A 72,089-nucleotide genomic window follows, 5' to 3' on the forward strand; every position below is an offset into this window, starting at 1 on the left:
GGTTCAGAGGCTATTCATCCGGAAAACCAGAATAAAAATCCTTAGGTCAACATTCATGTAATTTCTTTAAAAAGTAAAATACCTCCATAATATTTTAAAGAGATCCTTTGCCTCCTGTGCACAAAGCAGCAGTCCATTTGGAGCAAAATATATTGGTTAAGCTGCTTAGAACTCAAGTCTTCCTATTTTGTGTATGCATTTTTATTTATCTGTTCCCCACTTTTTATGGGTCTGATCTATGCTTGTTACAGAGTTTAAAAACCGTTCTGAAACCTAATTGAGTTGGTTTATTTTATTTTCTTTATACAATTTTTTTTATCTGTTTTTTCCCATAATGATACTTTCACTGTACACTAATGCTTAGATGTCCTAAAAAAAAGTGTTATTTGCTTTTGGTTTAGAAACTAAATTAGAGTAGCAAAAATACCTATAGTATCTGCCTCTTTTATTTTAAATGTGCTGGCTCTTTTATGTGACACAGATTCCAGAGGAAGTGTAGCGGTAGACAACAATTATTAATTTTTATTCCCCCTTCCGGCTCAGAAGGTAGTTACCTAAATGCTACTAAGTTTGGAGAAAAGAATATTACCTCTGTGATCCATATTCTTCCCCTAAACTACTGAACTAGCTTTATTGCCCAATGAGCTAATGAAGAGGAAAGCAGCCACGGAGCATACACAGTGAAAAACTGAAAAGAAGGGTGAAAACTGGAGTCATCCAGCTCTTCTCCACTGCACCAAGTAGGGAGGGAGGGAAAAAGCTCTCCTCCTCAGACCCACCAGAAAAACAGGGCAATCTATCCCTTGGGAAATTCCTTTGGCCCCACTCATGTTCACGTTGATAGTGAGCATACACTCGTGAAGGCATGTAAGACAGCCCTTCATGCTTTTATCTCCCTGATTTAGCCAACCATCTTTTAATGGCCTCTTGCAATTCTCTGTTAGGACTCTTACTGTGAGGAGGCTATCTCTCTGTCCATTGTTGGCCATTATGGGTTATAAAATGCGTTCCCTGGTCTGCAGAAATGATGGTCTGCCGTCCAAATTGGTGCAATATCTCCTGTTCTGGTTCTTTCATAATACTCAGCGTTTGCATCTACCCTGAGTAGGTGTAGCCCAATGCACAGTCAGTGTCTATTCCTATCAGGACCCATCTGTAGCTCACAGTGCTACCAGCATCAGTCTCACTTGCCAGCTATGATCAAGGCCTTTTTCCACCAGGGGATCTACCACATAGCCATCTGCAGTCTCTGCCTCTCTTGGCAGATAGGACAGTTTTTATTAATTTTTTTGTCTCAGAGGGTGCAGAAGGGCTATGTTTAGACTCAACCCATCTCTGCGTTGCCGCCCTACCCTCAGGTTCACTCATTTCATGGATCCAGGTGGCCACATTAAGTGAGCACATGGGGATATCTGCTTGTTAATTCCAATCACCTTCTGAATCGGAAAGAAGATTCTTCTGAGGGCATCACCATGTCCTACTTTAATGCCAAATGTCAAATTCCCAGTGATTTTCATAGGACTGTGTATGCCCCATTCCATTGCCCTCCTGCCTAACCATATGACTAGGTCATTGAGCACTGCCTGGGAGTCAGTAAAAAGCCATACCTAGGAGATTTTACAACTGTTCAATTCTTCCATCACTGCTAGGAGAGCAGCATGCAATTCAGCCCACCAAGCTGATTTGTTTTTACCTTCTTCCCTCAGAGTGGTAGCCCTCCATATAGGATGTTGGAACTGCCACTTTGTCAGTCAGCTGAGAGTTGTTTATAGGGCACTGTCTATGTTAATAGAATCCAACAGCGTCTCATGCACTTCCAGAGTCAGTCTTAAAGAGGAAAAGAGGGTCCCTGCTTGTAAGTGTCTCTTCCTTGAATTGCCTAGTCAGCATGATCCTGTACAAACCATTTAAATTTTGTGGAATTTTTAGGGCACTGACAACCCCCTTAAAGCATTTCTCTAGGACATCATCATAGACATTATAGCTACTTCGGATTTTAAGATCACTTTATGTCGGCTTCATGGAAGTAGCTTCAGTTAACAATGTCCAATAACAAGGTAGTAAATGCCCCTCAAATGGAAATTCTTCTACTCTAAAACCCCAGTAGTGTTGTTGGGAGATGTTCATAAGCCCCAATCTATGCTCCACTTAGGGCTACCACACAGGGTTTCCCTACCAGCACTCCAGCTTGTCTTTCACACTGTGTGGGCTCAGGCAGTCTTACTGGTTCCCATTTAATATGTCCAATTAACGTTGCCTGAAGGGCAGATTTACATGCTTTCGATTTTACAGTACTAGGTAGGGAGAGCATTCCCCAGTGAGATACAATGCCTATTTCTACAATAGATCAGGTAAAAGAGACTTCACATAAAACCCTTTCACATAAAACCTGTTCAAACATACCAATTCTCTTACACATTTTTCCCTTAATTCCATCAACTCTTACTCTTACATCTTCTGTTTCCTAACTGTAGCCTCTATTAAGACTTCATCCACGGGTGCCTGGGTGGCTCAGTTGGTTAAATGACTGCCTTCGGCTCAGGTCATGATCCTGGAGTCCCGGGATCAAGTCTCGCATCAGGTTCCCTGCTCAGCAGGGAGTCTGCTTCTCCCTCTGCCCCATCCCCCTCTCATGCCCTCCCTCTCTCACTCTCTCTCTCAAATAAATAAATAAAAAATCTTAAAAAAATAAAAAAAGACTTCATCCATAGGTTTGTGCTTTACAATACTAGAGAGGGGAAGTATTCCCCAGCCAGACATATTATTCATTCTCAAAAAAAAAAAAAAAAAAAAAAAAAAAAATTAGGTAAAAAAGACACAACTTGTTTATATAAAACTTGTTTAAACATTCCAACTTCCATAATCCTGTCAACTATTACATTTTTATATTCTCTCAATCCACCTGTAGCCCAAATCAGGGCTTTGCCAATGGGTTTGGTACCACAGTTCATGGAACAACACCTGTATTAAGGAATCCTGGTAACATCTCTTCTCTAGCCTGACCTACCCCTGTGCAATAGGCTTTGGGTGCCCAGCAAAGAGTAAAGCAGAGAGACCCTGGTTCTTTTGTCAATTTTTTATCTTTATTAACCTAATCACTGTCCTAAGTGATTTCTGGTCAAGTTTTTCATAGTAATCTCTACCTTATGACTTTTTAAATTTCGCCAAATTGGAGAAAAGAGAATAGACATGTTTGGGGCTGTTTAATGTTAGGGGAGCAACAGGGGATCCTTTTGGTACCCCAAAGCTTTGACAGTGCTATATTATAACCTTTATTTTAATCCATCAATGTCCATTTTATTCATCCCATTTCTTAATAGCCATCTACAGATTTCCACCCTGCTTGGATGAGTTCTATAACTCCTCCCCTCCTGTTTCCTCTTTGTTTCACTCCTGCTAACATTTGCTTTACCCACCTTATTTCTTAAAATAACCTTTTACAGATTTCTACCTAATTGGGAAGAGCCCCTTGACTCTTACCTAGGCCTCTTCCCATTCTCTTGTTAATTGACCTTATTTATTTATTTGTACCTGTAAGACCCAGTAGGGAAGCTGAGACAGTAAATTCTTTCTGTCCCTTGGTTATAATGGGGTGCCCACATGAAAAAGGCCCCTTTAGCCACAGCATTTACTATGACTAGGTAACTGGCATATTCATGGGTAAATATCCTTGTTGTCATAAAGCCAGTCCCATGTGGCTTGCATATGAAGCATATCAACTGCTACATCTGAGGAATTCCACATGGCATTTATAGGGGGAGATGGACAGCCTCCCTTCTCAAGGTAAACAGACCATACAGTGGCTCTTATCCAGTTCGCTAGGCTGACATATAACCATCTGTGATTGTTCTATAGTGAGCTGTGGGTCCTGTGTCAACCCAAACAAGCTCTTTCATTCTGCAGCATTCAAAACCAAAGATACAGCTCCTAAATTATACTCAAACCTGTTTCAGTAAAAGTTCCTTAAGAACTTGATGATATCAATCCACAAAATGAAACAGTCCTTGTATACTGCCCTCCTTGGTTTCCTGGTTTGCCCTTTCCCCATGTTGCCTACCTTATTGGTGACTAGTTAATTATAAAAGGATATAATTCAGGGCGAGCCAGATGGAAGAGATGCATAGGGCAAGGTATGGGGAAAGGGTGTGAAGCTTCCATGCCATCTTGGATTATACCACTCTCCCCAAATATCCACCTGCTCATCAACCAGGAGGTTTTCCAAATCGCACCATTTTGGGTTTTTATGGAAGTTCCATTACCATGGATGAAATCTTTGGCCATTGGCGGTTGAACTCCATCTCCAGCCCCTCTTCCTTCCTCAGAGATCTGGAGGAAGCCTTAGCTCCACTAGAAACAGGGCCCCCATCCTTAAAGGCTTTCCAAAAGTCACCTCATTAACACAACAAAAGATGCCTTTATTGCTCTTTTGCTCTCATCACAGAAAATTTCAAGAGTTTTAGGATTTCTGTGCCAGATACCAAATATTTATTTCTTATTACACATCACAATATTATAGTACCTTTGAAACTTCATAGAAATCTACTTACTTGGAATATATGATGGGACTTAATTTCCAAAGACTTCCTTTTGAAGAAACAATAACCTGCACAAATGCTTCTCATCCTTTTTGACTATGAACCAGAACAATAAAAATGGAGTCACTTATGTCAGGGACAAAATGGAGTTGGCCAAAGCAGGCACATTAAAGAAAAACAAAACTTAACCTTACCTAAGCTGCAGGAATTTATAGCTCTCCTCAGAAATCAGCAGAGGATGTCAACCAGTCCCCAAATGCCAAGTTTGTTTACACCATCTTTGGGCTCCCTTGTTCCTCTGACTCAGCTACCCTGATCCAAATAAGAAAGAACACTACTAGGCAACCAATCAGCTGAAAAAGTCAAATAACTTCCACATTTACCACGTTAAAAAAAAAAAAAAGACTTTAGTCTGTGAGCAACTTAGAACTCTTTGCTCCATTAACCTTGAGTTTCCTGGCTTGCAGGTAGAAATTCTTGCAATGAACTCATCTTCCTGATATACAGTTTGATTTTTGACATGACAATGACATTTAAAAATTTCAAAAAAATAATGATTCCATAGGAGGAGATGGTCTCTGGAATTTACTATAATTTGATTGAAAAAATAAGTATTAAAAAGATAAAACCTTCTACCAATGTAGGACTTTTAGGAAGAAACTATTATTTTATGAATTTGTAAAATTAGTGGTTTTTTGAGAATTGGGTGCATTAGTTTATAGGATAACACTTCTCATTGGGTACATTAGCTTATAGGATAGCACTTCTCATTTAACTGAGAATTAAAGCAACTTTATTTTGACATTAAATTATCTGAAAAAAATATCATTTGTTTTTCCCTATAAAAAAAGCTTATTTTGAATTAGTTTGAAATAAAACTACTTTGAAGTAAGAATTTTTAGAAATTTACAGAATTCTTTTAAGTAAATCTTTCCATATATGTTTTTATAGCAGTTAAAAGTCTGTTATTCCTATTTACACAGTTTTACTGATTTCTCTTTGCCTTTCAAAATTCTTCCTTCATGCTCCTTACATTTTCTAAGAGGTGGGGAGAGGCAAAACTGTAATTTATATCAAAGTGAAATTCTCATAATATCTTTGAAGATTTTAGACTTTTAAAACATGGTTTATCTTTGAAAAATCAAGTATCACAGCTGTTACTAAGAAGCACGGACTGCCAGATTTAAACATGGTAAAAATGTTAAAAATCCATCTTTTTTATGAAGTACTTTATCTTGGTCTTCTAGTTCAGGACATTGAACTAGCTTCAGGCCAAAGCTACTCTAAGCAGTAAATACTGACATATCAACACCATACAGCTAATTAAGTTTTCTCTCATCTTCCAACATTTACATTATCCCCCTAACCACACCCTATTCAGGAAAATACTTCTATACTTACCTATCTCCTGTTATCACCTACAGTTGCTTTGTTGTTTTTACTTCATTACTACTTTTAATTCCTTCGTTCTGTTATTCAGCCTTAAGCCAGATGTTTCTTCCTTAAAAATAATAAAACAGAATATTTCCTAGAGGTCGTTCTGTTCTTATTGTGTTCAGTGCCCAGCTTCCCCCTTAATTTTCTACACTGGAGGTTTACCCTCAGTATCCATGCATACCCAGGGATGTTCCTTTTATTACTTATTTTACAGATAACAGTAGAAATGGACAAGCATCTGTTGCCTTCCCAGCATGTATCCACCCTGTGCACTGTGAGCAGCCATACAACTGAGAGGAGTTTGACTCTACTCCCAGCTTTCAAGTTTGCTCTATCATCTCAGCCCCCTTGCCTCAGGGATTGATTTAAACTATGCCTATCTCAATTAGAACAGAGCAAGGTTGGAGATCTGTGGTAGGCTGAATAATGGCCTCCCAAAGATGTCCATGGCCTAATCTTCCAAATCTGTGAATATTACCCTATATAGCAAAGGGATTTGGTATTTGTGATTAAATTAAGAATGTGAGGTATAGAGATGATCCTGAATTATTTCCTTGGGTCCTAAGTGTAATCACATGGGTTTTTATTGGAAGGACTCAGGAGGGGTCAGAAAGCAAGGAGAAGGTTATGTGATGATGGAAGCAGAGATTTGGAGTGGTTCATGTTGGAGACATAGAAAGGGACCACAAGTCATGGGATATAAACAACAAACACTGGAAGAAGCCACTAAACACTGAATAAGGCAAAGAAAAAGATTGTATCCTCAGAGCTTCCAGAAGGAACCAGTCTAGCAGACACCTTGCCGTTAGCCCCAAGAAACTGATTTCAGACTTCTGGAACTGTAAGAGACTAAATTTTTGTTATTTTAAGATGCTACATGTGTGGTATTTTGTTGCAGCAGCAATAGAAAACTAATATAGGATTAGGACCTAATCAATGGGCTTTTCTTGTGTAGTTGGTTACAAAACAAATTTCATTTTTTCTGTATGGTATATAGAACAGAGGTGAAGTATGGAACTACTAGCCATTAACCCATATGATTGAGGACAACTTGAATGTGAAACTGACAAATGCAGAAGAGTTTAAAAAAAAAAAAAAAAAAGAAAGAAAAGTACAGAAAAGCAGGAGCATAGCCCTGGTCAAAACATGCTTGAAACCTGCAATGATTCAGGACTGTTACAGTTACATAAGCTTATAAATTATTTTCATTATTGACAAGAGTTTTTCAATTACTTGCGACAGAAAGCAACTTCATTGACGTAACAGTTTTGCACAAAACCTAAAATTTTAAATACAGCAGCTAATACGCTTTCAAAGCTGGTTTGAACCGGTGTCACAGATTAGTAAGGACTCTGAAAGCAGGCTTGGTATTATGGTGCCTGAATTGTTCACCACCATATCCTCATTCTCTAGCACTGTTAATGAATGTAAATAGATGCTTAATAAATGTTTTTGAAATGAGTTGATGACTACAGGGCGCCTGGTTGGCTCAGTCAGTTAAGTGTTGGACTCTTGGTTTTGGCTTAGGTCATTATCTCAGGGTCCTGAGACTGAGCCCCGGACCAGGCTTCACTGAGCAGGGAGTTTACTTGAGATTCTGTCCCTCTCCTTCCCCCTCTGCCCCTCCTCCCATGCCATGCCTGTGCTTGCTCGCTCTCTCCCTCTCTCTCTCAAAAATAAATTCTTAAAAAATAAAGAAATATGTTCATGACTAAATATAAAAAGTACAAAGCGTGACTAGAATGCAATTATCAGCTAATCTTGCCTTAAAAATATAAGCTATACAAATGCACAAGGGCCAGGCAGTAAACGAAAATAGAATGCTAACCCACAACTTCTATAGTAACCAGTCAGGAAGGCAAACCACAACCTCTGCAAGCAATTGGCCCAAAACAGTCAGAACTTGGTGAGTGACTGCTTCCTATCTTTGCCCTATGATTCCAACTCAGGACCGATCAAAGAAAGCCAAATATGCTCCTCAAACCAATCATGTAAGATGCCTAACTTCTCATTAGCCTGCCTTTAGCTCTCCCTTGCCAACAACCTCCAGTAAGAACATACCTGATGTCATCTCTTTTTCTACTATAAAGCTTTTTCATTGCCAAGTGACAGTGGCTGAATCCTTTGCTATAGCAAACTCTGAAATAATAGCTTCTGTTTCTTCTCATTTGGATTGTCTTCATTTATTTCCACAGCTATACAAATGAAGCTGACAATAATTTTTCTTCAGGTTATTTCTTGTCTTAGTCATTTATGCATAAGACACGGTTTCTATGAAAAGCTACCTTTTCAATAAAATTTCACCAAATAAACAGGTCAAACATTTTTTCTTGAAATGCAAAGTAAATAGATGGGAATTAAGTATTTCTGTCCTAAAATAATCTCCCACTGATCTGGAATTTGCTTAAAGTTTGACCACTGGGGTTTTATTTAATTCACTTATTAATTTTTAAAAAATGTATGCAACAATTAAAACTCTTCATGAGGGGCGCCTGGGTGGCTCAGATGGTTAGGCGTCTGCCTTCAGCTCAGGTCATGATTCCAGGGTCCTGGGATCGAGCCCCCGCATCGGGCTTTCTGCTCAGCAGGGAGCCTGCTTCTCCCTCTCCTTCTGTCTCCCCCCTGCTCATGCTCTCTCTCTCTCCGTATCTCTGTGTCTCAAATGAATAAATAAAATCTTTAAAAAAAAAAAAAAAAACTCTTCATGACTGGCACTAAGTACAAGGGCATAGTGATAGAGAGATTCTGCTCCAGACCTCAGGGAGATTATATTCCAGAGGGATAGTGAAGATACTGCACATTTACATAATTATATTTTTAATTATAATCTTAGTAAGGGCCAAAGGTAGAAATTCAGGAACATAAAAGGATATGATACAAGGGTTCCAGGCTTGACTGGGTACTGAGAAGGGCTTTATAAAGTAGTGGTAGAGGATCAAATTGCCCCTCCCTCTAATTATCTTCTAAAACTTTAGAGATTAGTTATGATTCCAGGAAGGGTTTAAAAGGCAAATGACTGTAACTGAATTCCTGTCATTCTGGCAGAATGGGGCATAAAAATAAAAATCATTTTGGCTTATTGGAAAATAAAGTTATGTTTCTTTAACATACTAGAGATTTTGGACTCTGATTCATACCTACTGTACTTACATACCCTATACACCAAGGTGTTAAAAATGATTATGTCAGATTCATTTATTTTCCTTGTAGAAATATCTGTGCTTTTATAATAAACTAGTTATTTGAAAAAAAAAAAAAGTGAAGAAAGACTGCTTGAAAACCCTTTGGCTTTTGTTTCCTGGAAAAATATAGGGCAGACTCCTTATTAGAGTCCTTAGGAATACTCTTCATAATTTATCCCCAAACCTGTCTTCCTCTACTTTCCTAGGACTATCCATCACTCCTTTTGACACCTTTAGTATTTTCAACATACCAAGTTTCTTTTGCTTACACATCGAACCTGTTTTCATGGCTCCATTTTTCTATTCATGTGCTTTAGTCAACTTGAATTGCATTGTTTGCCTTCTCTCCCTTTTATGTTCATTACATATGCCCAGGCTAACTATGATCTCCTTTGTGAGGCTTTTCCAACCCAACCCACCTCAGATAAGCACTACTAATTTCCTACTTTACCCTTATAATGTAGTGCATTTTCTTATCACTAATTTTTGTGATTAGTATTAGGGCGAGTATCTGGAGATGAAACCCTACATTTCAGTTGTCTTCATCAACAGCATTCACTCTATCACTGTTCAAATTTCTATTTGACATTTTTTTTAACCTAAATCTAAATTTATTATGAAACTAATTTAACTTAAAACAATATAATACTTCATATAACCAAAATATGGTCTCAAAGATATAGATTATTTCATCTCTATTTACAATTTGGAAAACCATTTATTCAGAGAAGTTAATGGTGCAGTTATGAGCAGTAATTTATAGTGGTTAAGAGGCCAAGCTCCGAAGCTCTGAAACCCAGATTGCCCCAACTTGACTTTTGGATCTGCTACTTATTAGCTGTGTGACCATGAGCAAATGATTTCAACTTTTTGTGTTTCCAAGTCTCCATTTCCTGATAGGTCAAATGGGGACATTTATAGTACCTGGCATAGCATGTTGCAGTGAGGTATAAATGGATGAAAAGAGGTCAGAACAATGTCTGGCACTTAGTAACCTCTTGGCATATTTTACCTATTAATTCTATCAGCAGTCATGATTATAGTGGTAGGAAGAGGAGGCAAGGGATTAATTTTGGTGTTAGTAGGTGCCAGACAATATGCTAGTTTTTTCTTTCATCATGGAGTTATAGTCTACCAAGGGGGCAGAAATATAAGCAGATCAAGGCACACCACTGTCACAAGAGGTGAAGGCACATAGGAGATCAGGAACATTGTGGGAGAAGCATTAGAGAAGTAACATCGGGGCTGAGTTATGGAGTTCTAGTAGAAGTTAGCAACAAAGAAACAGAGAAGCAGAGTTCCAGGCACCTACAGGCATGCATGAATGCAGGGAGCCTGGGAGACCATGGTACCTAGAGCCCCTCCCTGAAGCATGGCAGTGGTAGTCAATACCATGGACAACAGAGAAAGATAGATTTTAGATTGGAAAAGAGTTTCTGTTTCATGTGGAGATGCTTGGGTTTTTCATAGAAGGAGTTAGTAAAAAAATTAGCATGGAAATTTTATTTTAGACTGATTAATTTAAACACATTACTTGCCATTAGTGTGGACAGTGTATTAGAAGACAATGAGTTGGGATCAGGTATGCCAGGTAGAAATTTACTGCACTAATTCAAAAATAACCACAAAGTCCTGGGTAGAAGTAGGAACAGTATACACAGTAGACAGACACTGTTTGAAAAATATCAAGAGGGCTCAGAGGAGTAGAAAGACTAGAGGTGGAAATGGGAGGTTATGAGGTTTGGGCATGTTTGCAAAAATATAACTATAGTTAAGAAGAAGTTTAAGTTGAGGAAAAATAAGAAGGGATATAAAACTGGCTACATGGCACTGAATGTTCAATATTTTCTGGCTTAAAGTTGTTTTTTGATTAATCAATTTATGTCCTGAACTTGGAGACCACACTCCATAAATAAAATAAGAGGTAAGTAAATATTTGTCACTAACATTATGAGAACACTGAGGATATAACTTATTATAAGCTATAATTTAAATAATTTATTTTGAGAAACAAACTGGAAGGCAAAAATTAGTAAATCATGTTACTTGTGTAATTTGTTAATTATGTAACTTATGTTACTTATATTATGTTCCTGGCATTGTGTTGATTGTTTAAAATATATGTTACAACACAAGAGCAATCTTATGAAATGGGTATCAATATCTCATTTTATATATGAGGAATGTGAAGCTAAAAGCATTTAAATAATTTGTTTAAGGTTAGATGAGAAGTGGCAGAGCCAGGATTAGAATCCTACTCAATCAAACTGCATATTTTATTCATCTACAACCATATTACACTCCTGACAAAGTAAAAAATAAAGCAAATAAAAAGACTAGATATACAGTAAATCCAGTTTTGGATAGGAAGGCCACATTTTTTCTGTATGAGAGGAAGAAAGCCTCCTCCAATATGAAAAAACATTAATTAATATTGTTTTTTTTTTTTTTAAAGATTTATTTATTTATTTGAGAGAGTGAGAATGAGAGAGAGCACGTGAGAGGAGGGAGGGTCAGAGGGAGAAGCAGACCCCCCGCCGAGCAGGGAGCCCAATGCGGGACTCGATGCGGGACTCGATCCCCGGACTCGATCCCGGGACTCCAGGATCATGACCTGAGCCGAAGGCAGTTGCTTAACCAACTGAGCCACCCAGGCGCCCACATTAATTAATATCGTAATTCTTACAATGTGCTGACATTGTGACAAGAGTTGGACTTCAATATAAGAAAAGTACTGTTTTTGCATGTAAGAAATGCAAGGCTCAGACTTCAAAGAAGATTTAGAGACTGCTACTGAAAGTATAAGAAGGTAGAAAAGTGGGGCTAAAATGGTGAAGCAATACTTAATCCAAAGGCACAATTTTGCATAGTCTGAATTTCCTCTCACTGTATAAGGATAAACAAATTATCTCAGATTTCAGCTTTAGGAGATTTAGATTATTACGAAGAATTCAGAGAGACCCTGATGGCCCTCCCACTCGATACTCTTTACAGAATAACGCTGTATTCCCCACCCCCGCGCCCCGCCCCGGAAATCTTTTTCCTTTTATTTCAGAGGGAAGGAAATAAAGTCAGACACTTACCCACTCCACCCCCTAAGCTCCTGCCTCACCCGGAACGTGGAGCGAAAGGAGGACGGGGCCCAGTCTCCCACAAAGCCCACCCTCTCTCCAACTCTTCCTTCCCACAAAGTGGCAAGATTAGAAACATTATATTCTTCTTCCTCTGGCGCTGCAGCCAAAAAGTGAGGGAGGCAGATGTGGAAGAGGGAATTTCCGCTTACTACACAGAAACCCCCTCCCAGGCGGAGAAGACGCCCCGGCTGCCTGCGGGGAGAGATGGAGGTAAGGTATGGGGCAAGAGAAGAGAAAGCCCCCAGACCTTTTTCTTTAATCTGACATATTTATATATTTACAGCTTTCGGGGAGGGGAAGAAGTTTGGAGTGACAGTAGTTCTACAAAGGCAGGGGATGAAAACCAAATAGCGGCTGTTTTGGCCATAGTTTCCTGCCTCCTTGCTCCTAAAATCTTGAGCGGGAAAGGGGGAAACAGGAAGTAGGAAGTGGAGGGAGGTAATGTTTGAGGGTCCTGAGCCCAGAGCTCACTGCAAAAGAAGGTGAGGCAGCAGAAGAGGGGCAGCCGGGTCCCACCAAGAAAAGGGTCCCCGGAGAGACATGTAAGAAGCGGCCACTCACGTCCTGCCTCCCCACCAGCTCCGCAAGTCTCCCGAGGCTGGGCCGGGGGCTACCCCAGACATCTCCTCCAGCAGGAGCGCTCCTCCTCCTCCTGCCGCGGGTCTGCCTGCGTCACAGCCTTCAGCACGTGCTTCTTGAAGCTGTCCTGGACATCACCCCCCGTCAAAACCTCGTACTAGAGGAAGCAGGCCTTCTCAAAGTTACAGAAGGCCGTGTCGCACACGCTGCGGAAGTGTTTGTCCAGGAGCTTCACAGGTCGGTGCATCGGCTCCAGCCTGACGAGCTCATTGGCCAGGCGCTCCATGGCGCCGCAGAAACAAGAGGCTGGCGTGTCTTTTATAGAGGACTTTGAGGTCCTCCTACTCCAGGAGGCTGCACATCATGGGCTTGCGAGCCAGAACGACTTGCATAAGCTCCCGGGCCGTCTTCTTTCGCAGCGTGTCTGCTGTGGCCAAGCACCATTTCTGCAGCCACAACTTCTCCGGCCCGCTGGTCGGCTGCCTGAAGCGCATCGTCTTGCAGCCGGCCGCTCTGCGTGTCCCTCGGCGGCCACCGTAGGCCCCAAGTCCTCTTTTAAGAGGTTTTCTTCCTCTCTCTTGAAGGCTCGCCTGCTCCAGCCGGCCTGGAAGCTTCTAAGACACCTGGCTCAAAGCAATGAAAGGTCAGAAGGGTATCTCCTAACTATGAGCACCTTAGGGGCGGCAAGTTTTGACCAGACTAACTGCTGCCCCGCTGCCTTTGTCTAGAGTGCGTAAGTCAGTCTTGCCTGGGGCTTTGACATTCAGGGATCGGTTTTTGCTGAGGACCGCTGACATTTCACGTTCTTCCATGTGCTGAACTTTGGTGAACTTGAGGCATAAGTTTTATTCTATAGTGAGGTTGTTTTATATATCTACACATATATGATTCAATTTATATATATATAATTCAAAGCAGAAACAATTTGTTATATATGTAGAATCTTATGAATAAGCAAATACATCTTTTATCCGGTTTTCCAAAACATTTTTAGATCTGACTTAAGATAATGGTAATTTAATTTGAATTGCTTCTGAATGCAATGTAAAGTCATTCTTTTCTCATGATTGCTTGATTCTAGATTTCAAATTTGTCTTTGTATGTAATTGTAATCTCTCGAGTTTTTTTTCACAAATGAAATATTAGGTGGATTCGTAAAGCCTGTATAAAATGTAATTAAACAATTTACATTATCAGGCATCTATCAAATATCAGTTAATCAGCGTTTTAAGTAGTGAACAAACAGTGACAAAACAAAATCATGTGTTGTCTCCAGAAGAATGGCAACTATGTATTAATATAAAGGTCAGCTAGTACGCCTGAGTTGAAATGCTAGCTCAGTGGCTCTAGTAGGTATGGGACTTTAGGAAAGCATTTCACTTGAGCATGCCTTGGTTTCTTCATCAATAAAAATGTACTTAGCGTTGTTGTAGGTATTAAATGATTTACAGAGATATTGCATCTGAAGCATTTAGCATGTTACTTGCCATATAGTTAGCATTAAGTAAGCATTGTTATTTATCTATTCCATACCCACAGACAGATTTGGGAAGGAGGGAGACTACATAGTGAATTGCCTAGCTTTATTTTTCCTGTTGGCCTAAGATAAACTGATAGGTCCAAAGGGGTACTGAAGTTAACTTCTATTGGGAGAACTGATTGTGAAATTTTCAGGAATTTTGGGAGTTGGTTGATGTTATGTTGGTAGCTTGAAATTGGCTATGATGGGATTATTTATACCAACTAGTGCCAGAGGGCAGTTGTTAAACATTTACCAGGATAATACTGAAGTTAGCTTTGTTATCCAAGTCAGTAGTTTTGCCTGCTCTGATCTACTGGTCACATGTAAAGGATCTCTAGATAGATTATAGAAAATATTACACCTGTTAAAAAAAAAAAAGGAATTGGAAATTTGGCGGTTTCTTATATTGGTAATGTTTACCCACAACATGACCCAGAAATTCTACTCCAAGGTATTCACCAAAGAGAAATGAAGGCATAGATCCACAAAAGAATTGTTCAAGAATTTCCTAGCAACATTACTCATAATGGGCAAAAACAGACTTCTCACAACAGTAGTATAAAAATAAATTTTATATTTGTACAAGTGAATACTACATAATAATAGGAAGAAGTTAATTATTGATGCATAGAGCCAAGTGAAAGAATCTCACAGATGTAGAGTTGACTGAAAGAAGCCAGACGGAAAAAGAGTGTGTAGCACATGACTTTATTTATATAAAGATTAAGACCACACAAAAGTGATCTATGGTAAGAGAAATTAGAACAGTTGTTGCCTTGGTGGGTTAGGAATGGTGGTGGTGGTGATGGTGGTGATTGACTAGAAAAGAGCATGAGAGAAATTTTGGGGGTGATGGAAATGTTCTATATTTTGAAGTGGAGGTTGGCTACATGGGTATACACATTTATCATACCTTACCAACTGTACACTAAAGATCTGTACATTTTACTTTACATAAATTATATATCAATAAAGAAAAATAAAGCAATATATTTTAATAGAAATGCTGCTTAAGAATAGATAAGGGTGATGACTAAATTTGATGATTAGAAAATAAAGTTTGGGGAATATGTATATTTATATGAAAAGAAGAAAAAGAGTAGCAGTTAGGTGTACAATCCATCTATTCCATCTTTCAGTCACTATAATTTTTTGAATTGTGTGACTTTAGATAACTAACTTGACCTTAAGAATATTCTGGTTTCTAATCTGCTAAAATGGGATTAAATATAATATTTACCTTAAAAGATAGCCGGATTAAATGAAATAATTCATCAAAGGAATTTAAGGTGCCTGGTGTTTAGTAAATACTTAATAAGTATAAATTCTTTTATAACTATTTTTATTATTATAGGATATATGCATAAAAGAAAAGATAAAACTCAAAGAGAATACTTACTGAATTTCCAGTTCCATCTCATGAAAATACCAGAAAGAATGGAGCAGGTACATAAAGACCTAATAGACTAAATTTCCCCTGAGCTGAGCACCTGGAATCTTCAGAATGAAGGAATCCAGGAAGTACAAAATAAATAAGAAGAAACAAACCTAATCACTTTTGCTGCAGTTTTAATATTCAGTTAAAAAGAGAAAGTATTCTCCCCAAAGAGGGAAAGTGATATGGTTACTTTCAATAGGCAAGGGACAAATTGTTATCATCCTTCTAACCAGCAATAATGTATATTCTAGAGAACAATGAATTTGTTCCTTCTAATGCACATGGAAAATAATTTTAAACCCAGACTTAAATGTAAGAATAGAAGAAAAAGTACTCAGAAATCCATGTGTGACATACTTTACTTTTCTAGGAAGAGTAAAATCTTTAGTATTTTATATTTAGCATCAGTAATAAATGATGAAGATAAGAATGGAATTAGGTTTGTGGGCACGAGAGAGGAGTTAATTTACTTCATTGTATACTTCTCTATACTTCTAAAAAATCTTTTTCACTGTGATTACTTATTACTTTTATGATAGCAAATAGAAAACTTAGGTAAGTTAAATGAAAACTTCATATATTATACGTATCATCTTTTTTTACGATTTATTTATTTTAGAGAGAGAGAACACACAACGGGGGGCGGACAGAAGGACAGGGAGAGAATCTTAGGCAGGCTTTGACTCCCGCTGAGCGTGGAGCCTGATATGGGGCTCAATTTCACCACCCTGAGATCATGACCTGAGCTGAAATCAAGAGTCTGACACTTAACCAACAGAGCCACCCAGGTGCCCCCTTAGGCTGATTTTTTTTTTAAAGATTTACCTATGTTTTGAGTACCAGTAGTTTATATTTTTTATAGCTGAGTAGTAGTGCATTGTTTGAATATACAAGTTGTTATCCATTTCTCTGTTAAGGAACGTTAAGGGTGTTCCAAGTTTTTGGCTATTATGAATTCGTGTGGTCTAAAAATCCTCATATGAATGATTTTGACAACTATATTTTCATTGCTCTTGGATAAATGGTCTAAGAGTGACTTTTCTGGCTCATATGATACACACACACACACACACACACACAGTGCCCACACCATATTTTTATGTAATAACAGTATTATTATTTTGTTATACTGTTAAGAAATGACAAATAATTTTCCAAAATATTTGGAGAATATTCTCACCAGCATTGTGTGAGAGTTCCAGTTGCTCCACAACTTTACCAACATTCTGGTAGACTTTGTAACTTTATGCATTCTAGCTCATTGTGATTTCAGTTTCCATTATTCTGATACTCAAAAATGTTGAGAGCTTTTTCATGTGTTTATTAGTCATTTGTATATCTTGTTTTGTGAAGTTTTAGTCCCAAGTTTTTGCCCATATTTATTGTATTTTTTGTTTCATTTTTATAGTTGATTTTTAAGAGTCTTTTATATGGGTGGATATATATTCAGAATGAGTCATTTTTCATACATATTTTATATATATATATATATATATATATATATATATATGGCAAATAGTTTTTTTTCCCCTTACTATGGCTTGTCTCTTCATTTTCTTTTTTTTCTTTTTTTTTAAGATTTATTTATTTATTAGAGAGAGAGAGTATGTGTGCACAAGTGAATGGGGAGGAGGAGCAGAGGAAGAGGGAGAGACAAAATCTCAAGCAGACTCCCTGCTGAACACAGAGCCAGACACAGAGCTTGATCTCATGACCCTGAGATCATGATCTGAGCTGAAACCAAGAGTTGGACACTCAACCTACTGAGCCACCCAGGCACCCCTGTCTCTTTGTTTTCTTAATGGTATTCTTTAATTAACTGAAAATTTTAATTTTGACAAAGTTCAATTTTTAATTTTTTTCTCTTGGTGCTTTTTTGTGACCTGTCTAATAAATCTTTGCCTACCCAGCAAAGATTTATTTCTTAAATCTCAGGTTTTGAGGTGGGAATATTCTACCACCCTAATTATTTTTCCCCTTCTTACAGATTATCCGTATTCACCTTTCTATTCAAAGAATGGAATGTGACAAATTAAAATGATCAATGAAATCACCTTCCTACTAGAGATTGCTAAGTAAGTCTGGTTGCTCCAAAAGATTATTAAAATCCCAAAGCAACTCCACAATGTTTTAGTAGATTATGTTTTTGTGGAGGACATTATATTTGAGCTTTTTCCCTCAGAAGGAGAGAAAAAAATCATATTTTTTTTTTTAAAGATTTTATTTATTTATTTGCGAGAGAGAACGAGAGACAGAGAGCACGAGAGGGAGGAAGGTCAGAGGGAGAAGCAGACTCCCTGCCGAGCAGGGAGCCAGATGCGGGACTCGATCCCGGGACTCCAGGATCATGACCTGAGCCGAAGGCAGTCGCTTAACCGACTGAGCCACCCAGGCGCCCGAAAAAAATCATATTTTAAGTCAAATTTTATACAAATCATGTGGCTATAAAACCCTAAATACACATCTGGTCTTCTGAGAAACTCTTTCAACTTCAGACTAATGTTATAAACAAAAGTTACAGAAATTTTAATCTATAAAGTGTTTTAAGGCAATGATTATTCAAGTACAAACTCATGTCTGTTTTGCAGAATACATACAGTTGCTGCAGATAGATCTAAATTTATACTAAAAATATAAAAACACAAACTTTCTTGGCAACGTTGTTTTTTTTCTAGTTATGTATAGACATAAGCATTTTTACAGGAAAATATCCTCCACTTTCAAAGTGGTACTTGATTTTGTAACACAAGTAAAACATTTGAATTTTTTTTTTAAGATTTTATTTATTTTAGAGAGAGAGAGGACAGCGTGCGCACACGAGAGAGAACACAAGCAGGGGGAGGAGCAGAGGGAGAGGGACCAGTAGACTCCACTCTGAGTATGGAACCCATATGGGGGCTTAATCCCATGACCCTGAGATCATGACCTTAGCCGAAACCAAGAGTCTGATGCTTAAACGACGGAAGCCACCCAAGAGCCCCAACATTTGAATTCTTAATAGAAAGTTGCATTGCTCTTTAGTATATCTTTATACTTTCAACTGATGGTCAGGAAATATAAAAAATAAGTTTTAAAAGCATAATCAGTGCTCTAAAACTTAAGAAAATCCTTGTCCAAATGTTTATCTTTCTTACAATTTAAAACTCTGGAAGTAAAATACCATTCTTCCACTCCTATGTCATATGTATTTTTAATATGTATAAACACACACACTGCACATTTGTTTTCTATACTTGAGTATATATGGATAGGGGCACCTGTTTGGCTTGCGTCAGTTAAGTGTCCAGCTCATGATTTCTGCTCAGGTCACGATCTCATGGGTCATGGGTTTGAGCCCCGTGTTGTCAGGCTCTGTGCTCAGTGGGGAATCTGCTTGAGAATCTCTCTCTCCCTCTCCTTCTGCCCCTCCCCTCACTCACTCACTCTCTCTCTAAAGTAAGTAAGTCTTTAAAAAATTAAGTAAAGTATATATGAATAAATGAAACACTGATGAACAGTCATGCTCTATTGTTCTGTCCCAGATTTCTGAAAAGCAACCAAGTAGCATGTCATCCCAAGGTCAAGATTGTTAAAATAATATTTTTTTTCCAAAATGAACTAGAAGCTGTATTTACGGATGTGCCTAAAGTTGCTTCCCTGGGATCCCAAGGAGAATGTATGCTGATTTCTGTTTTTATTTGATCCTAAAATCTAGGGTTTTAATATTTTTCTTCCCATTTTACTTGTAATAATTGCTTTTTACAGTTATTTAGTGAAAATTTCTATTCGCAACTTTGTGTTTAGAAATCTATACAGATTCAGGATCCTATGTATGTTCAGTAAAACATGTCAGGTTTTCCAAAGCTTGGATTATTATTACAGGTAGACGTTGTTAGGGAACCCTATATTAAATTAAGTCAAGCACTCCAAAAAGAATGTAGAAAATATAAGCAGTTGCTGAAACGACTCTTTTATTTGTGAGCTGGTTGAAATCATTAAACTCCTTAATTTCTTATATTGTAGGCCAGAAACGGCGTATGCCAAGATATGGCACAGAGATATCACAAAACCTGGTATAGTTTACCCTTAGCTCAGGGTATTTAGCTTTCAGATTTTTTTCCCTTTGAGCGTGAAATGCTCAGTTTTTAAAGGTATTTTCAGAAGCATAACATTTAACCAATTCTGCACACCACAAAGAAAAAAGGAATGGCAGCAATCACTTTAATTTTCAGGTCTATATACCATGTAATATAATATATAAATTACTTGGTTAGAATGTTGTCATAGTTATGCTAAAAAATAAGAATTTATGCTAGAAACATAGATCAAATATTAACTCCATTTATTAAATAATACTAGAGCAGGGATGATATGGCAAGATTTAGTTTTATTTGCCACGTTCAGAAAGTATATTCTATGTATCTTGCTTTTAGTTACTTATTTCATTACATCCATTCTTTTTCATCTCTTAGATAAAGGAGAAATAGCAAACACTATATAAATAAAACACACATGCGAGGAAGAAACAGAGAGTGCCTAGGGACATTAGGGAAGATTTCAGAGAGCCTTGAGTTATGACCAGAAGGATAGTAGACTTTTTCCAGATGGACAATGCAGTTCTAATTATTCTTTTTACGCTCCCCTCCAGCTGTTTTATTTGTGATTTTTGTTTAAAGTGTTGACTCTTGTATTTGTAATATTTTTTTCCTTTCCACATACTATGCATTTGGGAAAATAGTTACTGCAACAATTCTTCATTGGTTGGTCCAGATGCCCAAAGGGTGAAGAATTTATGGAGGCTTTTCTTTTAGCCACAACACAGGCAGATTTATTCCTATAAACTTTCTCAAACTCTATTTGGCAAAACACCTCTCTCACTCTTATTGCTATTAAATCTTCTGTGAGCATTTATTATACATGCAAGAGTATAAGGAAGTAAGCATCTTTTTATGTTTGGTCTAGTTAATCTTGTATCTAAGGAAAATACCTTCTTATATTCTTTCTACAACTCTAAGTACATAGAAAAAAATCATAATCATGAAATATCCATTTCATGAAATTTTCCTAAGGCAAAGTAGTAAGAGCTAAATCGCCACTCCTCCACTTACTTTTGTACACTTCCTTGGCCCCCAGTTTAATTTGACTTAATTCTTCCTTAGCCTTAATTGCCATCTCTTTTTTCAATGGTTAAGTTATATATTAAAATTTGTGCAATTTCTAATGAACTGTACATAAAAATAACATATATCGCATATTAAGACTGGAGAAAAAATATAACATTTTGTCCTCTCAACATGAAGAAAAAGTACATATTAAATACTTGTTAATATGTATTAAATATAACCTTCCTATAAGATGTGACTCCATTTCAGCAAATCCTGTTCATGGAAAAAGTAATATGAGATTCAAAAGATTAAATAGGACTATTAAATTGCAACTCACTTATGTGCTATAATTCATGTGCTTTTTGCTAAGTAGTTTTTTTTTTTTTAAGATTTTATTTATTTTTTTGACAGAGAGATAGAGAGAGAGAACAAATAGGCAGAGAGGCAGGCAGAGGGAGAGGGAGAAGCAGGCTCCCCGCCGAGCAGGGAGCCTGATGCGGGACTCGATCCCAGGACCCTGGGATCATGACCTGAGCCGAAGGCAGCCGCTTAACCAACTGAGCCACCCAGGCGCCCCTGCTAAGTAGTTTTAATCACAGAGCATATAAAATTATTTCTAACCAACTGACAAAGAATCTAAAATTTAAGTTAGAAGAAAGACTTTTTACTTTCTGCCTAACTGCCTGATTTACATGCTGATTTTGTGGACAAAATGCTTGTGTTTCTGTGTTTGCAAATTGTAGAAGAAAAAGTAAACTAAGAAAAGTTTTCCATTTTTAATCATGTGGTAAGTATTTAATAATAACTTGTGCATTAATTGCATGGAATTCAGTTTACCTTCTGAAATATATGACTTAGTTTAAGCATCTAATGAATAAGGGTTAAGAGCATAAATTAACTTATTTTTTTGTGTTAGTTGGATTTGTATTGGCCTAACTACCCCTGAGAATGTTGAATATTACCTGAGCCTTATGCTTCTGGAAAATAATAATTAAGAAACCCTTCCCCTGCTCCTCCCCACTTTGTGTTCTAGGAAATGCCCTACTGCAGATAACTATCCACATGTAACTTAGGTAAGATTCGTGGATAGCCTTCTTGTTTATATATTGACAAGGCTAGGCATAAATCCCCCAAACTCCTATTCTTTGGCTCATTAATGAGTAGCTAAACCGTTTGTGCTACTGAGCAATATGGACAAAATGCTTGGTAACCTGCCCTGATCCACATTTAGTAAGTTTTCATTTGGCCCCTGAACTTTGGTACCTTCTTTATGAGTCCCTCCTGAGAATCAGCTCACCTCACAGAAAAACATTCCTGATCAACTGTCAGAGCACACCACCTGCTCATCCCACCTCCGCACAACGGGTTCTTTCTAGCCTTGTTTACTCATTCCTATAAATAAAATTCATTTCTGCCTGACCTTTGAGAGGTTTATAGATGTTTTAAGTTCAGAGTATTTTCTCTACTGTCGTAGTCTGCCTCCCCTTTATTGCAATAGCCTTTTCTCCTTACCTGAGTCTGGATTTGGTTTTAATTGATAATCCCTTTTTGAATTATGATCAGTTTCTGACTTAAGTTAAGAAAAATTGTTACAGACAATAATTCATGCAAACCCATCTGCACAAATCAGAAATAGAATTAGGATCCCTCTCAAATTTGAGAGTTTAACTTACATATTTTTAGGAAGAAAGAGAATCAGAATAATTTAGTCTTCATTTTAATGCTGGCCTAGGTTTCAAAACACTCAATTATATCCACTTTACTATTACAACTATTTGGAAAAGCTAATCAAATATCATAAAATTGAAGTAGAAAATGAAGGAAGCGCAAGATTTTCACTTTGCATGTTAGGGTGAAATTCTGGTTTAGATATGTACCTTGGGAAAGCTAACATGCTTTACTTGTTGAAAGGAAAGTTTTAGGTATAATCAAATGCCCATCTGTATATAGGGTGTGGCAAGTCATGGAAGAAGACAGGAAGCCTTCAAGTATATCTGAACAATTTATTATATTATATCCCAAGTACCTAGCCCAAGATGTGGGGCATAGTGTATACTGACTTAGTATTTACAGAATAAATTTATAATATCCCTTTTTATAGTATCTCTTTTTGACATAGGCACATTTCATTTTTTATTTTAGTTCACTCAAAAACATGTCAAATCTTGGAATAAGATTGACAAAAAGGGAGACTGTATGTATTTATTCATTGAACAGAAGAAATGGGACGTTAGGAAACTGAGAAAGTGACGTGTACTTATATCACTCATTTTCAAGTTTAATAAGCAACTCTAAATGTTATGCTTAGTCATCTTGAGATGAAATTTTTCATGGCACTATGTATTTTCTGGTCATTTATTTTTTTTATTTTGAATTTGTAAACTGATGCTATTGTATAATTTCATGAAAGTATAAACTAATGGTGGTAGTATATTGTAAGTTAATAAATATAAGTTAGATTCCAAAAATCCAATTCAATATGAATAGCAATTTAAAAATCAGACTCAAAATCAATTTGTTGAGAACTACTATCGACCCTGAAAATTTTTCAAAAAATGTAGTATGATAAGGTCATTGCCAGCTGTAGTACTGGCCACTCTTGGTGTTCTCTCTGTCATTTACATTCCCAAATTTTAGGAAATAGGCACCTTTGATGATACTGTTTATGTAGTGACATTTATTCTGTTATGCACATACTTATGCTACAGTAGACCTCTCCCTCTAACCTATTTCTTACTCCCTCCCACACTAAACTGGGTTGATGGTGTTGCCTCATAATTCATGTCCATTAGGAACCTTGGAAAGTAGGCACCTGGGTGGCTCAGGCGGTTAAGCATCTGCCTTCAGCTCAGGTCATGATCTCCAGGTCCTGGGATCGAGCCCCGCATCAGGCTTCCAGCTCAGCAGGGAGTCTGCTTCTCCCTCTCCCTCTGCCTCCCCCCCTGCTTGTGCTCTCTCTGTCTCTGTCTCTCTTAAATGAATGAATAAAATCTTAAAAAAAAAAGGAACCTTAGAAAGTAACCTTCTTTGGAAATAGGGTCTTTGCAAATGTGATCAAGGTAGATGAGATAGTAATGAAATAGGGTGAGCCCTGAGTCCAATATGACTCTTGTCCTTATAAGAAAAGGAAATTTGGACATAGAATCACAGACATGCATCCAGAAAATCAAGGATTGCCAGCAGAAGCTAGAAGAGGCAAGGAAGGCTACTTCTCTTGAAATTTCAGGGGGAGCTGAGACTGTTATCTGGACCTCTAACCTCCAGACCTATGAGAGAATAAATGTCTGTTGTTTTAAGCTACCCAGTTTGTGGTAGTATTACAGTAGCCACAGGAAACTAATATATACCCCATACCCAAAAGAACCCTGTGTGGGTATTTAGGATAGGGGTTTTGTAAAGATGAATAAAAAGAGAGTGCTGTAGGAGCTCTCATTACTCACACAGTGCCATATGCTTCTAAGGGCTGCCAGTATTTTTTGTATCTAACAGGTGGCATCACTGATTCCTTCTCTTAAAGGGGAACAAGATTTCTTATTTTTTTAATAAGGTCTGACTTATGTAAGGTAACAATCTATGCTGGAAGATATCCAAAAATAATTAATGACTTAAAAATAATGAAACAACATGTCTCACTCATGTAACTGTCTAAAGCAGATGTTCCTGATTGGAAGCCTGTTCTCCTCCAAATGTAGATTGAGGGACCCAGGGCCCTTCCTGTTTTGCTCCAACATCAACACATGCCTTCAAACTCACCATGGAAGGGGAAGGAATGACAGTGTGGGAAGATTTTAGTACATCAGATTTGAAAGTGATACACATTTTTAGTAATTATATTTCATAGCCAAAATTCAGATTGCATTGTTACAAACAGGAGTCTGGTAAAAGAGCTGGAGAATTGTTATTCATATCTTATACCCAGCACATAGAGAAAGTAAGTTTGGTGAAGGTTTGGTAACAAGGTCAGTTCATTTCAATAAATAATTACTGAGTAATTATGGTGGGCTAGGAATATGTGCTGTCAGTCTGTAACTAATGAGTTATTAGGGGATAGTCTATAATTCAGAATTCATAATAATTTAAGCCAAGTTTAAATGGCTCTTAATATATTGAATATTAAACTTAAGGTTGATATTATATTTTCTATTTTTATAACTAGGTTTTACTTATTTTTTTTTTAAAGATTTTATTTATTTATTTGAGAGAGAGAAAGTGAGTGAGAGAACACGAGCGGGGGTGGGAGGCGGTGGGCAGAGGGAGAAGCAGACTTCCCGCTGAGCAGGGAGCCCAATGCAGGGCTTGATCCCAGGACCCTGGGATCATGACCTGAGCCAAGGCAGCCGCTTAACCAGCTAAGCCACCCAGGCACCCCATTATTTAGCTTTTAAATTTTTAAATTTTAATTTAGCTTCGCTGGTATAGTATTGATATTTAATGTCATTCTTTTATTAATTTGTAAACATTTTACAATTATCTCCATTATAAACTTTATAAAATAAAAATAACTTTGGTACAGACACGGGAGAGAGATTAAGCAGTATTTAAATATGTACTCACTTCAAACCCATAATCACACCAGTCATTTTAAACTGAGAGAAAAATTGGAAAAGCATGGTTAAAGGAAATGGGCAATTTTGAGTTTCTGAGAGACCTAATTGAATGAACGTCAGTGTCAACTGCAGCATTTGAAAGCACAGTTTACAAGAGTTACTTTAGATACCATTACAAGAAAGTATCCTTCTGCAGTATCTGGTGATCTTAGCATAGGACTGAATAGCATCAGAAGCATCTTTAAGAAAAATAAAGAAATACTTTTTGTTCCAATGATAGGCATTGTATTTGTAGACTAAGTCTCTCTTGGTTTAGGAAAGTTAATTGTTGACAGTGTTCTCAGTAATTTATACCCTTCCATTTTAGCATAGAGGACTTCATATAGGTGTCTTCACTCTTCAGTTGAGGCAGGATCAGCACGTGCTGGGGAGGCAAGGCAGCCCCTGCAGTATTTAGACATAAAGTTTGGAGAAGGAACTGAACTCAGCAGGGTCTTGTTACAGAGTGACACTATTATCATTTCAGTCTCTTGCGCTTGAATTAAGAGTTTCATAAAGAGGCTACAGAGTTTATTTGCAGAGTGTTTTGATCAATGGATTTATTTTTGGCTATTCTGGGACAAAAATGCCTGAAACAAAATGTGTGTTTTTCTCTCTCAATCTCCCTCTCCCTTTCCTGCTCTGGAAATTGTCTTTGCAACCCTTTATCTTAGAAAAAGTTAAAATGCAAATGAAAGTTAAAAGCTGAAGTGTTCATTGTTGTATAGTTGTGTCATATTTATAATAGAAAGTAAAGCATCTTTTGCTAAAACTATAATTGAAGGCTGAGTTAAATTTGTGATTGAAGAGGAAACAACCCTGAAGTAAATGGTAGTTAAGCACAACAAATTAAAACAACAAATAATGTGTCTAAGAAATATATAGTTTGGGGGCGCCTGGGTGGCTCAGTCGTTAAGTGCTTGCCTTCGGCTCAGGTCATGATCTCAGGGTCCTGGGATCGAGCCCCGCATCGGGCTCCCCGCTCTGCGGGAAGCCTGCTTCTCCCTCTCCCACTCCCCCTGCTTGTGTTCCCGCTCTCGCTGTGTCTCTCTCTGTCAAATAAATAAAATCTTAAAAAAAAAAAAAAAAGAAATATATAGTTGGGTAGGTAAAAAAGTTACCACTATCATATTTCAGACTAATTATTAGCTGTTAGTACTTGTCCTAAACTGTTGCTGAAATTTGTCATACTCCAAGCTTGAAATTGCCACGTAGAAGTAGTTTGAAAGGCAGTGGGAATCACAATAATCCCAAGTAAGGGAAGTTGCGATTCTTGTTATTGGTTGTCAAACAGATGGACAAAATGCTTGTTACACTTTGCACAAAAGCCATGTGTCTAGCATGATTGTACATTATGAGATTTGATAGGGAAAATTCAGGATGTCAGAGTGGATTGTTAGCTTCTCCCTTCTTACAGATTTGGTAATATCCTATAATAATAAAGATACAGACCTGGGTTAAAACTGACTCATCAGAAAGAAAAGGCATACTTTGTGCCTCTGGCCAACCTCCGAGGATGGCTGAGAATGACCTGGAGCCCTGTTTGGATAAAAAAGCTAAATTATTAGCTTCTTAGAGTTAGCAGAGTTAAGGAAATCATAACCAAAATTGGCAATGAGATTGAGTTATGTGAGAAGCGTGATTCCCACAGGACCTTTCCGTGAATCTTCTGTTACATACTACAAGGCAGACACAGGAGACAATTATTTTTATGGTATAAGTGCAGATAGCAGGGAGAAATGCAGATTAACTGTGCCTCCCCATCCCGAACCATTGTCTCCAGTTGTCCAAAGCAGATGCCTCAGTGGAGGTCATTAAATTAAGGGCCAGGGAAGTGAACAAATAACTGATAACTGTTGCTAGGAAACAGATAACTCCAAGTTCCAGCTCTAGAATCAGGTAACATGGCTGAACACAGTATCTGACTTTAAGGGAGTTGCTTTCCCCGTGTCTGGGATTAAGAGATGATGTTTGAGCTTCCACTTAGTAATCAATCCTCTATTCACACTTGCTCTTCTCACACACAAATGAAGACACATACACACAAACCTGTAGGGAGTGAGATGATGAAGAAAATCAGCACCCAGAATAGGCATTCTTGCCAATTGCCCTCTGAGATGTGGTCATGGATAACACTAAATAAGGGACTCCTTTAGAGGCCCAAACCAAGAGGTGGGAGGTAGGAGGCTGGGATATGAGTAAGGACCTAGAAATTTTTTCTATCAAAATATCTAGGAATCATCCCACTATCAGGACAAAAAGTTTATACTATCTTTCAAACAGGATATGAAGTATGGAACAATGACCACTTTGTTTCCAATTAATTTTTTTCTCCTATGATTTTTTTTCCATTGTATTATCCTTATCCTCCATTTTATCTAGAAATACCTAGACTTTGCAGTTATGTGAAATAAAATATTTCCTTAGTTTTCAGTCAAGGTAGTCTGGCTTTTCTTTTAACTGATATTAAAAACTTTCTTAGAATGGATACATGGAAATTCTATTCTCTGATCTTTAGGTTTTAGAAAATATCTTTATTTTGTCTTCTGACTTAATTAAGAGTTTGGTAACATCCTTTAGTCAAAATTATGTTCTTTCTGAATTTTGAAGACATTTATACTTGGTCTGGAAATCTGGGGAGATGTCTGATTCAAATTTAATTATTTTTGCAGTATAGAGGACCTATTTTTTTCCTCCTTGAAATTCTGAAATAGTTTTCAGTAACGAATTGTTTACACTCATCTTGCTTGACCTTCTGTATGCCATTTGAAATTAAAGATCCCTGTCTTCCTTCAGTTCAGAGAAATTCTTGATTTTTTTTTTTTCATTTTTTCCCCTTGTTTTAGTCTCACTGGTCATATATTTTAAATTCTGGTTTGATTCTTTCTTTTCTTTCTTTTTGACCCTTGCCTTTTTCTTTTTGCAACTTATGCTGGGAGATTTTAACAAATTCATAGTCCAAATCACTCAATCAGCTATTTCATCTTTTTAGGTTGATGATTAAATATTATTATATTTCTTTAAATTACATTTCTATTCCAACCCCATCTCCTACTGGACAGCTCACCTTGTTTCTCCTAGTACAAGATTTAGCCCGTGCAACAACCTCTTTATAAAATGCTCCTCTACCTGCATTTACGTGTTTCCTATTTACTCATCATATTTCAAATAATATATCACATTCTCAGGGAATTCTTCTTTAATTCCAAGGATATTTTTTGCTCTTATTAAATCTGTTATTTTTATCTTCATTGCATATATAACTCTGTTTTTATGTTGTTAATGATTTTTCTTCAATTAATTTTACACTTCAGAAGAATAATGATGTGTGATTACAGCCCATTGTAATATCAGTGTGGAACGTTATAAATATGGGTGGACTGACTGAATTAACAAGTTATGGCATGGGGAAGGACGTTTCTTTTTCCCTCCAGCCTCTTCTCCAGTGGTTCTCTTGTTATAATAAGCACTCCTTAAGGATCTCTGCCATTTTTATGGTCAGTGATTAATTTCCTAAGACCTTAACCCCACAGTCCCCATTAATGAAATGCTTGTATTTTTATTTCTTTAATGCTGAGGTATTTGCCCTAGAGCTTATAAGAAACTTACCTGGTTTTTCTTTATATCCCAAACTGTGATCGCAGTATTATCCTAAGTATCATGTTTAATTTCTCTTTCTCTCTCTCCTCTAAGCATGGTATTCCTGACTTCCTCTTCCACCATTGCTACGAGGAATTCTTCGTTGAGTATTCTCATAGTAGCTTTATCATCCTACAGTCAAATTTCAGCCTGAGAACATTCTCTTGATCATCTGTTGTGACACTTAGAGTAGCACATCTCATTTGTGTATGTGCAGCCTCCATCTTAACGTTTCTGAATTCTGACTGCAGCTTGCAATTATGTGCATTGTTGATTCCATATATCTTTTGATTTATTATATATCTCATTTAAGTCTCTCAGCAATAAGGAATCTGAAATTCAGAGATTTAAGCACACTTCTCAATGGCTTTCCTTAATAAATGACTGAGCTAGCTTACTTACGCAAGTCTCTTTAGTATGGAAATCTATTTTAAAATCAAAATTTGTCCATGTCACTCACTTCCCTGCTTAAATTCTTCAATTGCTCCCTGTCACCCAAAAGATTAAGCCTAAATCCTTAAGCATGATACATAAGCCCTTCCATGAATTGGCCTCTTTTTATAGATCCTGCTTCATTTCTTGCTCTTTTACACCACAAACTTCGTACAAAGTGCTTCACACAATATATCATTTCATAGTTCTATTCTTTTATTCATACAGTTTCTTTTGACAGAAGTGCCGGCTCCACATTTTTCTTTAACATTTATAGTTCTTTTTCTTCAAGTCTCGGCTCATTTCTGCTCTTAATGCTTTCTAAGATTATCTGGGTGGTTTAAATGTTCCTCTACTGCTCTTTCAGCACTCTGAGTATTTGCCTCCTTACATATATTATATTGCGTAGAAATCAGTGATGTTTTGTCTTTGTCTCCTCCACCGGGATGAAAAGTACTTTGAGGGGAGCACCTCTGTTTTTACTGTTTTATCTATTTTTAAATTAAGATATAATTGACATACACTACTATAGTAGTTTCAGGTACAACATAGTGATTTCACATCTGTATACACTGCAAAATGATCACCATGAGTCTAGTTACGATCTGTTGCCTTACAAAGTTAGCACAATGTTATTGACTATATTCCCCATGCTGTACATTACATCCCCATGACTTATTTATTTTATAACTAGAAGTTTGTTTTTCTTCATCCTCTTCACCTATTCCCCCCACCCCCCACTCTGGCAATCACTAATTTGTTCTCTGTATCTATGAGTCTGGGTTTTGTTTGTTTTGTTTTTTAGATTCCACGTATAAGTGAAATCATGCAGTATTTATTTTTCTCTGTCGGAATTATTTCACTTAGCGTAATCTCTTTAAGGTCCATCCATTCTGTTGCAAATGGCAAGATTTTGTTCTTTTTTATGTCTGAGTAGTATTCCTTTGTGCATATACCACATCCTATTTATGCATGTATCTATTGATGGGCAATTAGATTGTTTCCATATCTTGGCTAATATAAATAATGCAACAATGAACATAAGGGCTCATATATCTTTTCAAATTAGTGTTTTTATTTTATTTGGATAGATACCCAGTACTGGAATTCCTGGATCATATAGTAACTTTTTTTTTTTTGAGGAACCACCACACTATTTGTTATAGTGGCTGCACCAATTTACATTTCCAACAGCAGTGCACTATGAGTCCCTTCTTTCCACATCCTTGCCAACATTTGTTATTTCTTGTATTTTTGGTAATAGCCATTCTGACAGGTGTAAGGTGATATCTCATTGTGGTTTTGATTTGCATTTCCATAATGATTATTGATGTTGAACATCTTTTCATGTTCTTTTTTTTTTAAGATTTTATTTATTTATTTGACAGAGAGAGACACAGCGAGAGAGAGAGCACAAGCAGGGGGAGTGGGAGAGGGAGAAACAGGCTTCCTGCTGAGCAGGGAGCCCGATGCGGGGCTTGATCCCAGGACCCTGGGATCATGACCTGAGCCAAAGGCAGACACTGAACGACTGAGCCACCCAGGCGCCCCATCTTTTCATGTTCTTATTGGCCATCTGTGTGTCTTTTTTGGAAAAATGTCTATTCAGATCCTCTGCCCATTTTTTATTAGATCATTTTTTTATTATTAAGATGTGTGAATTCTTTATATATTTTGAATATTAACCCCTTATTGGATATACAAATGCCTTCTCTTCCATTCAGTAGGTTTCCTTTTTGTTTTGTTGAGTGTTTCTTTCACTCTGCATAAGATTTTTTTGTTTGATGTAGTCCCAGTTATTGATTTTCACTTTTGTTGCCCTTGCCTTTGGAGTCGGATTCAGAATAACATCACTAAGACTAATGTCAAGGAACTGACTGCCCATGTTTTCTTCTGGGATTTTTTTTTAAGTAAACTCTAGGCCGAATGTGGAGTTCACACTCATTACCCTGAGATCAAGAGTCGCGTGCTTTACTAACTGAGCCAGCCAGGAGCTCCTCGTCTAGGATTTTTATGGTTTTAGCTCTTACATTCAAGTCTTTAATCCATTTTGAGTTGATATAATTGTGGGAGATTTGTAAGGGAGAGGTAAAGTCAAAAGATCATCTACCTATTCATTTGTTTTTTTCTACTAATGAACAAGATGAAGAAAATATTAAAGTTACTACTATATTATTTGGGGTACCTGGCTGGCTCAGACAGTAGAGTATGTGACTCTTGATCTAGGGTTGAGAGTTTGAGCCCCATGTTGTGCATAGAGATTACTTTAAAACAATTACTACAGTATTATTCAAGTACTTCTCTCTACCTTTCAGCATGTTAAGAGGCATTTGCATTTGGGCAGTTCTGGTCACTGTAGCTCCTTGGTTTTGACTTCCTTGTCTCTTGATTTCCACTGCATAGTGTTCTCTTCCTGTAGCACAGTGCTGCATAAGCAGGTGTCACCAAGCCTACTTCTTGTCATCCTGTGTGAATTGAGCCTTGGGCAACTTATACAAATGCTGATACTCCACTATTGCTATTGCTGTGAGTAGTAAAGTTCTTTGTCTTTGACGTAGAAGTCTTGTGTTTTCTGCCACTGTTCAAGAAATTGGAAAACTAATTTGTTAACTCGCAAGTACAGTAAAATCTCAGACCTTTCACCTTTCACATATGGATGTGTCTTGATCTCAAAGAAGTAGTACTGCTACTTGCTTTAAATCCTGATTATTTTAAAAATGTATTTTATTTTCTGACTTTTATTCTAACTGATTTAATATCTTTTACCAATTCTAAAAATTTATTATCAAAATATTATTTTCAATATTGCATTTGCTTCATATTCTCTATTATTAATTTTTAAAATGTTTTTATACATATATTGATGCATTTATCCTCCAGATTATTTTTCTCTTAATTATCATCCATCTTTTCAGTTCTTCATGTTGCATTTTATAATATCCTCAGTTTTGTCCCCTAGTTTATTAATTCCCTCTTTTATTGCATAAATTTTTAAGTTAACTGGCCCAAGGAGTTTTACATTTGAAAGTCTACATTTTTCTGTAATAGAAACACAATCTTGGTTCTACTTCACATCTACTTGTACTTTTTCATATTATCTCATTCTTTTAATATTTTTAATCCTTTAAGCTTTTAATCATTTTAGATACACCCATTTTTTAATATTGTCTTTTGGATTATAATATTTTTAGCTTAAGGCCTTGGAGTTTCAATCACTTTTATTGTATCTGATTATTCTAAATTGTGGTTGAGGGGCGCCTGGGTGGCTCAGTTGGTTAAGCGACTGCCTTCAGCTCAGGTCATGATCCTGGAGTCCCAGGGTCGAGTCCCGCATTGGGCTCCCTGCTCAGCAGGGAGTCTGCTTCTCCTTTTGACCCTCCTCCCTCTCATGCTCTCTGTCTCTCATTCTCTCTCTCTCAAATAAATAAAAATTAAAAAAAATCTTTAAAAAAAATAAATTGTGGTTGGTTGCTTCCTTACGTATTTTGTAATTTTGAATTACTCATATTTTAGAAGGTCTGTGTTATCTTTTGCAACCTGAAGGGAGCTTCTTCTCAAATACTTATGTGGATCCATCTTTTGTCCCTGCATAGGCATTCCACTCCAAACCCTAATTTTAAAGACCCAACATCTGTGTCATAGCAACCATGCCATATGCCTCCTTTATTAGCCACAGCATCACTTGATGTTTCTAGTGTCTCAAAACCACTTTCAAATTAATTGATTTGCTAGAATGACTCACAGGACTCAGTAGCATGTTACAGTAGTAGCTAAAATTTATTACATCAAAAGATACAGAGCAAGATTGCTATGAAAAAAAAAATGCATTGGGTGGAATCTACAAGGGTCAGGTACAGGCTTCCAAGTCATTATCCTACCAAGTCTCACGGGACACATTTTTCTATCTTGTAGCAAACTACACATGCATTATACCTCAGCTCAAGGAAGTCCATTTGAATCTCAGGGTACAAATATTTTTGTGAATAACTGGTAACATAGATATGTTCTACTATACAACCAGCTGTGATAATAGAAGCTCAAGTTCCTGACAGTGAAAGCAGTCACATCATTAATCTTAATGTTTGCATAAAAATCATCCTCATATGTCCTGAAAATATGGTACAACATGCCCCATTCTTCTGGGTATATGAAACATAAGTCATGTAAGAAAATGCAAGTAAGATAATCATATTTTGAGGGTTTGAACAAGAGTCAGTCTTGGTTCCAATTACTGTAGAGACACTCTAGGGCTGAGAAACCAAATCTGTCATGTTAATCTTTTCTCACATGAGCTTTGACTCATTTTTTCACTCCCTTCTTGAATTCTGTTCTTTAGGTGTTTTACTTTCTTGTTGATAAGTATAAATACTCAAAATATGGCTTTATTTTATTCAATATTTGTAAGTATTTTTAAAAATCATTTTTTTTTACTTTTGCTTATTCTCCATATTTTCCTGTATATATTTCTTTTTTTTTTAAAGATTTTTATTTATTTATTTGAGAGAGAGAATGAGATAGAGAGCATGAGAGGAGGGAGGTTCAGAGAGAGAAGCAGACTCCCTACCGAGCAGGGAGCCTGATGCGGGACTCGATCCCGGGACTCCAGGATCATGACCTGAGCCGAAGGCAGTTGCTTAACCAACTGAGCCACCCAGGCACCCCATAAATCTTTTTTTTTTTACTTTTGCTTATTCTCCATATTTTCCTGTATATATTTCTTTATATGAAGGACTCTACTTGTTGTCTAAAGAATTATTTGTGCATATTTGTGTGACTCAGCATTTCTCACAGTGGTAATAAAGAGCTGAATGTGCTGACGTTTGCATACAGAGTATGTACATGACAAACATTTTAATAATCTATCACATATCTATCATCTATCTGTCTATCTATCTATTTTCTATCTATCCATCCATCTAATCTTCACTTGTTAAATAACTGTAATGAAAATGTTATAGTCCCAGAAGGGAAAAAAAATTAAGATACAAAAAAACCCCCAAAAAGTTGTGTATACTCTTCTACAGTTTTATCTTTGTATCACAAATGATTCCAGTTCAAGAGAAAAATATGTCAAAGATATGAACTATCCTACATCATCACAGAGTCAAAAATTTTCCTTTAAATTAGATTTCATTTGAATTTTCAATGAAGATCTTATTCTTTGAAAAATTTTTGTTATAGCTCAAGACCACTGTAATATTGCCACTAGCTTTCATATCCCTCATATTTACCTATTTTGCTTAAATGTATTAGTTTTGAACATACTAAATTGTCACTAATAGTTATTAAGTTGTGTTTTGTATATATTCCATTCCTCAGTTGTAACTGGAGTTCCTCTAGAAGTATTTGCATAGCTTTCTCCTTATTAGTTAGATCCCTGTTTACTCTGGTTTATTGCTTTTTATCAAGTGTGACCTTAATAAAATTTAGTGACTTTTCAATTATGCTGCCAAATACGTTTCTAAAAATCTATGTCAAATACAAGAACTATGATATAATATCTGCAGGTGAATTATCAGGACTAAGACTGAAAACTTACTTGCTTGCTTGTTCATTTTTTCATTCAACACGTATTTCTTGGGCAACTACTTTGTGACCACTGTTATGTCCTAAACACTGGGAATAGAGAATTGAGCAAAACAAATAAAATTTGAGATGTCCCTGGAGATTACCCTTGGAGAAAATTATCATGCAACACTGTTGTCACCTTTCTATTTAAGAAGAAATTACCACCTCTTGCAACAACTTAAGAGTTTTCTCTTCTTTTGATATTCTTTATCCATTACAATGCCAAAAATTGTTCTGTTGAAAAAAATCGGTGTTAATCCAATCTAAAAGATGGAATATTAGTCTCATGGAAATTAATTCTTGTCCAAAAATTGGATTTTGCTTCATTCAGATTAGGGTGACTTTTCAAGTCAAAACATTAATTTAAAAATGGTACAGTCACCCTTTCAACTAGTTCTGATGGCCTTTTTAGCTCTGGCGGAGCTCCCGGATGGGAGGACATGGGGGGAGGAGAATTGGATTGTTGCTTTTCTGCTTGGAATAATCTTCTTGTTCTAATACAATTTTTAAGACACAAATCCAGTATCAGATTTTATATGCATCATACTGATTCCCTCTACCATCCTGACAGAAGATGCTGTACTCTAAAGTGCTATTGCTATACCATATGGTTACCTTAAAAATCCATCTACTATACTATATTACTTGTGTTTATTTATTTATTTGTTTATATTTTTACTCCTTTTGATATGTTGGGAACTCCTACAATGTAAAGTTTGTTAATGATTTCCCCATTTTTATTTCCCTGAAGCATAAGGCATACTGTTGGCACATTTTGGTTTGGTTCATATAATAAGACAGTGTTGTATTAAAAAAATGAATGAATCAATGAATGTCATACAAAATGGTGGAAATCCAAAGACTTTCTAAGCAGTGTCCTTGCCCTTCTGGGCTTGAGTGATATTATAACTTGTTTGAATGTTTCATTTCTGTTTTACTAAAATATGTTTGTTTCATTAATCTGTGATATTATAAATGCATTCTGTAATGGAAATAGTTGAGTTTTTTTTTTAATAGGTCTAATTGTCTTGCCAAATGTTGAAATCATATAATATTTCTACCAAAAACAACATATGTCTTCCTACTAGGAACTAGAATTGAATAAATATGTCCTAGATAGATTGTAATAAAGGCTGTTTCTCTTGGTAGACTTTAAGTGTTTAAGCTCTTCATGAGTGATAGATATTAAAGATAGGATGGGAGGTAAGAAGTGAAGGACCCAGGCAAAGACATTTTTAATTTTTCAACTTGATCTCTTAAGTGAGATATATGTTAGCTGTGGTGCACAGGCTGTTCTTTACAAACCAGCATTTTAAATGCTTTACATCAGTCACTTGGTAATGAGTATTATTACTATTTTTTAGTAAAGCTTTTGTAAAATTTCCTCTTCTTTTAACTCTTCAAGGAAGAAGAAAGGTCAAGTTTTTATCCAGCCTGATTTTCTGTGTATTGCTGGAGTAGTGTTGGCACAGAATAAGAGATCCCATTGAGACATTCAGGATTGATGATCAAGATCATGTGGAGCAGAAGCCCCTTCCTATCCAGAGATTCATCTTTCAGGGTGAGTTTGAAGTGTCTGGTGTTTTCTCAATTCAAAAATGTGAAAGCTCTTTAACTTCTGGTTTATCATCCCACCCATACTCAAACCTTTTAAAAATTGAGTGTCTGTCTGTAATGTGCAAGGGTATACTTAGTGAGAGGTACCACTGCTTCAGTGAAAATTGTCAGAGCAGATAATTGCTCACCAAGAATTGAACACACATCAGTGAGTGGACTGAGAGCCAGAACTGACAAGTTTTGTTTATTGTTGTGATTATTAACAGTTTGGGTGAGTAGAACTCACTGTGACAGGCAATAAGGGTTAAATGCAGGAATATTACTAAAATATTATTTTAGAGTAATCTGGGAGTTTCTAAATATAGTAATAGATCTAGCTGACCTTTTCAAAATAATGTTGGATATGGCTTAGAACTTAGTGAAAATAGACTCTGTTTCCTTGATATCCATGATCATTCTGTCCGTAAAGGTCTGTTTTTTCACTGTATATCAGTGAGAGTTTGTGTTTCACAAGAGAGACTTGATTACAGTAGCTCAAGCAAAAAGGATTTATCTCATGCAAAAATATATCTACTGGTAGGACTCTAAGACTGAAATTCTGCCTCAATAATGACAGGAAATGGTCTTCTTCTATCTCTTGCTACCTTTTCCTTAGCAGTGCTGCTATATTCCCAGTTATCACCAGCATTCTGGAAAAGGAGGAACGAAAAGCCATCAAGGTAGTGCCCCTTCAGTGCTCGCTTCGGCAGCACATATAGTAAAGGTAATGCCCCTTCATTTCACAGTTCAGAAGCGAGTCACATGAACACTTTTTAGCTCAAAGAGGCTTAAAAAATGTAGGGATTTTAAAAACAGATTTCTAGTCTCTCTTCTGGAGGCAGGGTAAAAAGCCATTTTCTGTTGAGTGAGCCAAACTAAAGTATCTGTCATACTTTCTTCTGAAATGTCACTATATTTTTATCATCTCAAACCTATGGTTGACTTTTCTTATTCTATATTTACTGATTCTCTGCATTAAAATTCATGTAATGCTTTGTAGTTGTAATAGTAATGCATATCACTAAAATTCCCAATTAAATACCCATTGAGTTAAACAAAAACAAAAAGAGTAAACATTGAGATAAATGATAAGATGGTGTTATTTTAGAAAAAAAAATCACAAATGGCAGGCCTTGTGATGGTTGAGAAATTCATTTACAACCTATGGAATCTGCCATAAGTGGAGAGAAAGCAGAATTAATGACTAAAGAAGATAGAAAGAATATGTTATTCATTGTTGTCTCACTACAATATTGGCTCCTTCTACTGCAGCTTCAATCTTTTGCTGAGTATAACCTAAAACAGCCATTTTTTTTCAACTGTCACTGAGTTTTTAGTTTCTGCATCTATTAGAGTACAATGTATATATAATGTGATTGGGGATAGAGGGAAATGGACAGTGCCAATTCTGTAATGTTATGTATAATAGTTATTTGTCAAGAAGCATACAGGAAGTGAGGTAAGTTTGATTATAGTGAGCAACAAATGCTGGTGATTTATTATTTTTTATACTGTGCTAGTAAACAAAACAAAACAATAAAATCATTTTTAGGTACTACCATACCCAGAGAACCTGGCAGCAGAATGATCCAATCCTTTGTTTCAGAGAACCTGAATTAGATGAATGCCTTCCAGGGCCTGAATATTTCCTAGGGCATGTTCATACTGCACTCTAGAATAATACCACTAAAAAGTGGAATATATGTGTGGCTAAGAGCCATCCATACACCGATTTTATGCCAGACACTGACCTGGAAATACAGCTTTTCAAGTGAAGTTATATAAAAGATCTGTATAGTTTATACAAGTCATAGTACTAATCTAGAACTAAAAATCCTGAGTACATTGTTGGCTAGACTGTAACTTCCTCATTTTATCAAGGGAGCAATGAAAAGTTGCTTCTTAAAAAATGTTGTGATAAATAAAGAAGTAAAATTTTAAGTTTTAAGTCTCTATGGCAGAATAGCTGGAGAGAGAAATTAAATTACTTGTTTCTCCTCTGCAAGCTTCACATAATAGAGAAATTAAATTACTTGTTTCTCCTCTGCAAGCTTCACATCCTTCCTCCATCTCCGTAATATTATGAGAGTTTCGTGTCCTAAATGTTTCTCCATTCCATTTGGTCAGGGGATTATTAAGAGTTATTTGTTTTTGAAAGTCTTAAATTGGTCATAAATTAATAGCCAAGAGGTCATACATGGCCTTACACTTATTTTATTTGGCTTACATGTAAAAAGGTGAGCCAGCATTTTGATTTTGAAAGACATGAAATAAAAATACACATTTCTGATTTTTCTCTCAGAATAAGTAGTTTTGGTTATTCTGGTTCCACATTTCTACACAGCAACATTAGTGATAGTTGAACAGTCCTACTCTCTTTGGTTTACTGTTTCCATGGTATTTTCTCCCCATCTTTTCACTTTCAACCTATTCAAATCTTTGTAATCTCTTGGAAATGGCATATTATTTGGGTCATATGTTTTAAAAAATCTGTTCTATAAGTTTCTGACATTTGATTAATCAATTTATATTCAATGTAATATCTAATAAGGTAGGATTAAATCTGAAATGTAGATATAATTTTTTGTATGTCTTATGTCATCTTTGTGCCAAATCCAGGCTGGGTGAAGAGAACTATTCATTATCTAGAGCTTCTTGGCTTTGAGCTATATGCAGTAACTGTTGGAGTTACTGTTGTTTACATACTTCAGTTTTTAATTTAGACAGACCTATAGAGGAAAGAAAACAATTACAAGAACTATAAGTGTAATATGGTATAAGTGGTCCTCAGTTATTTTTTAGGGTTGCTCAAGGTTGAATACATGTGAAGTAAAATAAGTTTTAAATCAAATTATAGCATTAAGATTTTCATTTTCAAATTTCTGTGCATGCAAAGTAGCAAGAATTTCAATTTTGGTCTATTTCTGTATATGGGATAATAATCAGTAGAGGCATAATCAAATCAAATTTTAAAGGAATAGTTTTTTTCTACATTCATTATGATGAATTATAAAGCAGGAAAGAAAGGTTCAACTTTAATTCAGCTTTCTCATGGTTGAGCATTTTTTAATCAACATAGCCACAGGGTGTCTAATTTTCTCCTTTTGGTATGATTCTTTTCTGTATTCAGTAACAATTGCAGTTGATAATGGTAATGATAATAGAGGCTACATTTATTGAATTTGTACTCTGATCCAGGCTCTAAGCCATGAGTGTCACATTCTCATATGCTTGTATGCCTACTTTTTTTAAATCACTGTCTTTCTGTCTCTGTTTCTCTTTCTTATTGTCTCCCTCTCTTTCTCTTTCTAAACTCAGTCTCTTCCCTCAAACATAAGAGCTGCTTTATAAATGTCCCTCAATCATTAATAATAAAATGTGTTTGCAAAACAATAACAAAAAAAGTTGACAGTCATAAAAGATTGTGTGCTGGATTTTGAGATTTATTTAGTATAAGCAAACTGGACTGTACTTTACCACCACAGATGTATTAGTATTCTCCACGTGTGTTTTGTGTGTGTGTGTGTGTGTGTGTGTGAATAAATAGATCTATTTTAAGAATTTGGCTTATGCTATTGTGAAGGCTGGCAAGTCCAAAATCTTCAGGGTGGGCTGGCAGGCAAGAGACCAGGGCAGAGCTGATGCTGTAGTTCGAAACCAAAGGCAGTCAGGCTGAAGACATAGAGAAGAGCTAATGTTGCATTTCAAGTCCAAAGGCCATCTGCTGGCAGAATTACATTTTCTCAGGAGAGGTCAGTCTTTTGTTCTACTCAGAGCTCCAACTGATTACATGACTCCTACTCATATTATGCAGATCAATCTGTTTCACTCAAAGTCTACCAAGTTAAATGTTAATCACATCCAAGAACCTCCAGAATAATGTTTCACCACATATTTGGGCACCACAGCCTAGCATCCTCTGTTAACTTGCCACCCAAATGCATCTCCTTAAATCATATTTATTCTCAAAATAAAGACAATACCAATGTCATACTTCCCCTAACATGATACAACTATCCTGCATACAAGAAAAAACACAGTCTGCCTGGGAGAGGATGAAAAGCCCTCGAGTGATATTTATTCTTCTTGATAGCCCATAACTTAAATACTATGATGTAAAGTCCATACATCTTATGTTACATGATTACATGATATGGGTATAAGAGAGGGAAGAAAACAAAGATATATACACATACACACACACACACACATCACACAAACACCCACACGTATATATCACACAAACATAGAACAAAGTAAAAAGGAGATATGACAATTACAGTCCTTAGTTCTATAGTTCTATAACTGGTCATGTGATCATAGCTGGTATTTATTATTACCTTCTTCCATGACCAATTCTGAATTCCCTTTGCCTTCAGCAAGCACCTCTTCTGGTAATAGTTCTTTACCTATTGAGATGACCCAAACCTTCATTCATTAAGGGTCTGGGATATTAGTATACCTGCCTGGATTGGACTGCTGTAGTTTTCCACTGACTTTATCACAGGGCACAGTAATACCAAGAGATACTCCAGGGAATCTCCTATATTTCAGACATACTCTTTTTTTATTTCTGTTGTAGAGATGTAGTATCTTTGGTCATCAGGATCATTCACCCCAGCCAATACCATAACTCCTTTTTTGCTTTTTGATTCAGAGCCATGAAAAGTTAAAAGTGGCTGGGTGGCCTTAACTTCGAGTGAAGTGGGACCATTGTTGTGTCTCCTGGTGGAAGTGTTCCTCCCTCTGGAACTACATATTTGGCCAGCAGAGAATAAGGTTGTAGGGACAGGGAGCAAAGATTTTGCTACTGGGTCATTAGGCATAAAGTGAGTGATGCAACTTCCTTTTTCACCCTTTGATTCCTGTATCCATGAATCCTGTCTATCTGAGAAAGCATCATATACTGGACACTGATTCAGAGCTAGATAACCTCTTAGAGAATCTTGCCTCAGTCCTGCGAGGTATTGCCACCATAGCTGAGTCATTAAAAGGCCATTCCACTGACTTAATGTTAACCTTATCTAAAACACCCTCATAGAAGCATCTAGAATAATATCAGACTATATTATCTGGGCGCTGTGGACTAGCCATGTTGATACATAAAATTAACCATCACAATGGACAGGATTCTTTCAGACCTTACACTGAAGTAAGAGTGATCTTCCATCAGTTAAGTGATTGGGTGTCAAGAGGAGAGAGGGTGCTATCCACCACCAAGTATTGAAAGTGGTATTTTAGATATCCTTTTCTACTTCCTATCTTTAGAAATTTACTTTGATAGGCCTAAGTCATCATGACTTGAAGCTGTTTCCTTCTTCATCCAATATATTTAAAACCACATATTAACACTAACCCTCAACCTTCCTTGACACCAAGTTTTGAACTGATTATGAGTTTCATCTTGTGAAAACTTCCTTTCTTTTTTGTGAATCAAGCACCACACATCTGCCTCAATCTATCCTCCAAGAAAACTTGCATTCTGTGTAGGGCCAGCCACATCTAACATGTCTTTGAGGCATTTTAGTTATGTATGGTATTGGCTGCTCTCAGAGCTTACTGATTTGGAATTTCTTCAACTTAATAAATGTGTTTAAATAAAAATTTCTCTCATATCTCCACATTTATTTTCATTAGAGAATCATTACTGATTTCTGTATTGAAGTAATTATTTATGTTTACAGAAGCAATGCTCACAAGTCCTAAGGAGGACCAATAACTTTGTCTAATTTTCTCCCAGACATTCCTTTCCCCAGCTTTGGAATTTTTCTGTTCTTGTATAACTTTGCTATTTTAATGGTAGCACCTGTGTTTCCTTACAGTCATTTTTTTCCTTTTGTGAAAGAAAGAATATGATTCAAAGTTTCTGATCCTATGTTTGTGCATTACATCATTGAATAATTACTGAGCACATAGTGTGTTCAGGCACCTTTTAGGCAATTGGGGTTCATCAGTGACCAAGATAGGTAAAGATCTCTATGCTCATGGTGCTTTTCAAGTTCCTCCTGCTCTGTTCAAATTAGTTCAGCTCACTATTTTAACATTTTAATCTTATTTTTACGTGGTTGCTTTTCTACCATATATGGATCTTTTGAGAATAATGGAAATGTGAAGCCATTTTCACAAAAGCAAAGGTTGAGGTTTTATCAATAACATAATTTCACTTCAGGAAGAGATGAAAATATCACAGAAGAAAGACCTGAAATACAAGAAGGAATGGGGAACATAAACATTAGGGGAAAAAAGGTGGGGGGAAAGTAAAAATTATCTATATAGAAAATTTAAAAATATGATGTTAATAATAACATATAATTAATAATAATGTATAATTTGAAGGAATAGAAAACTTCAGACCCAAACACCAGACAAAATTAGCATGTAAATCAACAAGAGGTTGATTGGCAGTAAAGTTCTCTGAGGTATTTACATTTGTAAAGAAAAGAATAAAGTTAATTAACACTAGATTCCAAAGTCAAAATAGATTTCAAGGGTAAGCATTAAAAGGAGAAACTAGAAGAAGGAAATAGGAGAGCTATAAGGAAAGAAGAGAAAGTATCTACTAAAAAGAGAAAAGGATTAAAATAAAGCATAAAATTGAAAAAAATAGAGCAAAACTAGATACTAAAAATTAAAATCTCAGCAATGAAAGCAAATATGAATAGATTAAATTCACCAGTCCAAATAAAGATATTTCAGATTAGATTAAAAATCCAGCTGCAAAAACAGACTCCCATGAGTAAGTTGAAAACAGGAGTGGAAAAAGTTCATAGCAGTAAGAGATGCCTGGGTGGCTCAGTTGGTTAAGCATCTGCCTTCAGCTCAGGTCATGATCCCAGGGTGCTGGGATCCAGTCCCACCCACACTGCTCAGCTGTGCTGAGTGGGGAGCCTGTTTCTTGCTCTGCCTGCCTCTCCCTCTACTTGTGTGCTCTCTCTGACAAATAAATAAATAAAATCTTAAAAAAAAAAAAAAGTCATAGCAGTAAGCCAATAACTTAAAGGAAGCTGGCATAGCTATAGAAATATGAAACAAAGTAGTGCTTGAAAAAATAAGAATTTATAATTATTTAGTGAGGTCACTATATAATATCATAGGTTTAAACTTTGAGGAAAATACAATTAAAAACAAAATGTTCTTCTAATCCAGAAATCCTCTCCACAAAGGTAGTACAGAAATAAAGCACTTATTACTGAATAAGCATGAAACCACGATGTTACCCATTATAGGCAATCCAATAAAGATATTGCACAGATAGAAAACAATTTCACCCCTTTATATAGTGACATCAATACAACCCATTATAGACATGTTCTCAAGATAAACAGTAACTAATTCTCAAGTAAGAGGACTTGACAGTACTATTTGTCACACATAGTTCATCTTAACTTTACCTGATAATTGGGCAACCATCAGTGTTTACTAACTGCCTTTATTCCAAAGGAAAACAAATTGACATATCTTTATGACAAGGTGTAGTCTTGCAATTTGGGGCAAGGCACCCATTGGAGTTAGGCTCCAGCTCTCCAACAGAAAGTAAGAAAAAGGAGTCTGTTTCCTTTGATGTTTACATTTAAAAAGAGATGTTTCCCAGCTCATTGAGAAAGACATTCCTGGGTTCTACATATGACAAAGGTCTATCTTTTCTTCAGAGAGATTTATAAAAGAGTAGGGGGGTAGGGGATGGGTGAGCCTGGTGATGGGTATTAAAGAGGGCACGTACTGAATGGAGCACTGGGTGTTATATGCAAACAATCAATCATGGAACACTACATCAAAAACTAATGATGTCATGTATGGTGATTAACATAACATAATAAAAAAATAAAAATAAATAAAATAAACATTTGAAAGAGAGGAGAGAGTACTTAGAATTTAAAGTCTCTAAAATAAATGCTCTGAGAAAGAAGGAAGGGAAATACTTTATTATTTTTAACTTGTATTTGTCCTTACAATACTCATCAGGACATTACAAAAAAAAAAAAAAAGAAAAAGAAAGAAAGAAACTTGTATGCACCTGATAAAATAACCTCACAATATGTAAAGCAGTAACTAATGAAATTACAGAATATCACTACTACACCACAGCATTAAAATATTCCAGTATACCTCTCTTTAATATTGACAGATAAAGCAAATAAAAACAATAACATTAATCAAAATATATTTTAACACAATATACAAGATTGATTTAATGGAAACACAGAGAAGTCTTCCAGCATTAGTAGACTACTTTTATCTCCCAGGATCCGGTCTGTAAAATGGTGAGGATATTCTAAAAGCACACTTAACAAGAAAATAATGGCCAGTTGTGAGTTATATTTATTCTTGTACTGTTGGTGTTGACTAAAAATAAGACAGTTAATGATTAAATAAATAAAAGAAAGGAATAAATCTACTGCATTGGTGTTTTAAGGCAGTCATAATGGAATACAGTAGATTGAGTGGGTTAAACAGAAATTTATTTTCTCATAGTTCTGAAGGCTAGAAGTCTCATATTAAGTCTGGGAGTGTCAATTTCTGGTGAGGATCTCTTCTTGGTTTGCTAATGACTGCTTTTTTGCTGTGTCCTCACATGACCTTTCTTGGCATGTGCACATGTTAGAGGTGGGGATAGGGAAGAAGGGAGGGAGGGGGAGAGAGAGAGAGAGAGAGATTGGCTTCTGGTGTCTCTTCTTATAAACACACTAATCCTAATGGATCCTAATGGATCTGGGCCTGACTTTTACTTTTTTTCTTCATCTTCAAATATAGCTATACTTGGTTGGGGCTTCAACATATGTATTTTAGGGGGACACGAATATTCAACGTATAACTCTGTCATTATCCTCATTGTATAAAATTTGCCACATAGGAAACAGAAAATAATCTATAGATACTTTATTATGGTTAATAAGAGAGTTTGTAAAAGTTGTTAGATAAGGTATCAATGAACAAAAATCAATTTTATTTTTCTGATCCAGTGGTCAGAGAAGAGTTAATTAATACAAAACGCTACTTCCAGTGACAGCAAATATATATGTGATTTATCAAGATTTTAAGGAAATCGATAAAATTCCATGTTTATTTTAGAAATAAAATTTTAAACATTACTTCACAACCCACCAATACTTGAAATTTTCATACGCTGAAACTGCCACTTTTAAGGGGAGCCTTGTTTTGCATTAAATACTCCCTCTCTGAGCATCAAAATGCTGCCTTGTCTATCCCCCATACCTGCAGAACCAGCTGTGGCCAAGTGCTGAGGTTTGTTGGACACAGAGGTCTGCACAATCTGTTCAGCCAACCCGTGCAGCTTGCATTGCTCAAACCTACACCTGTTATAAACATTCACTTGCCAGTACACACCTGCTGTGACAGCTGCATCAAGAGGCTGGTTCTCATCATGGAGTGTTTTGGTCCCCAAATGTAACTCCTCTTGCCAGTTTCTCAAGGTTTCCTTGCCAAGGCCCCATGTGTTAGAGTGGGGAGGTAATGATTTTGTATACACTCCTATAATCTACATTTTGAAACAGTTAGGAAGCAGATATAGAATGAGATAGAGATAAAAATGTACGTGATATGTTGTTTTGTTTCATGTTGTGTTATGTTATATTATTATAGGAGATGGCATCTTGTACCTGAGACTAAAATGATCTTTTTAATATTTCCGTCACCATCACCCTAGACCTTTGGACCCATTGAATGGGATGATCAGTTTCCCAGTCAGTTTTACAGAGGACTGCACTCTTCCCTGGATAGGGTTATTAAAGGTGTGGAACAGGGACGCCTGGGTGGCTCAGTCAGTTTAGCATCTGCCTTCGGTTCTGGTCATGATCCCAGGGTCCTGGGATTAAGTCCTGCATCGAGCTCCTTGCTCAGCAGGAAGCCTGCTTCTCCCTCTGCCTGCCACTCCCCCTGCTTGTGCTCGCTCGCTCTCTCTCATAAATAAATAAAATCTTAAAAAAAATAAAGGTGTGAAACAAAAGTCAGTCTTATATTTTATTGTTGATAGTGTAAATTGCTAGAACCATTTTGAAAAATTATTTGTCATTATCTTATAAACTTAAATGTGCATACTCGATGTATAATGTGAGGGCATTCATAACAAAATTATGCACAAATACACATGCACACACAAATACATAAATACTCATAAGACTCATATATATACTGCTACTATAATATAGAGTGTGTAATACATATATATAATGACTCTCATAATATCTGTGAGTATATAATATTCATATATACTCTAATATAAATATACATATTTATGTGTATATTTAATGTATAATTATATATGTGTGTATATATAGTTATAAAATATATATATTTGCATCTATCTATCTATCTATCTATATAATTATCGGCAGTTCTATGGAGAAGGTTGATAACAATACTCTGTAAATTACAGGTTACTTACAGCATGCCCTGGTTTATTATGTAATCATGGATAAAAGTATAAAAATGATCAGATGTATAATATTGTTCGTTTTGTACTGGGAAACATGGTACGTGTTATTCTATGCTCATCAACTATATCTTTACAATATTTTATGTACACTGAAGATTTGCCAAATCTAGATTGGGATCAGCATGATTTACTCTCAGTGTGTACTTTGACTCAAGCTCTAAATATTATTTAATGACTTATATGTGTCCCACATGTTTGAGGGCTGCAAAAACAATTAGAGATATAAATACTCCTTTGAAGAAGCTTAAGGGAAATAAAGGGAGAAAGGCATGAAAAAAATGCAATAAAATCTTGTGTACATGCTATGGTATAATATATATAAGGATATACTAGAGGTAGAAAAGGTGATAGGAACAATTTATGTTTGAAAATATTGTTTCAGGGATGACTTTTAAAATACAGTATAACTTGAATGGAGTCACAAACTAGAAGATGATTTTCCTGGGCAGATTAATATGGAAAAATATTTTCCAGGAAGGAAATTAGAGGAATCAAAGACTCTAGAAAATTTAAATAATCAAAAGTCCTTTGAAGCCCATATTTCTGGAAAGACAAAAGTGTTTTGTTTTTTACTTCGCAGATATATTTAGGGAAGGAACAACCAGATGTATAGCCACATAATTCACATTTCTTTAATATCAGAAGGGAAAATAGCATGAGACAGAAAATTGACTTTATTTGGACTTCACATTAAAAAGATTTAAAGTGTTAAATCTTAAATATTGGCAGCAATTGAAAAGTTATCCATTCAGTTTTTCCTAGAAATGCACAATGAGGAATTTCATTATAGCTGAGAGAAAAATCTCATAATTTTGTACTCAGATACTTTTTATTTTTTCTTTTGTTTAAGATTTTTATTTTTTTTTAATTCTTTATTTAAACTCAGTTTAGTTAACTAAGTGCTGTACTATTCGTTTCAGGGGTAGAATTTAGTGATTCATCAGTTGCATATAACACCCAGTGCTTATTACATCAAGTGCCCTCCTTAAAGCCTATCACCTAATTACCCCTTCCACTCACCTACCTCCCCTATAGCAACCCTCAGTTTTTTTCCTAGAGTTCAGCATCTCTTATGGTTTGCCTCACTCTCTATTCTAACCGTATTTTATTTTCCCTTCCCTTCCCCTATGTTCATCTGTTTTGTTTCTTAAATTCCACATATGAGTGATATCATATGGTATTTGTCTTTTTCTGACTATTTCACTTAGCATAATACCCTCTGGTTCCATCCACGTCATTGCAAGTGGCAAGATGGCATTCTTTTCAATGGCTGAGTAATATTCCATTACACACACACACACACACACACACACCACATCTTTATCCGTTCATCTGTCAATGGACATTTGGGCTCTTTCCATATTTTGTCTATTGTGGACACTGCTGCTATAAACATTGGAGTGCATGTACCCCATCAAATCACTATATTTATATCTGTGGATAAAAAGTAGTGCAATTACTGGGTCATAGGGTAGCTCTATTTTTAACTTTTTGAGGAAACTCTGTACTGTTTTCCATAGTGGTTGTACCAGTTTGCATTCCCACCAACAGTGTAAGAGAATCCCCCTTTCTCTGCATCCTTGCGAACATCTGTTGTTTCCCGAGTTACTAATTTTAGCCATTCTGACCAGTGTGAGCTGGTATCTCATTGTGGTTTTGATTTGTATTTCCCTGATGCTGAATGATGTTAAGTATTTTTTCATGTGTCTTTTGTCCATTTGGATGTCTTCTTTGGAGAAATGTCTGTTCGTTCATATCTTCTGCCCATGTCTTGACTGGATTTTTTGTTTTTTTGAGTGTTGAATTTGGTAAGTTCTTTATAGATTTTGGATACTAGCCCTTTATCTGATATGTCATTTGCAGATATCTTCTCCCATTCCATAGGTTGCCTTTTAGTTTTGTTGACTGTTTCCTTTGCTGTGCAAAAGCTTTTTATCTTGATGATAAAGATTTTTATTTTTAAGTAATTTTAAACCCAACATGTGACTCAAACTCAAAACCCCAGGATCAAGAGTTGCATGTTCCACCCACTGAGACAGCCAGATGCCCTCAGATAGTTTTTATTTTAATCTTCAAACCCATTGTGAGTTTTATGCACCAGTGTCACCCATTTGTGGGGAATGTTTTTTTCTTGGTATTAGTCTATAATACCACCATTGAGGTAGAACTTGGCACTCAATAATGAAACTTTGTTTTTAGCATATCTAGCTATCCCCAAGAACTAACATGTCATTTTCATGGGAACAAAATAATATTTATAATATTAATATTTTATTATCTCTATGTTAACAGGGTAAAATAGCAAGCAATTTATACCTTCAAGGTGGGTGTGAGAAAATATACAATTTCATGTGCAATAATCCTCGACTTATTATGTAGTGGAATATTTAACAACTTGAAACCCAAAAAGCATAATACAGAGAACAAAATGTAATCATTGAGCAGAAAGTTGAAATAGGTCTCATAAAGCCCATATACTTTACTCCTCAGTGTTTTCTTTTTATCTAGCAGCTTGTGTAATATTTATAAAGACAATTGAAGAAGTTTGATTTTATGGCTTCCATTTGTATCATATGGTACCTTTCTGGATAAAAGTTAGCAACTGAGAAGGAGGGTTGAGTTTGTGAGACATATCAGTAGTGAGAAGTGAACAGTCTTAGAAGAAATACTTACTTTAAACATCTGAGGGAGCTGTAGTAAGGAAAACCACAAACGTTGCATCAATTTTAACAGTCCTAAAGCACAAGAGTACTTGAATTGTGTTAAATATTTTGTGTTTACTAAAGCAACACATTAAGAAAACACTCTGATTCTTTAATTAATTTTTCAAGTTTCAACCAGAATAATTTTGTCAAAGATGAGGATTGATTATTCTGCTTTACTGCTGCAAATTTTTTAATAACTTCCCATTACTCCTAGGAGTTAATCTCTCACATTCAGGAACTTTTGCTTTTATTGCTGGAACACTTTGCATCTAATTTTCGTGTAGCAAATGATAGCAATCTCACTTCCTCAAGGATATCTTCCCTAGACTAGGTACATTCTCCCTAACCTTCAATCTCAGAGAATCTCTTTTCCCCTTTTGAAATACTAATTAATTACAGATACTTATTCAATGACTGTCTTCTTTTTTTTTTTTTTTTTGAAGATTTTATTTATTTATTTATTGGAGAGCGAGCGAGAGAGAAACAGCATGAGAGAGGAGAGGGTCAGAGGGAGAAGCAGGCTCCCCGCTGAGCCGGGAGCCCGATGTGGGACTCGATCCCAGGACCCTGGGATCATGACCTGAGCTGAAGGCAGTCGCTTAACCAACTGAGCCACCCAGGAGCCCTCAATGACTGTCTTCTTATTGAGACTGTAAACTCTATGAGGTCAGTTACAATGATTGTTTTAATCCAACTGCTATTTAATGAATAAATTGGTACCTAAATGATGAGATAAATAATTTTATACTTTTTAAAATTTTTTTTTAAAGATTTTATTTATTTGAGAGAAAGAGTGAGAGAGAGAGAGAGCATAAGAGGGGGAGCGGGAGAGGGAGAAGCAGACTCCCTGCTGAGCAGGGAGCCTGATGCGGGACTCGATCCTGGGACTCCAGGATCATGACCTGAGCCGAAGGCAGTCGCTTAACCAACTGAGCCACCCAGGCGCCCAATAATTTTATACTTTTGATTTAAAATATCCTCAAACTAAAAAAAACTGACATGTCCTTAGCAATATGCAAAGCAAAACAAATGAGTGCTATAAAGATCTTGATGAAACTTCTACTAAACAAAACAAAACAAAACAAAACAAAACCACTTTGAAGTATTGACATTTTAATTGTTGGTAAACTCTTAGAACACTTTTCATTAACTAGCAGGCTAATGGAGCTGTTTTGAAACAGTGAATGGACTGACTATGCTCAAAAACTGCATGGTGATCCCCCACACCTAAAAATTCACTCACAAATATTTCATAGTTTTCCTAGTGTTTGCTAGCTTCTTTAGTCCTGTAAAACCAGGATAGATAGGAAATAAAAGTTTTCTTTACACTATATGAAGACCATGTTTCAAGATAACTTGTATTAATTTCCTATTGCTGCTGTAACAAATTAGAAACTGAGTTAGTGGCTTAAAAATACATCAAACTCTTATAGTTCTGGATCTCAGAAATCTATAGGCAGCGCCTCCTGGAAGCTTGAGGGGAGGGGAGGGTCCATTACTTTTTTCAGTGTATAGAGACTGCTGGCATTCCTCGAATTGTGTTTACATGTTACTTCAAACTCTGCTTTCGTGGTAACATTTTCTTCTCTTGACTCTCACTCTCTTGCCTCCCTCTTTCCATTTTAAGGACTCTTTGGATTACATTGGGTCTTCTTGGATAATTCAAAATAATCTCCCCATTTTAAGATCCTTAATTTAATCACATCAGTTAAATTCTTTTGCCATGTTGAAGTATTATATTCATGGGTTCTGTGGGTTAAGACATGGATATCTTTAGGAGGTCATTATTCAGCCGTTCATATGCGTCTTCTCTCTACATGTATTTGAAGAATAATGGAGGGGAGGAAAAGTTTTCCTCTACTCATTTTAGGTCTCCATAACAAAAGGTCTCCATAACAAAAGGCATGAGAAAAGCATACAAATTTAAGTTTCATATGACTGGGGAGCCCTCAAAAGGAAATGACCCAAAGAAGTGGCAAAATCTAGAGTAACTGGAAATAGGGTGAGGATAAAGGAAGATGAAAACTATTTTAACAAGGTCATTTGAGGAGAGTTCTCTTGGTCTCAACTTCTCATCCTTGATAAAAATGTTACTTTCCTTCTGATACAGGTAGGGAGGGCATCTTTCACATGGAATTTCATCTCCTGTTTATAGGAACAAAGGGGAGATGAGAATGCTTCTTATATTTGCCTTTTTTTCCCCAAGTGCCTTTAGCTCAAAATAACCCTTTGCTGAAGCAGCATATTTTGGGGTGCCATATTCTGCCATCATTTAAATACTACTCTCAGAAAGCAATGTGCAGGAAATAGAAAACAGTACAGAAGGCATTCTACATTCACATAAGCACATATTACAAATCAAATCACTCTAGGCAAAACTGCAGACAGGACATAGCTGTGTACCGGCGTGGTAGTCGTTTAGGTATAGCATCAGTTCAGAATATCAGAACACAAAATTGTAACTATAGCAGGTTTCCCATTTTGGTTAGCAGAACTGCACTAATAATACAACTACCAATGCCATAATACTGTTCCTTAGTACTTGTAAGGACTTTCTCTTAGCACTATATACATAAGCGTGTGTGTGTGTGTGTGTGTGTGTATGTGTCTACAGGTATATGTATATATAAGTGTATATTAAATATATACACAAGAAATATATATATTATTATACAATTTTTCTAAATTATCTTAAAAGATATATATCTTTTCTTAAAAGATTATATATGCATATATTTTAAATATAGATATATTTTTAAAAGATTTTATTTATTTATTTGACAGAGAGAAAGGGACAGTGAGAAAGGGAACACAAGCAGGGGGAGTGGGAGAGGGAGAAGCAGGCTTCCCACCCAGCAGGGAGCCCGATGAGGGACTCGATTCCGGGACTCCAGGATCATGACCTGAGCCGAGGGCAGACCTTTAATGACTGAGTCACCCAGGCACCCCAAATATAGATATCTTTATATCTATAGACACATGTATCTTTTTCTAAAGGATTAGGAAACTAAAAATTAAAACATACAATGAAATTAAATATAGGCTTCCTTCAATTCGAAGGCCTTATTCTTAGCAAAGCAATCCATCACCAAGAAAGCCCAGTAGAAATGTAGCTATCTACAAAACCACCCACACATATTGTTCATTACCCTTCTATTTTGTAGCACAGATGCCATTATGCATTAGTATAATAGAGTTTTAAAAGGAAAAGTTTGTGCTATAATCAAACATTTTAAATCCAAATAAGTTGACTTTCATGAATGATAACAGACAACATAGAGCCCTTCTGTGGTGTAACTTACTATTTATATTTTTGAGGAAAAAATAAAACACTTGATGAAATGAAATATCTAGGAGTCCATACTGATATCAATAAATAATTCAATAAAAATATATGTGGGAGAAAGGATACCCATTCTTTACAGAAGACTTTAAAGTGATGGATATAGGGCTCCTGGGTGGCTCAGTTGTTTAAGCTACTGCCTTCAGCTCAGGTCATGATCCTGGAGTCCCGGGTTCGAGTCCCGCATCGGGCTCCCTGCTCAGCGGGGTGTCTGCTTCTCCCTCTGACTCTTCCCCCTCTCATGCTCTCTCTCTATCATTATCTCTCTCAATAAATAAATTTAAAAAAATCTTTAAAGTGATAAATATAAAAGGAACGAATAAAACAAAAAGCCACCATTAGAACGCTATTAGAAGAACATGTGCTACAGGCAAGATCTCTCAATGGATGCTAAAATTAGTGGACAAATATAAGGAGCAACACGATAATTGCAGTCTCAAAATATCTCCCTCAAAACAAGCCTTTTTAATCATAAAGGGAAAAACTCTAATTTTATAGTGGAGAAAACTTACCACAAAAAAACCTTCAGTAAATATAGGAATGATTAAAGAATAACTATACATTAAGATAAATCCAGTTTATCCTTAACTTTTAAAAAAAATATTTTCTCTGCTTAATGGAAATCTGAATGAAATTTTTATCCTTAATTTTTCTTGAGATAATAAACTTTATACATGAGTATGGAAACATCCATTCAATCAGAAAAAATAGAATATATATCTATGGAATCATTATATTCAATAGATTCATTTTTATGTAAAGTATCACATAAGCACTGGAAAAAGAGACTAAAATGAATCATGGACAAGAAAATAAAGATTATGGAACTATTCTAGAATAAAAAAGGAAAATATAATTCCAAAGTTTATCTAGGATAGTGATGTATGTGTCTGCATGTGTTTATAGTGTTTAGATTGGAAAATTTATTGTATTTTTCTCCTTTAAGAAGATGTATCTAATGTTGAACATAAAATGAAAGGACTAGGGTATAATAGACTGAACAGTTTTTCAGAAGTGTTGACAGAGGTTAGAATCTATGATGCATGTGAAAATGGCTGCTCTTGCAAAAAAGAAAGCATATTCTTCCTGACATAGAGGATAAGGAAGAGACAATAGAGGAAGATAGAGTGTGGACGGAAAAGGAAGGGATAGTAAAAAACCACAGAGGATACGCAATATCAGAAAACTCTAGGCCAAGTCACATGCACAGTACAGGATGGTCGTCAGGAGATTGAAAGACTGGGGAAAATATTTAATGAAATATGTCCATTAAATATGATAAATACTTCCGTTGTAAAAAAGTTTAATTTCTGAATAGGAAGGCTTTAGCTATTGGTTCTCTGTACTCCTTCCTCAGTCTGAATACATCATGTATAAATACCATCAGTCCCAATGCAGAAATGCCTATTTTTGTGCTCAAGTATTTACTGGGTTGGGTTTGTTGTACAATTCTTGACACATAGTGGGAATTCAACATACAAGTTTGCATGAAAAAATGACTGAATTACACAACATAAGTTAAGGCATTACTGCAGGTTGCTAGAAAAAGTTTCAGTTAGAAAAATTCCAGCGTTTTAAAAATCTTACTGCTTTTGGAATAGTGCCTGAAACTTGTCAAAACTGGCTACTAAAATCCAGGAAGGATAACTTGTGTTTTTGTTTTTTTTTCCTATAACGATCACAAGGTATCCCCTTATTCAATTATCTATTCTTGTTTTTCCCATGATTATGGCTTTTATTTCCTTGATCTCTTCACAATTTTATTGATTTCTTTGCTTAGTGCATTATATTGTTATGTTATTAACATATAATTATATTATCTTATAACTTATTATTTAAAAATTGTATTTATCCTCCATATTTTGCTAATTTCTGTTTTCACTAAGACAGAACTACATAGCATTTTTAATTCTTTGTGTTTTAAGCTTATAAAGCTTATACATAAAAAATGGAAAATTATTAAAACCTCCAGAAAATCAACATTGCAATAATTTTCCTGAATATACTTACAGAATGTAACTTCAGGTATCTATATTAATAATTACTCTTATGAAACTTAGTTGTTTATTTACTTATTTTTATGACAGGCCAGTTATCTTAAGAATATTTGTTGAAAAATAAATATTTTCTTCACTGACACACCACTTTTATCATATACTAACCAGACTTCTCATTTTGGGTAAATTTATGGATTCTATTTCTTTCCATTCAGAGGCTTCTTTCTCAAAGCTTACCTTTTTACAACTAATTACAGCTTTATAAGACTTTCCAATAAGTGTAGGGTTAAACTTTCTTAAAGTAGAATTTTATATGATTTCAGTGAAACTGTGAACAATACACATAATATCTAATTGGCATCTTAACTGGTATGCCATTAAAGATAGATTAATCTAGGGAGAACAACATTTTTTCCCTCAGTGACTCATCATTTCTTAGAATTATTTCTTTAGTACTGTTTAATGTTTTCAAGTAGTTTTCAATTATTCCTCAGATAGGTACACTACACTTCTCTTTTTCTCTTACATATGCTTTTTTCCCCTATGTATAATGAAATATTTTCTTCCTGGCATTCTCTGTTTTTAACCAGTATATATGAAAAGTAACACATTTTTATCCCATAATTTTGTAGTTGGTTGTTTTATAGGATAATCTTATTATTTGACTTTCAAATTATTCTCTGTAATTTTCCAGGTGTACAGTTCTGTTAACTAAAAGTTTTGCATTCATTTCTCTAAAGAATTTCAACTGAATAATTGTCTAGCTATGTTTTTTTAAGTAAGTATTTCATAAAGTACCAGAAAAAATTGTCAAATTGACAAAAGTATTACATTTGGTCAGAATAAAAACTTCAAAGATGATTTTCAATGACCTCTGAATAAATATAGTGTAGATGATTAAAGAATTTTAATTTTCCAGGGCACCTGCATGGCTTAGTCAGTTAAGCATCTGCTTTTGGCTCAGGTCATGATTCCAGGGTCCTAGGATCGAGGCCCACGTGGGGCTCTCTGCTCAGCGGGGAGCTGGCTTCTCCCTCTCCCTCTGCCTGCTCCCCCTGCTTGTGCTCTCTCTGTCATATAAATAAATAAAATCTTTAAAAAGATAAAGAATTTTAATTTTTCAAAGAAAAGGCATTCACTTTATATTTCTTGTAAGAGTACATTTTAATAGAAATTGTGACTGCTAGCACTGGCGGGTCAAAGTAAAGCATTTGCACGCATATACTGACATCTGCTGGATATTCAGTTTATGATCTGGAAGATATTCAGTATAGTATTTCTAATGTAAAGTGAAGGAAAATAAATAAAATGTATCATTAGAAGAACAAAGTTCTAGTTAAATTTATAAAAATAGTAAAAACTTATTTTGTCTTTATTTTCTTGGGAATCTAAATATAAGAAAAATGCAAGAGTTTTTCTAGACTCTTTTTTAAAATTTTTATTTATTTTAATAAATAAATGAAGCCGAAGGCAGCCGCTTAACTGACTGAGCCACTCAGGCGCTCCTCACTAGACCCTTAATAAACTTATTCTGAACTAAGTTTTCAGTTTGTTGTATGTGTAGAAAATTATCTATAACCCATTGTATCCTAGTGTCTAACATCATGTTTTGCACATTGTAGATACGCTGTGTTGCTAGTATTTACACAAATTGTATTCTGTATCTATGGATAGCTAAAATTGTTACTGGGTCAAAACATATTTAGAAAGAAGAATTGACTGACAAAGTAGAGGTGCTACATGTTTAGCAGTGTTTTATTAAATTAGAAATATCTTGAGAGTTAGAGAGAAAATGGAAAATGGAGTTTCAGTAAAAAATAATCCAGAAGCAAAGGTTTTTTGTTTTTTTTGTTTTTTTAGTTTGAAGAGGTAGGCTATATAAAGCAAAGCACTTTGTTTTTAAATGGCTAATTCTGTTGTATGAAGATCTTAGATGGGCTCCAACACTGCTGAACATAATATTCTTAAAACTGTTGTGCAACTGAGTTTGGGCACCATGGCATAGCAAGGATGTTATTAGTCTCCACGCTGGATCCACAGCTCAGGGTTTAATTACATCTTTTTATGATAATAATCCAGGCACTTAAATACTGAATGACCCCTTCCCATTCTACAAAAGAATAATCCTGAAGTTCTATGCTCCTCCAACCTTGAAGGTTTCACATTCCCCGGGAATACTGAGACCATACACCTTCCAGTTCACCCACATTATCTTATTTCTTGATCTTGTGTGTCTGTGACATTGCATGTTTTTGAGCTCTGGAAAAAAAAAATCTCAAATTCAAGTTCTAATTCTTGCCTGACTTCAAATATGAACTGCTTTTGTAACCTGGCCTATCTCTCACATCTGATTCTGAATATTTAAAGTATTAAATTGACTAGGTCCAAGATTTATTAGTCTGAAAATATAGCAAATTTAAGAACCATTTATGTAAACCTGCCTGTCCATTATGCTTCAGTTTATCCTACCTAGGAAGAGGAGTATAGCCAATATAGGAATTCATATATTATTAATACCTCTTTTCTAATTGTCAATCCAAATCTATTCGCTACTCTTTAAAAGTCCTTTAAAGGATATTTTCTTATCTTTCAATGTGTTTTTTTGAATGTTTCAAATAAATTTTTATCTTTTTTGTTGTTTTCTTCCTTTTCCCCCCTCTTATTTCATACCTGACTCTGTCAGTCTCTGATTTTATACCCTCTCTTCTCCTTCCATTTTACATCATTCTATATGACAGGCAGTGAGATTAAGAAAGATGGATATCTGACATATTGGCCATGGGGCTTCCATTTTAAGATCATTTACTTTGGCTCTGAAAATCACCATAAAGTTTGTCTAGTTCTACTTTCTTTTTTTATACAATTATGAATAATTTCATGCAAAAAAGATCAAATATTTGGGCCAAGATCATTTGGAAAGTTGTCCACAGAACTAGATTTTTCACTTACTTTGCCCAGCAGCCTTTCCCATTTTCCAACCCTTACTTCCTAGCTAGTCCAGCCTAGCAAAACTGTAATCTAACCATTTTATGCCTCAGGGAATTATTTTCATTCACAATTCAAAGTGAAGCTTGTCATGATGGAGTCCTATCTTAAGGTAGCTGAATTTGAATTCTATCAGTTTCCTTGATTTTAAGTGTGTTTCTTTTTTAATCAACATATTTCTTAGCTGTGGGAATGATAAATACTTAGGTCTTTTAAAAATTTTATTTTTGCATATTTTCCTCAATATTTTCTTTCTCTGGTTACAAATCTGAAAATAGACGTAAAGGGGTTGAGGTAGTTGTAAAGTAATGAAGTGGAGGTAAGGTATATAAACTCCTAATTTTCTTAGCTTTCCTGGTAGGAAGCATGCCTAGAATCTCTATCTTTGTCAGTCATCCTAGTGGTCCTTATATTTGAAATTTTTTTATTGAAATTTATATCTTTACTTTTATCCCTTCTCTTCTTCTTACTCATTCTATCAATTTTGTACTAAGAGTTTCTTATTTTACAGGTTATATGCTAGGACCTGGCAGAACAGAGGTAAAGGAAACAACCCTTACCCTTAAGAAGCTCACAGTAGAATTTGGAGGATCTCTGTTCCTTGAAATTTTCCACTCCTTCAGCTTTACTGATGGAGAAAACTCTTCATTATTCTTTCAATTTTTCAAGTTCATAGTGCCTTTGTCTCTTTTTCTGTCTCTCTGAATCTCTCTCTCTCTCTCTTTTTCTCTCTCAAGGATCTCTTTATTCATCCTAAAATTTGGTTCCTTGAAAACTGCCTTTCTTTCTCTGTATACTACCTTTGGGTGATTTCACTGGTTTACATTGTTTCAACTACTAATTATATGCCTCTTTTTTCCAAATGTATTTGTCCTCTTAGACCTCTCTTTGCGGTCTAGGATTAATTAATCAAACTGCTTGCTGTACAAACATAGGCAACACACAGGAGCTTCAAAAATGTCAAAATTGAACAAATATCCTTCCTCCCAGGCCCTATTTCTTCTGTATTTTCTCTCTCTACTGGCAGCACTGTATTTGATCTATTAATACAACCTAAGACCTAGAAGTCATTCTTTTTTTTTTTTTTTAAGATTTTCTTTATTTATTTGACAGAGAGAGACATAGTGAGGGAGGGAACACAAGCAGGGGGAGTGGGAGAGGGAGAAGCAGGCTTCCCGCCAAGCAGGGAACCTGATGCGCGGCTCGATCCCAGGACCCTGGGATCATGACCTGAGCCGGAGGCAGATGCTTAAGGACTGAGCCACCCAGGTGCCCCCTAGAAGTCATTCTTGACTTTGTTTTTTTCCCTATCTCCTCTTGTGATTAATCATCAGTTTCCCTGATTTTACTCTCCAAAATTATTTTATAAATGCCATCTAAAAAAAAATACATTTTTACAATGAGCCCATCTCCTCTATCCTTATTACTTTTGCCCTCTTTCAGATCCCAATTCTGTCATAACTGAAAAAACAACTGTTGGCTCCTTTCCTTTTTCTTCTTACATCTGCCTTCTCACACGTGTCAGAGTGGTGTATTAAATGAAACTTTAACTAATTACCTAAAGACTTTAATGGTTCCCTGTTTTTATTGGATACATCCCAGTCTCCTTAATCATACATACATAATATAGAATATTTTATAAACCAATGCCTTACACTTTACAGTCCAGTAGCATTAAATTGCATTTTGTATTATATACATGTTGTCTGAATCACGTGTCTGTGGCTGGGGTTTCTCCTCTGTAATTTCCTAGTACCATCTGTGTTTTGCTATCTTTGACCTTCCATCATGCATCATAATCAACTTCTATCTGCATCTTCATGCCCCCACCCCCATATCCATTCCTAACATACTATAAATCTGTGAGGCTGGGATATACAGTATAGCTGTATGTGAGACAGGCTGTCAGTTATTGCACAAATAAAAATAAAAATTAAAAATGATAACATTATATTATAGTTGATAACGATTTATCATATATATTTAAAATGTCAATGTGATCATGCCACTTTCCTGCTTGAAACCCTTCACCAGTTCCTTACTATACATAATTTGTGTGCCTTAAGAATCTCCATTTTTTTATAAAGATTTTTATTTATTTATTTGAGAGAGAGAGAATGAGAGAGAGCACATGAGAGAGGGGAGGGTCAGAGGGAGAAACAGACTCCCTGCCGAGCAGGGAGCCCGATGCGGGACTCGATCCAGGGACTCCAGGATCATGACCTGAGCCGAAGGCAGTCGCTTAACCAACTGAGCCACCCAGGCGCCCAAGAATCTCCATTTTTTAAGAAGCTTATTGTTTCTATGCATAGAATATTGTTCTCCCAGAGCTGAGTGATGGCTCCTCCATTTCTTTTGATTTTGTTCAAATTTTACCTTGTCAAAAGAGTTTACCAACCTTTGTCATAGTCTGCCTTTCCCCTTTGCTTTATTTTGTTTATTGTTTACTGCAGTCTGATACAGTTAAATAGTTAATTTTATTTATTTATGCATACCCCTGAGTTTTTCAGGGTATATGTTCCATAAAAACTGGGATTTTATGTATTTTGTTTACTGCTTTATTCGCAACACCCAGAGTATTACGGATTTTTGTGTGTGTGTGACAAATGTATGAAATACTACATTCATCTTTGTTTAGTTTCTCTCCCAGGTTAAAAAAAAAAAATATATTTATATATTATATATATAAATATATATATTAAATATAAAAAATATATATATATATTATATATATATATATATATATATATATAAGTTCTGAAAACTTTATAGTTTTATCTTAACCCAAAGAATTCACCTTGATGTTAGGATTTAAAATATATACTCAGGGAAGAGTTGTTTGAAACATTTGGGATGTCGGTAGACCCTAAAAATATTTGTATTAATTTGTCTATGTCCTAGACTTCTACATAGGATTTTTCCTACTTAATAATAAGATTCTGTGGAGCTTTGGGTATAAGAACTGAGGCTATTAATAAAACCAAGAGTTACCAAAGTTTCTGTGCATGGAATAAGAAATAGTTTATGTAGTTATTAGACTTGCTATGTCAGAAGGGATTTAATATTTACTAACTACTCTGTAAATAATTGGAATTTACATATTAGGTACCATTATATTCATTCTAACTTTGAGTATCAAGCCAAGATTCAGAGATACTTGAAAAATTAAGACTTGAAAAATTAAGACCTAATGGCTCATACATAGGAAAGCTAGGTCAAAAATGGGACATATGTTACAAAACCACTGAAAGCGTTGCTTGGCATATAAGATATTTGAATTTACTTATCTTTTGGGAATTTAGATTAAAAACATTAATTTGAAGATTCATCATGTATTATTATTTTTATATACTAGAGCTACTGAGTTACCCCTGTAAAAACTGGGATTTTATATAATACCTCCAATTCTTTCTTCTCAAAATTATTTTTAATACTCCTCTAGATGGCATTTATAAAATAATTAAAGAAAAAGAAGTATCAACAGATTTAAAGAAAGGCTGAATCCCTATAAAAATAAACAATTTATAAATTGTTTATAAATTTATAAATTTATAAACAATTATAAAGTAATAGATTAAAATTAGGCTATTATTAGTATTTATCTGCTATTTGATATTATTTGTGTGGATAATCAGAAGTAGATTATATCTAGACTAACATCAACATCCATAGGAATTAACTAATAAAAAATGCCAACATAGATACTTTTTAAGTATGGAGATACTGACTTTATGTCCTAGAACATGTAGAATAGTCTTAATTGGAACTGTTTTTGAATATGATATATATTTGGAAAAATATATAGAATTATACCTAAAACCTTTTTTGGTCATTAAACACAGTTTGCCATAGGCAAAAATGGGTATAATGCATTTAAGAAAGATACATTGTTTTCTTACTTGAGGAAAGGGTACTCTCAAATGATTTGTACAGTTTGGAACTTGAAGCCTTTACAGTTATATTAATGAACTACATATTTGGATAGCTATTTAGAACATTTGACTATTATTTAAAGATTAATATCAACATCAATACAGTCATTCCCAGATATAGTTTACCAAAGGCAATATTTTCCCTGTACATAAGGGCATTTGGGGCTTACCCCAGTTAAATTGTCTATCAACACCTTACATTACAATGGTTATGTGAAGAAAACTTGTTTTGGAATCTCCAGAGTAGTTCCTTTTCAGCAGCCTGACATTGAAAATTAAACATTTTTATTTTCCTGAAGCACAGATTCCTGGAATGTTCTTTGTTGAAAGTTTTACTACCTGATTCAGAGTTGATAGTGTTAAAAAACAAAAGCATAAGTGACTCCATTTTGGGCATGTTGTCTTGTTTTTAGTAATAGGCAGGAACTGTTTTGTTATTGATAATGCCTTATTAGAGTAAGACCATTTGAATTATCTGACTCCCTTAAGGTTAGTATTAAAATCAAACTATAGTTGTTATTACTACTGCTGCAAGTACAGGGATGTGAAATTGCAAATGGAAACATAAGGTGATGTGCAAACAGCAATCATAGAAGATCAATGCAATAGAAAGGCTAAAGTGAATGCCTAAAACTTCTATTTCTATGCCAAAGAGTGAGGTTGTTTTGAACAAGTTGGGTTTTGCATGCTATGGAATAAGGATATAAATCCAGGGAAACTGGCAAGGTAGGTAAGATACTTACTCTTGGAAAATAGGTTAGGAAAATGTGCTATTCTTGATGAACATGGCCAACTGGTTTAGTGAATCACCAAGGAATAGCACTTCAGCATATTTTATTATATCACACTTCACATATGTGTGCATCGTGGGCAAGACTGGAATTCTGCATCCCTCAGTAACATTATTTTCTTTGTCTTCTCCCCTAATTGATCCCTGCTTGAGAATTCTAAATAGATATTATTGAGATTAATGCAGTTCTGCTCTGATCAGTCACCCTTCTCATGTCCAGCTGCTTCAGTAGAATTACCAATTTTGTGTGGCAGCTTCATAATCAAAAGAACCAAATTTAAGGTTTTTTGTTTTGTTTTGTTTTTGCCTCTTTGAAATGTAGAGTAGTTAATTTGATCAATAGCAGAAAAATAAGTTGTTAACATGACTCCAAAATCCTAGTTATCCAAGTTGTTGTTGATTTGGCTATGTCAATTTGAGGTATAAATACTAGGTTTTTTTACAGAAAGATAATGAACATTTTAATATTGCATTTACAATGAAACAAAAATAGGCTTAATTATCATCTATTATTTATGTTATTTTTCAGGTGAGGTGAGTGTAGCATAACTTCTAAAACAATCTTTAGCAAACTCATAATTCACATGGTTCACAGAGATATAATAATAGAGGAACTGTTTTATAACCATATAATAGAGAAACTTTTATAACCAATTAAATAAGTGTGCTTGTGTATAGAAATATGTCAATACACAATTTAGGTATGGAGACTTGTCTATATGATATCTAAAATTAAATGCCAAACAGTGTACTCATTATCTTCTCATTAACTCTATTAGGAGACAAAAGCTTAGATGAGGAATCACCAAAATGATGCATTCCTTCTATGAGAAAAAAAAATCTAAAAATAATGCCATGCTATCCATTAGAGAATTCCCAATATGATCTGCATTTTTACAGAGGATTTGAGAAAAATAGTATTTCTCTAATGGTGACATTTCTGACATTTTTTAACTGGCTGGAGATATTCTAAGAAAAGAAACCTTTCTAAAACATTAGAAAACAGAAAATAGAGTGAACTCTGTGTGATCTCCCCTGTTACCTTTCTCATGTACATAATATGATGTTAAAACTCGAAATTCACCTTATCTAATAACATCTGATGCTAGAAAATTTTGGCTGTATTCATCAACCAATGTTTTATGTCATTTTTGTGCCAAACTGTTAAGGCCAAATTCTTAGTGAATTCCTCAAGAAATTTCATTATCTGTCCATATCCTATCATTTAAACCTATTCGTATTTCTCCTTTAACAAACATCTATAGACCTTCATATGTACCAAATACTTTTCTAAATGTAGGAAGCAGCAATGGATGCAATAGACAACTTCACTATGTACATCCTTTAGTCCCAGTTCTCTCCAATGACTATGCCAAGGCTCCAGCGGTCAACATTGCTTCTACGTATATTCTAGAGGTGCTCTCAAGTCATCTTCTCTTTCTTCTCTTCCTGAGAAACTTCTCTTTGAGTTTCAAAAATCAGGGTATACTGCTGCCATTCCTCGGCAACCTTCCTTGATTCTCCTATGTACAGTTCATTGTTCAAACTTTTGTTTACACTGGTATTTTAAAATATCAGATGTTATGGAATTTGTAATTATTTGTTTATCTCACTCAGTTCTTAAACTTTTGGAGTCATTGACATCTTTGAGCATCTGATGAAAGCTATAAGTAAACACTTTCTCCTAAAAAGTGATATGTACAATATCAAGTTGAGTGTAATTTCAAGGGATTCCAAATTTGCTGAGATTTGTTAATGTAATCCAAGGTTGGCACCATATCATGCATTTATTTTTTAATAATAACTTTTTAAAGTTTTATTTAAATTCCAGTTAGTTCACATACAGTATAATATTAGTTTCAGGTGTACAACATACTGATTCAACACTTCTGTACAACACCTGATGCTCTTTCACAAGTGCCCTCCTTAATCCCCATCAACTGTTTCACCCATCCCCCTACCCACCTTCCCTCTGGTAACCATCAGTTTCTTCTCTATAGTTAAGAGTCTGTTTCTTGGTTTGTCTCTCTTTTTGTTTTGTTTTGTTTTGTTTTGTTTCTTAAATTCCACATATGAATGAAATCCTATGGTATTAGTCTTTCTCTGACTTATTTGGTTTAGCATAATACTCTCTACTTCTATCCATGTCATTGCAAATGGCAAGATTTCATTCTTTTTTATGGCGGAGTAGTATTCCATTATATATATCTCTATATCTATCTATCTACCTATCTATCATCTATCTATCTGTCTATCATCTATATCTATCTATCTACCATCTCTTCCTTATCCATTCATCAGTCTGTGGACACTTGGGCTGCTTCCATAATTTGATAATTGTAGATAATGCTGCTATAAACATCGGGTTGCATGTATCCCTTTGAATTAGTATTTTTGTATTCTTTGTGTAAATACCTAGTAGGGCAATTGCTGGATCATAGGGTAGTTCTATATTTAACTTTTTTAGTAACCTCCATACTGTTTTCCAGAGAGGCTGCACCAGTTTACAATCCCACAAACAGTGTAAGAATGTTCCTTTTTCTCCACGTCCTCCCCAACACTTGTTGTTGCTTGCATTTTTTATTTTAGCCCTTAATGAGAGGTGTGGAGTGTTATCTTGCAGTTTTGATTTGTACTTTCCTGCTAATCAGTGATTTGGAGCCTCTTTCCATGTGTCTGTTGGCTATTTGTATGTTTTCATTAGAAAAATGTCTATTCAGATTGTCTGCCCATTTTTTATTGGATTACTCATTTTGGGGGTGTTTTCCTAAGTTCTTTATATATATTTTGGATACTAACCCTTTATCAGATATGTCATTTACAAATATGCATTTCTTGAGAGTACTGAGTATGTTCTACTTATTTTATGGTGAGTGTTTCTTGAAGAAATGGAAGAGCTTATCAAGCAATGGCCACTGGGAATATTGGTGCATTAATACAATACGCTTTTTAGGGAACAGCAGTTCCCACCAAAATTTTAATGCATGGTTTTCTGCAATTTTACACAATGAACTCTAATGATTGAAGTAGACTAATAAATACGTGATAGTGACACAAGCAGGCATTTTTAAAATAATTTTGGTGTATTGTTTTGGCAGTTGCATGGTAAACATTATTGTCTTTCATTTGTGAATATTTCTCAGATTTATTGTTTCAATCAGGCTTGTAAATTTGAAAGGAAATGTTAACTTCTAAAAGGGCATTTAATGGAGCTTACATCTTCATCTTTATTTTAAGGTGCATAGGTGAGTCTGCATTTCGAAACTTGCATTCCTGCTCTATGAGCTCAGTCCCTTTTGTGAATGACAGCATTTGCAATTTAAGTCCATCTGGAACACCTCAAGCATTCAATTCATTTATTAACTCATTACCAAGCTTGGCATATGAATCCTCAGACTATCAGTGAGGCAGAAAACTTAAATGAAATTAGATAAACAGACTTTAATAGAACAGTATGTGTATTAGAGATATTGAAAAGACCTTCCTGTTTTTCATTTTTAGGAGTGTCCATCTATTTATCTCTTTGATGCCAGATTAGTATAAATTAGCTTTGCCCAAACTTTGCAGCAGACTTTGACCACTGTGGATAAAAAGAAATGAAATAACTGTTGTAGCCAGAAGAGGGAGATCTTGTAAAAATATTGGTAGTACAGGTTTTAAGGAATTGCGAGATTTGCACTTAGATAGTAAAAAATAAATAAATAAATAAAGTTTCAGAAGTTAATACTTTCTATAATTATATTATTTCATTTTGCAGTATAATTCTTGGGAAAATAGGGCATAGCAATATACTTTATCTTAACTTTTATAGAGAGAGCATTATTTATATTGGCATTTTTATTAATGATAAAATCCTTAAAGTATTAAAAATAAAACAGTATTAATAAATGTTATTGGTCTTATTTATAAGGGTTTGTTTTTATTTCCTTTAAATTAATTTATTTAAATTTAAGTCCTTTACATAATTAATTCTCTATAAAAACATATCTAAGCTGACACAGTTAAAGAAGAGCAATTTAACATTATTAGTTAATAAAAATTAATGAAATACATGATAGCTTAAATACACACACAGCTATTTGAGCACCTTTTTGGGCTACAATATACATTCTCTTTCTGTCTGTCTCTATATCTCTGTCATTCATATATGTATACATATTTATGTATATATATTTGTATTATAATGTGAAGCCATTTGTCTTTGCGAATGGTGTTAAATGGTGTTAAAATATATGAAAACTATCACAGATGGGGCGTTGATTGTACCACCTGGAGGGCTTCACTTGATGAATTTATGACATGATACAAAGAGAAGTTTGTCACTGATTATTATTAATCTTTTTCCAGTCAATTCATGTAACTTAGGAATTGGCATTTCTTTTGTTTTGACTGCCACAGATAATACTTGTAAATTTCCATAGGTATTACCAAAATGTATGCCTCTCTGTTTTGTAAAGGTTACAGTGTGAAAAGTATTGATACTATGAACAAATATAAGTTCAGTTGCTCTCTCTCTATATGAATACATTTAGCAAGTTCAATGATACATTTATTTGCCTAAATTATTAGATCCAACCCTTTGGCCCTTTATTTCAGAAACAGCATGCTGTGTTCCTTTTAATCTCAAATGAATACCTGGAACTTCAGATCAAGACTAGCAGCACTTGCCATGGCCAAACTTCTTTATACTCATCCAGTAGAGAAAGCTGCACGTTATTTGTTTGTTTGTAGTACTGGGATCCTTTCAGTTCCAAGTGTAGGAATCTGTTTTCAGCATCTGTAAATGAAATACTGATGGGAGTTTGTATAGTTCTGGAATCTATGTGGCCTTGCCTCCTACCTATCAAATCTCAGCCTTCTCTACAGAGAAGCAGTGCATTGAAATCTTCCTCACGGGGCTCTTGGGATTTGACTTTGACTTTTTTTTTATACCGTATAATGTAGTCTTCATTGAATCATCCTGAAATACATCTCCGTGTATCACTTAAACATTTTGTAAACTTCCTCTAGAAATTATTTGTATATATTTCTGTCTCTGAATATCATTGAATGTAAAGGGATCTCCTTGTTTTTAATGCTGTACATTTAGTTTTCAAGGTAAGACAATAAGTATTGTTAAAACAACAAGTATTAAACTCACCAGAATACAGAACGGAAATATAAATTATAAGAGTGAATACTTTTGATATCAAATATGAATAACCTAACCAAAATCCACTCCTCTCTTTGGTGGTGGGAGAGAGAAGTGGCAAGAGCCTGCAGGAGGTTGCCATTGTTATAATGTTACCATATGTAAAACAATACTATGCATTGGGTAGAGATAGATATGTATGTAATGAAAGTATAAAAGCATAAGTGAAATTGATGAACCACCTAATCAGCATACTAGTCACCTTCCTGAGAAACAGAGAATTCTAACTCCACTTGGCATTTAATTTTTTAAGCTAGGGGTGGATACAGAGGTATTCAAAGTGCTTTATATGTAATTTGTTCCTTAAATGTTACATAATGTTACATAATAAATATAATTAGGATTTTAATCTATAATTTCAAGATATTATCTCCTTTCTTTCTTTCTTTTTTTTTTTTTTTAGATTTTATTTATTTATTTGACAGAGACACAGCGAGAGAGGGAACGCAAGCAGGGGGAGTGGGAGAGGGAGAAGCAGGCTTCCTGCCGAGCTGGAGCCCGATGCGGGGCTCGATCCCAGGACCCTGGGACCATGCTTTGGGATGGAATGTTCTGAATGTATCTGTGAAGTCCATTTGGTCCAGTGTGTCATTTAAAGTCTTTATTTCCTTGTTGATCTTTTGCTTAGATGATCTGTCCATTTCAGCGAGGCGGGTGTTAAAATCCCCTACTATTATTGTATTGTTGTCAATGTGTTTCTTTTCTTTTGTTATTAATTGGCTTATATAATTGGCTGCTCCCATGTTAGAGGCATAGATATTTACAATTGTTAGATCTTCTTGTTGGATAGTCCCTTTAAGTAGGATATAGTGTGCTTCCTCATCTCTTATATAGTCTTTGATTTAAAATCTAATTTGTCTGATACAAGGATTGCTGTCCCAGCTTCCTTTTGATGTCCATTAGCATGGTAAATGGTTTTCCACCCCCGCACTTTCAATCTGGAGGTGTCTTTGGGTCTAAAATGAGTCTCTTGTAGACAGCATATTGAAGGGTCTTGTTTTTTAATCCAATCTGATACCCTGTGTCTTTTGATTGGGGCATTTAGCCCATTTACGTTCAGGGTAACTATTGAAAGATATGAATTTAGTGCCATTGTATTGCCTGTAAGGTGACTGTTACTGAATATTTTCTGTGTTCCTTTCTGCTCTATGTTACTTTTAGGCTCTCTCTTTGCTTAGAGGACCCGTTTCAATATTTCTTGTAGGGTTGGTTTTGTGTTTGCAAATTCTTTTAGTTTTTGTTTGTCCTGGAAGCTTTTTATCTCTCCTTCTATTTTCAATGACAGCCTAGCTAGATATAGTATTCTTGGCTGCATATTTTTCTTATTTAGTGCTCTGAATATATCACGCCAGTCCTTTCTGGCCTGCCAGGTCTGCGGATAGGTCTGTTGCCAATCTAATGTTTCTACCATTGTAGGTTACAGACCTCTTGTCCCGAACTGCTTTCAGGATTTTCTCTTTGTCTCTGAGACTTTTAAGTTTTCCTATTAGATGTCGGGGTGTTGACCTATTTTTATTGATTTTGAGAGGGGTTCTCTGTGCCTCCTGGATTTTGATGCCTGTTTCCTTCCCCAAATTAGGGAAGTTCTCTGCTATAATTTGCTCGAATATACCTTCTGCCCCTGTCTCTCTTTCTTCTTCTTCTGGGATCCCAATTATTCTAATGTTGTTTCATCTTATGGTATCACTTATCTCTTGAATTCTGTCCTCGTGATCCAGTAGTTGTTTATCTCTCTTTTTCTCAGCTTCTTTATTCTCCATCATTTGGTCTTCTTTTTTTTTTTTTTAAGATTTTATTTATTTCTTTGACAGAGAGAGACACAGTGAGAGAGGGAACACAAGCAGGGGGAGTGGGAGAGGGAGAAGCAGGCTTCCCGCTGAGCAGGGAGCCCGATGCGAGGCTCAATCCTAGGACCCTGGGATCATGACCTGAGCCGAAGGCAGCTGCTTAACGACTGAGCCACCCAGGTGCCCCATCATTTGGTCTTCTATATCACTAATTCTCTCTTCTGCCTCCTTTATCCTAGCAGTTAGAGCCTCCGTTTTTGATTACACCTCCTTAGTAGCCTTTTTGATTTCGACTTGGTTAGATTTTTGTTCTTTTATTTCTCCAGAAAGGGTTTCTCTAGTATCTTCCATGCTTTTTTTCAAGCCCAGCTAGTATTTTTATAATCGTCATTCTGAACTCTAGTTCTGACATCTTACTAATGTCCATACTGATTAGGTCCATGGCAGTTGGTACTGCCTCTTGTTCTTTTTTTTTGAAGTGAGTTTTCCCGTCTTGTCATTTTGTCCAGAGGAGAATAGATGAATGAGAGAACAAAATGCTAACAGGGTAACAACGACCCCAGAAAAATAAACACTAAACAAATCAGAAGAGACCTGAAACTGGGGGAAAAGAAAGGGAAAGAAAAAAAAAAAAGAATATGATCAAATATGATCAGGCTGGTGAATAGATCAGTGCCACACAGTAGATTTTGGTGTATTTTGGTTTGTTAGAAGAAACTGCCTCCCAAAATTTTAAAGAAAGAAAAACTTATATATGTACAAATATAAGGGTAAATACGATGAAGGGATAGAATATGATTGTAAAGATGAAAATTATAAAAGATTTTTTAAAAGGAATTGATAAGAAGTTGGTTGAAAAAAGGAAGATAAATTAATAAAAAGAAAAAAGGGAGAGAATGTGATCAGGCAGGAGACTAGAACAATGCCATACACTAGAGATTTAGGGTATACTGTAGTCTGTTAGAAGAAACTGTATCTCAAAATTTTAAAGAGAGAACAACTTACGTATATACCAAAAATTAGGTTAACTACAACGAAGGGATAGACTATGACTCTAAAAATGAAAAATAAAAAAGATTTTTAAAAAAGGGATTGATAAGATGTTTGTTGAAAAAGGGAAAAAGAAAAATTCAGAAAAAAATAGAAAAAGAAAAAAAGGAAATTAAAAAAAATTAACTTTTAAAGACTAAAGAATCATGGGAAAAAAAGCCATGAATTCTATGTGCAGTATTCCCCTAGTGCTGGCGTTCTGCCATTCTCATTGATCGGTAACCTTGGTCTTGGCTGGCTGTTCTTGCTGATCTTCTGGGGGAAGGGCCTGTTGCCGTGGTTCTCAAATGTCTTTGCCAGAGGCGGAATTGCCCTGCCCTTGTCGGGGGCGGGCTAAGTCATCTGCTCCAGTTTGCTTTTGGTAGCTTTTGTTCCCTGCATGTTTTCTGTACAGCTTTGGAGAGTGAGAGTGAAAATGACAGCCTCCCAATCTCCGCCCCGGAGGAGCCGAGAACTCAGGCTCCACTCCTCAGTGCACCCCCAGGGAAAGGCAGTCAATCACTCCCGTCTCCCCAGTCTCTGGCCGCACTCCGTGCTCACCCGGCCTGTGACAGAGCCTTTCTATCTCTGGCACCTGACCCCATGTGGAGTCTCCAAACCCAGCAGATCCCTGCGGTGCGCTTCTGCACCGCTCCTCCCGGGGGAGAAAGAGGAGTCTCCCTGGATCTGCCGCTTGTTGAGTCCCTGCTGGAAGAGCAGTGACCCGACTGCACCATGGATCATGGTTTGTGGCAACCCAGCCGAGAGCCCACTCCTCGGCTCCGTCTCTGCCACTGGCTTCCCCACTCCGATACCTGGGAGCTCTGCTGCACTCAGGCACCCCCGGTCTTTCTGTGACCCTGAGGTTCCTGAAACCACTCTGTCCCAGTGAGGGTTCCACTGGAGCTTATCCACTGGAGCGACATCCCTCAGTGGAGCAGACTTCTAAAAGTTCCGATTTTGTGCTCTGCTGCTCTATCACTTGCCCGTAGGGGCTGATGGAGGCCCCCTCCCCCCATGGTCTATCTTCCAGAATATCACCTTGGATTCACTTCTCTGCGTGTCCTACCTTCCAGAAAGTGGTCGCTTTTCTGTTCAGAGAGTTACTGCTGTTCTTTTCTTCAATCTCCTGTTGAGTTTCTAGG

Source organism: Mirounga leonina, unplaced genomic scaffold (assembly GCF_011800145.1).
Source record: "Mirounga leonina isolate KUSES-001 unplaced genomic scaffold, KU_Mleo_1.0 Mir_127, whole genome shotgun sequence".
Lineage (NCBI taxonomy): Eukaryota > Metazoa > Chordata > Mammalia > Carnivora > Phocidae > Mirounga > Mirounga leonina.